At 47.0% G+C, this 60,948-nt stretch overlaps 4 protein-coding genes across 5 annotated transcripts in view; 2 read left to right on the forward strand and 2 right to left on the reverse strand.

The window, feature by feature from the left end:
- MTFMT (mitochondrial methionyl-tRNA formyltransferase) overlaps positions 1–18,160 on the reverse strand; it is a gene marked incomplete at its 3' end in the record, with an annotated part of 22,862 nt that extends 4,702 nt beyond the window's left edge. Inside the window, 6 exon segments of the mRNA XM_080808459.1 lie at positions 4,132–4,223; positions 9,739–9,814; positions 11,173–11,275; positions 12,742–12,864; positions 15,156–15,365; positions 17,921–18,160. Coding sequence (XP_080664585.1) covers positions 4,132–4,223; positions 9,739–9,814; positions 11,173–11,275; positions 12,742–12,864; positions 15,156–15,365; positions 17,921–18,141 — 825 coding nt within the window. The 5' untranslated portion in view covers positions 18,142–18,160.
- Positions 18,161–30,924: 12,764 nt separating this feature from the next.
- SLC51B (SLC51 subunit beta) lies at positions 30,925–37,117 on the forward strand. Its single transcript, XM_080807854.1, has 4 exons — positions 30,925–31,051; positions 34,291–34,503; positions 35,361–35,451; positions 36,788–37,117. Exons 2-4 carry the CDS (start codon positions 34,407–34,409, stop codon positions 36,999–37,001), a joined length of 402 nt encoding a protein of 133 aa, XP_080663980.1. The 5' UTR covers positions 30,925–31,051; positions 34,291–34,406; the 3' UTR covers positions 37,002–37,117.
- On the reverse strand, positions 37,070–50,297 carry RASL12 (RAS like family 12). The gene is made up of 5 exons (XM_080807853.1): positions 50,060–50,297; positions 47,961–48,017; positions 42,620–42,693; positions 41,738–41,928; positions 37,070–39,013 (listed from the first exon to the last, which is right to left on the reverse strand). The coding sequence occupies exons 1-5, from the start codon at positions 50,160–50,162 to the stop codon at positions 38,638–38,640; spliced, it is 801 nt and encodes a 266-aa protein (XP_080663979.1). The 5' UTR covers positions 50,163–50,297; the 3' UTR covers positions 37,070–38,637.
- Positions 50,298–56,347: 6,050 nt separating this feature from the next.
- KBTBD13 (kelch repeat and BTB domain containing 13) lies at positions 56,348–59,525 on the forward strand. 2 transcript variants are annotated; one of them, XM_080808055.1, is made up of 2 exons: positions 56,416–57,648; positions 58,873–59,525. In XM_080808055.1, the coding sequence occupies exons 1-2, from the start codon at positions 56,481–56,483 to the stop codon at positions 58,875–58,877; spliced, it is 1,173 nt and encodes a 390-aa protein (XP_080664181.1). In that variant the 5' UTR covers positions 56,416–56,480; the 3' UTR covers positions 58,878–59,525. The 2 variants fall into 2 exon arrangements, with proteins under 2 accessions (XP_080664180.1, XP_080664181.1); XM_080808054.1 differs by lacking the exon at positions 58,873–59,525 and having other exon boundaries at positions 56,348–58,411.
- Positions 59,526–60,948: the final 1,423 nt, after the last annotated feature.

Raw genomic sequence — 60,948 nt, forward strand, 5'->3', positions numbered from 1 at the left:
TTGTTTAACTTTTAAGGAACCATCAATTTTTCCATAGCTGCTGTACCAGTTTACATTCCCACCCCAGAAATGTATGAGAGTTCCAAATTTCTCCACATCCCCGTCAACACTTGTTATTGCCTGTTTTTTTTTTTTTTAAAGATTTTATTTATTTGACAGAGAGAGATCACAAGTAGGCAAGGAGGCAGGCAGAGGCGGGGGTGGGGGGGTGGGAAGCAGGCTTACTGCTGAGTAGAGAGCCCCATGCTCATGACCTGAGCTGAAGGCAGAGGCTTAACCCACTGAACCACCCAGGTGTGCCAATTGCCTGTTTTTTTTTTAATTATAGCAATCCCAGTGGGTGTGAAGTGGTATCTCTGTACAGTTTTTTTTTCCCTAAATATTTTATTTATTTATTTGACAGAGATCACAAGTAGGCAGAGAGGCAGGCAGAGAGAGGAGGAAGCAGGCTCCCCGCAGAGCAGAGAGCCCGATGTGGGGCTCGATCCCAGGACCCTGGGATCATGACCTGAGCCAAAGGCAGAGGCTTAACCCACTGAGCCACCCAGGCGCCCCTCTCTGTACAGTTTTGATTTGCATTTCCCTAATGACTAATGAAAATGACCATCTTTTCATGTGTTTTCATGTGTTCATGTGGCCATTTATAGATCTTCTTAGAAGAAGTTATCTATTTAGAAGCTTTGCCCATTTTCTAATCACGTTTGTCTTTTTATTGTAGAGTTGGAAGAGATCCTAATATAGATACTGGACTATTATCAGATATATGATTTGCAAACATTTTCTTCCACTCCATAGGTTGTCTCTTTGTATTCTTGATAGTGTTCTTTGAAGCCCCAACAGTTGTTAATTTTCATGTCTAATTTCTCCATTTTTAGTTTGGTTGCTTAGGCTGTAGGCAACATATCTAAGAACCACTGCCTAATTCAAGGTCATGAAGATTTACTCTTAAGTTTTTTCCCAATAGTCTTATCATTTTAGCTCTTATATTTAGGTCTCTGATCCATTTGGAGTTTGTGAGGTAGGAATCCAAACTCATTTCTTTTTTATTGTGGATACCCAACTGTCCAAGCACCATGTGTTAAAAAGATTATTCTTTCCCCATCAAACTATATTGGTACCACTATCAAAAATCGATTGACAATAAACATGAAGGTTTATTTCTGGGCTCTCAATTCTATTCCATTGAAAAATAGGTCTATCCTTATGTCAGTATCCCACTGTCTTCATTACTGTAACTTTGTAGTAAGTTTTGAAATTAGGAAGGGTGAGTTCTTTAACTTTGTCCTTCTTTTTCAAGATTTTTTGGCAATTCTGGGTCTCTTGGGATGCCATATGAATTTTAGGATGAGCTTGTCAATTTCTGCGAAGACGTCAACTGGGATTTTTATAGGAATTGCGTTGAATCTGCGGATCGATTTGGGGAACAGTGCCATCTTAACAATACTAAGTCTTCCAACCCAAGAACAACAAGGTCTTTCCATTTACTTATGTCTTCTTTACTACTTATTAACTCTAAAGTTTCTTTTGGATTCTTGATGATTTTCTACATATAAGATCATGTCATCTGCACATGGAATTTTACTTACTCCTTTGCTGATTCTGTATTGTTTCTTTTTTCTTGCCTAATAGCCCTGGGTAGAACCTCCAGCACAATGCTAAATAGAAGTGGTGAGAGTGGACATCTTTGCCTTGTTCCTGATCTTAGGTAGAAACTTTCAGGCTTTCACCATTAAATATGATGTAAGCTGTGGGTTTTTGTCAGGTTGAGGATGTTCCCTTCTTAGTTTGTTGTACATTTTTATCATGAAAAGGTGTTGGATTTTTTTCTGTATCTATTGAGTAAATTCTGTGGCTTTTGCCCTTTATTCTATTATATGGTGTATTACATGGGTTGTTTCTGTATGTTGATTCAACCTTGCATTCCTCATATAGATCCTACTTGGTCTTGGTATACAATCCTTTTTTATATGTTGTTTAGTTTAGTTTGCTAATTCTGCTGAGAATTTTTGCTGCTATATTCATTAAGGATATGGATTTGTGGCTTTCTTTTCTTGTGAAGGCTTTATCTTGTTTAGCCTACCTTAGGTTTTGTACTAGCTGCTCCCTCTGCCTAGAACGCCATTTTCCTCATCTCGGCATGATTCATGGCTCCTTACTGTCTTTCAGATGTAAGCTTAAATGTCAGTTTAGAGGTGCCTTTTCCATCTACAGAATCTAAAATAACCTCCAGTTAGTCTTCACATTTTCCTATTTTAATTTTCACCAAAGAACTTATCACAGTATCTGATATTTTTTATTTATTTGCTTATTTGTTTCTGTTTTCTTACATCATCTTTACCTCTGGAACCTAGTACAATGCCTGACACATAATAGGCTTTCAAAAAATATTTTGTTTAGGGACACCTGGGTGGCTCAGTCAGTTAAGCATCTATCTTCAGCTCAGGTCATGATCCTAGGGTCCAGGGATTGAGTCCCACTTCGGGCTCTGTGCTCAGCGCAGAGCCTGCTTCCCTTCCTCTCTCTCTGCCTACCTCTCTGCCCATTTGTGATATCTGTCTGTCAAATCAATAAATAAAATCTTTAAAAAATAAAAATAAAAAAAATATAACAGGTGGCCCATTAAAAACCCCACACTTGGTAGGCCCCAAGTTCAAACAACACAAGAGGCTATCAAAATGAAGGGGGAAATACCCAAAACATTTGTCAAAGAACTGAAAATTTAACTCAGGTTTTTTAATAAGTATTTTTTTTTAATTTTTAAAAAAGATTTTAAGTAATCTCTACACTCTTAATGTCGGGCTTAAACTTACTACCCAGAGATCAAGATACATATGCTCAGGGTGCCTGGGTAGCTCAGAGGGTTAAGCCTCTGCCTTCGGCTCGGGTCATGATCTCAGGGTCCTGGGATTGAGCCCCACATCGGGCTCTCTACTCAGCAGGGAGCTTGCTTCCCCCGCTCTCTGCCTGCCTCTCTGCCTACTTGTGATCTCTCTCTCTCTGTCAAATAAATGGATTAAAAAAAAAAAAAAAAAAGATACATATGCTCCGCCAAATGAGCCAGCCAGGCACCCCACATATTTTAACAAGTATGTAATAAATACTGTAAGTATAAATAAAGAACTATTTAATAAATAAGTTACAGTTACAAATCCACTTTGTGTACCATCTGTAGAAATTGAGGATTTAAGAATTCAGTTGTAAAAAACTGGCTACAGGCAGAAAGTCATACTGGGAAAAGCACTGGATTAGATGTTAGAAGATTTAGATTCATTATTTTGTGATGGGGCCCCCTGAAGTTCACTGCATCACTTTCATTCCTCTCATCTATGAAATGGGTAATAAAACTTGGTCACAGAAACTGCAAAATAAATAAATAAATAAATAAATATTCAAAAGTCCTTTGAGAATTCTAAGGTCCATATAAAAACTTGAAGTTTAAAAGAATACTTTAAAAATGAATTTCATACACACAAAAGAATTTCTGAAAGCAAGGACTTGAACATATTTGAACACCAATGTTCACAGCAGCATTATTCACAACAGCCAAAAGCGGGAAACAACCCAAACCTCTGCTGACTGATGAAGGGATAAACAAAATGTGGAATATACATACAACAGAATGTTTTCCTTAAAAAGGAATGACATTCTGATACATGGTACAGCATGAATGAACCTTAAGGACATGATGCTAAATGAAATAAGCCAGACACAAAAGGACAAATATGATTCCACTTATATGAGGTGCCTAGAAAAAGCAAATTCTAAGAGACAGGAAGTAGATAGTGGTTACCAGCGACTGTGGGAAGGGGGGACGGGGGAATTAGTGTTCAGTGGGTACAGAGTTTCGGTCTGGGATGATTACAAAGTTCTGGAGATGGATGGTGGCAATGGTTGCACAATGATATGCCACTGATTTATACACTTAAATCATAAATGCTACTGATCTTTATGCTTAAAAATTGTTAAAATGGTTTATGTTATGTATATTTTATCAGATTAAAAGTTTTAAGATAAAATGAATTTCAGGATTCTTTAGGTTTAGTTTGCAATTCATTCCTAAATAAAAGTATTTTGAAAATGAATCACATACACAGACAATTAGGTAAAACTGCAATCTGACTTCCAACTTACTATAGTTCCAATGGCACGATAAAGTCTGAATATCTGCTCTGAAGTTTGTTCCTCCCATTTTATACATCTGGTACCAGCAGAAATCTTAGGGGCTACAAGATAAAGCCAAGAGCAGGAACAAATATCAGGTTCTATGTCCATGAACTGATAATTTTTTTTAAAGATTTTCTTTATTTATTTGAGAGAGAGAAAGAGAGAGAGAGAGAGCACACAAGCATGGGAGAGGCAGAGGGAGAGGGAGAAGCAGGCTCCCGCTGAGCAGGGAGCCTGATGTGGGGCTCAATCTCAGGACCTTGGGATCATGACCTGAGCCGAAGGCAGACGCTTAACAGACTGAGTGACCCAGGCATCCCTGAAATGGCAACTATTGATGCTGAATGATAGAAGAGAACTTAATTTTCTCAACTTTTGAGTATATTTGAAATTTTCCATAATATAAAGTAAAAATAAATCAATCATATAGATACTAAAGAAAACTGGGTGAATTTCTTTGTAACCTGGAAGTAGAAAAAGCCCTTCAAACAATGACTCAAAATCCAGAAGCAATTAAATGACAATATGACTACATAAAAATAAGCTTTTAATAAAAATAAACTTTTGTATGGCAAAAAGAAAGGTCATAAATCAAGTCTAAAAACAAATGATGGGGGCACCTGGCTGACTCAGTTGGTAGAGCACGTGACTCTCAATCTCAGGTTTCAAGTTCGAGCCCCACATTGAGTGTAAAGATTACTTAAAAAAAAAAACAAGACAACAACAACAAAACCTGAAAGTATTTGTAATTTTCATCACAATATTTTAGATCTATTTATAACAAATATAAAATTTATAATTACAAGTTAATCTAAAATATATATATATATCTATGTAACATAATATTAATATAATAATATTATATCCAGGACTACTTTATATTTATTATATAGATTTATTTATATCTATCATATAAAGTACTCCTAAAAACTGAGAAGAAAGACCAAAAATGTGATAGAAAAATGGGTAGAAGATATAATGTTTCTTCCTGGAAAAAAGAAATGCAAGTAGTCTTTAAATATACAAAAAGATCCTCAACCTCACTGACAGGAGTAATGTAAATTAAAACTACTCCAGGATGCAATTTCTTATCTATTGGCTTTGGAAATAATAAAAGCTTCAGGTTATTTATAATGGCATTCTTTGCAATAGCAGAAGTTTGGAAACAATCAAAATGTTCATCAATAGGGCGCCTGGGTGGCTCAGTGGGGTAAAGCCTCCGCCTTCAGCTCAGGTCATGATCCCAGGGTCCTGGGATCAAGCCCCACATCAGGCTCTCTGCTCCACAGGGAGCCTGCTTCCCCCTCTCTCTCTGCCTGCCTCTCTGCCTGTGATTTCTGTCAAGTAAATAAATAAAATCTTAAAAAAAAAATGTCCATCAATAGGGGATCTGTTGAATAAATTATGATACATCCATATAAGTGAGAACTATACTGCCATAAAAAGGAATCTTATTGATAGGAAAGGATTTCCAGGGTACAAGGTTAAGTAAAAAAAAAAACCAACCAACCAACCAAACAAACCAAAAAACTCAAAAAACCAAAGGTACAAAAGAGTATATATTTTATGCCACCTTTTGTGAAAGAATAAAGGAAAAATCAATTTATTTATTTAAAGATTTTATTTCCTTATTTGCCAGAGAGAGAGAGACCACAAGTAGGTAGAGCAGCAGGCAGAGGCAGAAGGAGAAGCAGGCTCCCCACTGAGCAGCGAGCCTGATGTGGGACTCGATCCCAGGACCCTGAGATCATGACCTGAACTGAAGGCAGATGCTCACCTGACTGAGCCACCCAGGTGCCTCAGGAAAAATCAATTTAAAAATACGTGGTATTTGCTTCTTTTGATAAAAGGAAACAACTGGACAGCTAAATCAGGAACTCATAAAATAGTCACTCGAGGAAGAGCTAGGGATGGAAGTGAAACTTCTCTGAGTATACTTTTTCAAATAGCTTAAATTTTTTAATCATAGAGATGTTTTATATGATTTAAAAATAAAATTTAATCATAAAGAGAAAAAAAGCAACTCTGAAAATTGAAAACAAACTAAAACAAATAAACTTAACTATATGTCAAACAAGGTAACGAAATGGAAAAAATAATCATCATCTCCAGTAAGTTTTGGACATAGCACTCTGACTGCACACTATTAGTAGGGTATATTCTATGGGCCAAAAAAAAACCACAAAAAAACCTGCAGAGGAATATGAAATATTACTCAGTAATTTTACTGTTTGTAGTAACACTGGTGTTGTAATTCTGAAACTATTTTATGCCTACCAATTAAATAGGTCAGTATTAACTTTTGAAAAGATATTCAGTTTAAAAGAAAATATAAGAAAACCCCTGAAATTAAAAATTTGAATCGGGGGTGCCTGCGTGGCTCAGTCAGTTGAGTGTCTGACCATGATTTCAGCTCAGGTCATGATCTCAGCGTTGCGGGACTGAGCACCGCATTGGGCTCCACGATCAGCATGGAGTCTGTTGGTCCTTCTCCTTCTGCTCCTCCCCCTGATCTCTCTCTCTCAAATAAAATCTTAAATAAATAAACAAATAAATAAATACACACACACACACACACACACACATTTGAATCAGTGATGGTATGAACTCAAATATTATTTTAAAAATGTTAAAAAATATAATTAGCCTCACCTTGTCCATTGACACCTTATCTTGGAATACACTGTTGTACCAGATGGATTCTAAATAGCACCCCCCTTCCCAAACAAACAAGGGAGAGATGGTTTGTTCTAACATGGGACAGAGAACTTACAAGATAAGTCTGGGGCAGGACGCCTGGGTGGCTCAGTGGGTTAAGGCCTCTGCCCTTGGCTTAGGTCGTGATCTCAGGGTCCTGGGATCAAGCCCCGCATTGGGCTCTCTGCTCAGCAGGGAGCCTGCTTCCCTCTCTCTCTGCCTGCCTCTCTGCCTACTTGTGATCACCGTCTGTCAAATAAATAAATAAAAACTTAAAAAAAAAAAAAGATGAGTCTGGGGCATCTTATAAAACAAGGAAGCACTCAAAAACTAGTTAAGGTTGTCAAAAGGATGCAGGACCCAACTTTAGGGGGCTCCCACTGGCCAAATTTGGGATGACTTGAGTAGGACAAAGAATTATAGATGCAATTAACTGTAAAACACAGTAAGTGGAAATCCATGAGTCAAATCATAATTTTATTTTTTTTTTTTAAAGGATTTATTTATTTATTTATTTGTCAGAGAGAGCGAGAGAGCGAGAGTGAGCACAGGCAGACAGAGTGAGAAGCAGGCTCCCTGCCGAGCAAGGAGCCCGACGTGGGACTCGATCCCAGGACGCTGGAATCATGACCCGAGCCTAAGGCAGCCGCCCAACCAACTGAGCCACCCAGGCGTCCCTCAAATCATAATTTTAAAAACTCAGTTGCCGGAGCCCCTGGGTGGCTCAGTGGGTTAAAGCCTCTGCCTTCGGCTCAGGTCATGATCCCAGAGCCCTGGGATCGAGCCCCGCATTGGGCTCTCTGCTTGGCAGGGAGCCTGCTTCCCCCCATCCTCTGCCTACTTGTGATCTCTGTCTGTCAAATAAAAAAATAAAAAATCTTAAAAAAACAAAACAAAACAAAACAAAACTCAGTTGCCACCATAATTGAAAGTGACTGTGGCACTAACTTCTTACTCTAAAAATTGGTAGAGAAAGAATTAAGCATTGATTCTGCCATTTTAGAATGAACTAGGATTCATCTTTAATTAATGAGGAAAAGCTCTTCTTCATAGAATAATGCCAAATATTAAAGGTAAAAGGAACTGGAAAATCACCATTTTGCAATCCCTAATGAAATAATTCATTCAGGGAAGACGCACCAACCCATGCCAAAATCATTACATGAAAGGTTGTTAGAGAACAGGATTATTTGCATGGTGCCAAAGCACTACCCCACAGATTACCTGCCAACTGCAAAGGGAAAAACAAATCTTTACACTGGACTCAACCAAGTGGTCAAACTGAACTTCACCAGCCTTGATGCAACCTCGTATTATCAGTCACTAATGTGATATCCAAAGACTAGAGCAGAGAGAGGTGGCACTCTAACATATCCTTTTAAACAATTTTTTTCTAAAGATTTTATTTATTTGACAGAGAGAGAGAGAGATATCACAAGCAGACAGAGAAGCAGGCAGAGAGAGAGGGGGAAGCAGGCTCCTCGCTGAGCAGAGAGCCTGATGCTCTCTTAAGCAGAGGCTTAACCCACTGAGCCACCCAGGCGCCCTTAAAGAATTTTAACTTCTGAGTCACGTAAATGTTTTACATGTTCAAGAAATAAATCATAAATAAAAATAAAAAGCAATCCTTAAAATTAAAAACAAACTGAAACAAGTACCACTGGAACACAACAACATCTATGAAATATACATTCCAAAAACGTCAAGCCAAAGTCTAACCAAGCCTTTAGAATTTCCAATGCACAAGAAATATAAAGGCTAGTAAAATAAGTTAAACAACACTGGAAGGAAACAGACAACTAGCCTATTCTCTTCAAAAAGTCAATGACATGGAGGGGAAAAAAATAATGGAGGAATTAATAATAGATTTAATAATAAATTAATTTAATAGATTAAAGAGACACACCAACTAATTATAATTACATACCACTCCGAAAAACTATCCAGCTAAAAAAATATATTTTTAGACAATTAGGAACATTTATGTACTGGACATTAAATGCTATTACGGAACTATTCATTTCTCTTAAGAGATGCATGTTGAGGGATGCCCGGGTGGCTCAGTCAGTCAAGTGTCAGCCTTTGGCTTGAGTCATGATCTCAGGGTCCTGGGATCAAGTCCCACATTGGGTCCCTTGCTCAAGAGGGAGCCTGCTTCTCCCTCTGCCTGCTGCTCCTCCTGCTTGTGCTCTTTCTCTCTCCCTTTCCCTCTGACAAATGAATAAATAAAAGTCTTAAAAAAAAAAAAGAGATGCATATTCAAGTATTTAGGAATGAAAGGTTATGATGCATACTTCCAAAGGATTAAGCAGAAATTTTAAAATATATACTAAATAAACACCTACACATATATAGTAAAAGAAAATATGCTCAAATATTAATAATTACTGAGTCTGGGTTAAACAGGTATTCACCATTTTTTTAAATTAAAGATTTATTTACTTATTTTAGAGAGAGTACAGGAGGGGCAAAGGGAGAGGAAGAGAGAGTCTTAAGCTGACTCCTCACTGAGCAAAGCCCATTATCGGGCTCAAGCTCATGACCCTGAGATCATGAACTGAGCCAAAACCATGAGTCGGATGCTTAACTGACTGCCACCCAGGTGCCCTGGTATTCATCATCATTTAACTTCTCTCTCTGTTTGGTACTTTTCAATACGAAGAATAGGGAAAACATTTCCAATCCTTCAAGAGACTACATGTTAAGAGGAAAACGGAGACTATAACTTGCCATTCTTTGGAAAGAGACGTACAAATGGGCACTCACTCTTTAGTCAAAATCAAGGGCAATGTCCCACTGAAGTCAGAGCATTCGGGTGCTATCATGACAGACAAAAACCTCGTGGAGGAGGTAAGGGTCTCCATAACCTTCACTTACCATATGTCACTCCCTCAGTTGGCTGCTGCCTTCCATTGCTCAAACTCTCAGGCAAATTTTTCAAAACTGAAATAAGCTGAAAAAAAAAAGGGGGGGGGAGGGAGAGCAACATATTCAAGATGAAAAGAACAAAAGCAGAAATACATTGCAATTCAGTACATGACATTATCGAAAGCTTTAAAGGAGCTGTGTGGCAGGGTAGGGCAGGAAACTGCCTGAGGCCATGACGACACAGGTCTCCTCAATGGAGTCTCAGTGGAGATGGTGCTCTCTCCGAGGACAGAGCAATGAAGTGCTTCCAGAGAATGCCGAGTTCTGCTGGCTATGCAAGCTTTTCTTGTCAGGACAGAGTGTGCGCAGGAATCCACACTCTAAGTCCTAGGAGGGAAGGCAACAGAGCCTCAAAGAAGAATGTACTCTGGAGTCACACAGTCCTGGGTTCAAATCCCAATGCCACCACCTACTCTTGTGACATTGTGGAAAAGTTCTTTGACCTGTGTGGCCTTCAGCGGGTGACAGTATCAGCTGCCTCAAAGGTTGGTTGGGAAAGTAAGAAAATAAGTCTAAGGAGGATCCAGAATAGTCCCAGCACACGAGCCAGTCCTTAAAAACCAAGAGCCACTATTGCAACACCATTTCTCTGGTGAGTGCCTGGATTAGGAAGCACCGTCTAGATGGTCGGGGAAAAACTATCCTCTATAGAAAATTAACTAGTTCAGATGAAAATCAATGATTTGGCCATGAAGCATTCACTCCGACCTACTGTATGCAGATTCGAGCTATACAAAGCCAAAGAGCTCATTTACAGCGAGGGCATCAGCAGAACTCCAGTACTAGGAGGCAATGACCGCAGTGCAGGCACAGAAGGGAGAGGAATGCACGGTCACTGTGGGAATGGGTGTTGGCCAGTCTGACAGGGGTGCCAGGTGAGTCTAGGAGCCGGAGGATGAAACCGGGAAGGAGCTTCTAATGGCCTCACTGGAATGCGGGGGGCCACAGAAGCTCACGTGTTTCAGGAGAGCCTGTATTAAGTACTACTCTGTACATTTCCTAAAGACTCACATGAGAAATGCCAACCTTGATGTTAGGAAGCAGAGAGAGAAATCAATTAAAAGAAACAAAAAAGCTGGGGCGCTGGGTGGCTCAGTGGGTTAAGCCTCTGCCTTCGGCTCAGGTCATAATCTCAGGGTCCTGGGATTGAGGCCCGCATCGGGCTCTCTGCTCAGCGGGGAGCCTGCTTCTCTCTCTCTCTGCCTGCTGCTCTGCCTACTTGTGATCTCTCTCTCTCTCTGTCAAATAAATAAATAAATACAATTAAACAAACAAACAAACAAAAAGCTGAAAATGATGCATCCCAGAAGTGTTCTTTGCATCACCGACAGTTAGGAGACCTAAGAAATGAAGATGAAGCAGTGGGATATCAGAGAACCATACCATGTTGGCTCCCAGTCTTGACAGCACTGCCTCCAGTTCCTTGGCAGTGCTCTTAGGTGGCACAGGAACCGTTTCCTGTTTGAGAATTGGGCCGACATCAAACCTACCAAAAATCAAAAGCAAATAACAACATTACTATTTCTTCCGATCAATAGGTTTATCTACATGAGTGTTTACATACCGCAAAGATAGTTTAACCCTGGCTGTGGACTTGACTGGTAGCCATTAGCAAGACAGAAACATCAGTTTGAAAGAAGGGAATGCAAAATCTGGCCTATATTCAGATTTCATATCTATTTTTCCTAAAGGAAAAAAGTACAAAGTTGAATATCAGGGATTTAATTGCATTTGCAAATAATTCCACCTTTAGTAATTAAGATTATTTAAAAAGTTTCTATTTATACAATGAAGACACAGAGCAAAAAATTTCTTTTCCAAAGAAGTACCATTAAGAAATTCATAATGTGGGTGCCTGGGTGGCTCAGAGGGTTAAGCCTCTCCCTTCGGCCCAGGTGATGATCTCAGAGTCCTGGGATCGAACCCCCGATCGGGCTCTCTGCTCAGCAGGGAGCCTGCTTCCCCCTCTCTCTCTGCCTGCCTCTCTGCCTACTTGTGATCTCTCTCTCTCTCTGTCAAATAAATAAATTTTTTAAAATCTTAAAAAAAAAAGAAATTCATAATAATTTCTTTCTACATATCTCTTCTCAAAGGACAAGAATTTTGCCTAGATTATAACCATTGGTGATTACAAGTTGATACAAGTGTATTTGCATTCCCACAGTCTTACATTTTACATCAAGCTCTGTAAATACTGGCTCTCAGCTTTTATTAGAAATATGCTTCATTTTAAATAATTAACTTTGTGGTTGTTAATTCAATTTTCAACCTATAATAAAATGCTTACTATAGAAAATTACAAACATCCACAAAACAGTGTGAATAGTCTCTTGAATCCCCAAATAACATCATCCAGAGTTTAGAATTATTAAAGTTTTGCAATTCATTTCATCTGCCTCTCTTGTTTTCTCAAGTAAGTTAAAGCAAATCCCAGGTATGCAGTTGTTCTTGTGAAGCTGTGAATTTTTTTCTATGGGGACATTAGGTGATAACAGAGAGGCTTAATATAATCCTATTTTAGACTATAGTAGGATTTAAAAAATTAAAAAATTTTAAGATAATTATATTACACATTGGCATACAATGTGGTCTTACTTCAGGTTCCAAAAATTTTTGACCATAGAAACCAAGGCCAGCAAAACCAAGATTTATTACAACTTGTATCCAAAAATCCATCTCTCATTTACACAATGTTTTTCATAGAAACCCAGCTATCAATAATATAATTTATTTCAGTTAACAAGATAAACATTTCACAAGAACTTAAAGAGACACTATGTAACACCAAACCACATATAGTTTATGTCAGAAACCAGGAAAAGACAGAAAGGGAAGGTACTGTGGAGTCAGAGGAATTAGCACCATCCATTCACCCACTTCCACGTCCTCTTCGAAAAGACTGACATCAACATTCAAAACCACAAAGTCTAGAGAAAAGAAAATATCTCCTACCTTTTAGGTTTAATTTGCATAATCGTCACTCCAGTAACTGTGTCTCCATGAAGTACGGTGTGGATTATAGGGGCTGGACCACGCCACCTCGGGAGGCAACTGGGATGGACATTCAATATGCCACTGAGTCAGAAAAGGCAGAAATTAGTGTGTAAGTGGGCTTTACCATTTAGTTCCTGCTACCCAAACAAATATGTGACTTTTTATCACTACACTTCCCCAGAAAGTTTGGAAAACAAACTTCAATCTAGTCTTATACCACCCGTAAAGGAGCCAGAGATTAAGTTTACTCTCTTACCATAAGAGATCAATGAAACTCAATTAAAAACAGAACAAGAGGGGCACCTGGGTGGCTCAGATGGTTAAGCATCTGCCTTTGGCTCAGGTCACACTCTCCAGGTTCTGGGATTGAGCCCCATGTTGGGCTCCCAGCTCAGCTGGGAGTCTGCTTTTCCCTCACCCTCTGCCTCTCCTCTGTTTGTGCTCTGTCTCTCAAATGAATAAATAATATTTTAAAAAACAAATAAATCAAATCAAATAAAAATAGAACAAGAAAACTATTCACTGTCCCAAAGATGTTCCACAACAGTCTGTAATGTCTGGAGTTAATTTTAAGATTTTATTTTTAGAGTAACCTCTACACCTAGCATGGGGCTCAAACCCATAAACCCGAGATCGAGAATCACAAGCTCCACCAACTAAGCAAGCCAAGTGCCTCTGGGAGTTTTTAAATAAAAGCAAAAAATAGCTTTTATACTGTAGGAGAAGCACTCAAACCCCCCTGTGCGTCTCATGGACAGTGTGAATATATAGTTTAGTCCAATTACCCTGTTTCATTGAGTCTGCATACAGAATGCCTAGAACAAGTTTCCTGAATCCCCATCCAACGATCTATTCATCTTTGCTCTTTATCCCAACATACCTAGCGCCCTGCGATGAGCAACTTCAACTAAGTAAGCTGATTAGTTTGACGATGTCTCCACTGCAGAAATACGCACTCGGGAGGGCGTGTACATGAAAGACTTAGATTCAAAATTCCACTGTTCAGCCCCGTCTGATTCACCCAAGAAATATTTACTGAGCACAGTCCATGTGCTGGGGATACAAGCAACACTGAACCAAAGGAGGAAAAATTCTGCCCTCAGGGAGCTTACATGCCAAGAGCGGGAGACAAACAACACAAAACTGTGTAAGAAGTTTGTCAGATGGTTCTAAGGGCTATGGAGGAAAATAAAGCAGAGAAGGGGTAGGAGTACTGGGTGGGAGATGACAGTTTTAACAGGGGTCACAGAAAGTTTTACCAATAAGAAGACACTTGAACAAAGACATGAGGAGGTAAGGGAGTAAGCCATGCAGACATTCCAGGCAGAGGGAACAGTAAGTATCTTGAAGAAAGTAAGCGTTCAGCAAGTTCAAGGAACAGCACAGAGGCTAGTGTGGCTAGAGTGGAATGAACCTGAGAAGTAACACGAGGAGATGAAGCCAGACAGCCAGGAGGGGACCAAACCCAGTAGGTAGGTCCTCATAGGCCCAGACTCTGACCACTTCTGAGTGAAATGGAAAAACACCAGAGAATGCTGAGCACAGTGACATGATCCAACCTCTGCTTTAAATGGATCACTTCGGCTGGGCTGGTAAAAGACTGAGAAGGCCAAGGACAGCAGACATTGGGGGTGGGGGGTGGATAGAGGGAGGCGGTTACTGCAGAATGACAGGTGAATTCTATCTAGAATTCAAAGGCAGAGCCAATAGGATTTCCTCATGGATTGGGTGTGTGGTGTGAAAGGTTTGAGTCTGAACACCCAGAAGGATGGAGTTGCCATTGATGGAGATGAAGACTTGGGGAGGAGAAGCTGTTGGGCAAAAGTTCAGGAATGTAGTTTAGGACATCTTATTTGTAAGGTGCCTATCAGACACTAGGTATCAGGGGCCTGGAGTTCAGGGAGAGATGTGAACTGGAGGGACACATCTGGGAACTGCCAGCATCTACATGGAATTTAAATGAGGGTGGGTGAGAGAGCCCAGAGATCAAAAGCATCACACATTTCAACAATTCATGACACTAACAAAATTTTTTATCTTAAAAGAAAACAGTAAAGAAAGAAGAATTAGAATTCAAATCATTGCACTTTAGATTCTAGGTCTGTATACATTTTTTTTTAAGATTATTTATTTATTTGACAGAGATCACAAATAGGCACAGAGGCAGGCAGAGAGAGAGAGAGGAGGAAGCAGGCTTCTCGCTGAGCAGAGAGCCTGATGCGGGGCTCGAACCCCGGACCCTGGGATCATGACCTGGGGCAAAGGCAGAGGCTTTAACTCACTGAGCCACCCAGGGGCCCCATTCCAGGTCCATATGTAAAGACCAAAAGCCTCCTATACTGTATCCCTTAAATACAAAAACGAAAACTTACTAGGGAAATTTAAGAATAAGAGCCTCACTCAAAAGTCGGCCAAATGAAGCTACCACTCCAACGTCATACTCTCCAGATCCCACATCTGGCCACTCATACACTGGAAGTTGAGACTGGACAGCATATTGCTTCACTGGTAGTCCTTTTGGGGACGGGGAAGGCACTGTGACCACCTCCAATTTTTCGATTAACTCTTCCTCTTTGTTTTCCCTAAGTTGGAAAGATTGGAAGAAAATGTGAGTGTTAAGACAATGACTCAAAGTTAAACTACTTCACATATTTCCACAGTACTTCTATAGTTAAATTCATGAAACATTTAAGGGTAAATGCTTAAAACTAGTACAACTCAGAGACTGAGTTTTTGTTTTTTAATTTTAACTATCTGTAATTTAAAGAGCCATATGTGGCTAATGACTACTGTTTGGATAGCAGGGTTCTAGAAATTTCCTGTGCATACAAAAACATATACGGTACAGATATTTTACACAAATAGGATATTGTATATACTGCTCTGCATTTTGTTTTTTCCCTCTTAACAACACTATATTACTATTATGTGAGTCTTTTTTAAAAAATGGGTTAAACATACATTTGCTTGTATATCCAACAAACATTTCTAGAATAAGAAATTGAAAACAGTGGCTGTCTCTGAAGAGAGGAAGTGGAAACGGGAGACAGAGGTGGAAGGAACTGACTTTTCACTGTATATCCTTTGAACCTTTTGAATTTTATACCACAATCATGTGTTAGCCAAACAATAAATACTTTTATTAGCCTTTAAAGATTTTATTTTGAGAGAGAGACAGAGAAAGGGCACATGTGGGGCAAACAGGGAGCAGGGGCAGAGGACAGAGGGAGAAGCAGAATTTCTGCTGAGCAGGAAGAACGACATGGGGCTCGATCCCAGGACCCTGAGATCATGACCTGAACCAAAGGCAGCCGCTTAACCGAATGAGCCCCCCAGGTGCCCCTCGATCCAATAAATACATTAAAAAGACAAAAGATAGCCCATGGACATCATTTCACAGCAGTACATGTAGTACTACATCTTTCTTTTTACCTGCTGCATTGTAGTCCAGTGCCCAGGGCTGTTAGTTTATGTACCAGGTATTGCATCACGTGTTGAGGAGTTAGGAGAAAAGGAGTATATAGGAGGCCCTAAAGACAGAGCACAGGAGTAATGGAGCTGCCAAGCGAAGCACCAGCAGAAAGGTCAGGACACGTGCCATGAGATTCTGGAGACAATCTGGAGAAAGCAGTGTGTGGAGAGTACATCATGAGGGTGTGCAAAAGGAACATGTGTGAAGGGTGTGCAGAGCAGAGTGGTGGAGGGAGGAATATGATACGAGGGATTGATGGGGTTGTCAGTAGGAGGGGCTGCTGTGAAGAATCTGCAGGGGAAAATGTTTATAGCAGCAATGTCCACAACAGCCAAACTATGGAAAGAGCCAAGATGTCCATCAACAGATGAATGGATAAAGATGCGGTATATAAATACAATGGAATATTATGCTGCCATCAAATCTTGCCATTTGCAACGACGTGGATGGAACTAGAGGGTAGTATGCTGAGCAAAATAAGTCAATCAGAGAAAGAAAATTACCATATGATCTCACTGATATGAGGAATTTGAGAAATAAGGCAGAGGATCATAGGGGAAGAGAGGGAAAAAATGAAACAAGAGGAAACCAGAGAAGAAGACAAACCATAAGAGACTCTTAATCTCAGGAAACAAACTAAGGGTTGCTGGAGGGGAGCCCATGGGAGGGATGGGGTGGCTGGGTGATGGACATTGGGGATAGTATGTGCTGTGGCAACTGCTGTGAACTGTGTAAGACTGATGATTCACAGACCTTTACCCCTGAAACAAACAATACATTATATGTTAATAGTGAAAAATAAAAAAATAAAATAAAAGAATCTGTAGGGAAGACTTGATGGAGATGACAAGTAGTGTTGGGGGTGCATCAGGAAAAAAGGCTGTGGGAAAATAACAAATGGAGGCTGAGGGAAGGCAGGCAGAGCAGTACAGTTGGGTCCAGCCACCATAGAGCATGGACTTTCAGAACAGGCTGGATCTCAGTTTTTTCCCCCCCAAAAAGGGCATTTGTTAAATTGTAGAAATACTAAGTGTATACCTAAGAGTTGTGATTCATAAATTTATTCACCCGAAAACAGTTGTTTTTAGACTGTGTCCTCATTTCAGCCCCAGAAAACAGGGTCCCGTTGTATATAGGGAGAGGAGATGAGGAGCGGAGAAGTGAGACAGGGGTGTGCCTGTGCCTGGTAAGAAGCCCAAAGGATTGGAGGGTACAAATTAATAATAGGAGGTAGAAGGAGGAAGTGGAAAGGGGAGGACTTCAAGTCAGACAAAGTCAGACCAGGCAAGGCCCAACATGCTCAGATGATGACCTTGGGCAATCGCTTAACCTCTCTGAACTCCGGTTTCCTCACACACAAATTGGGCATGGAGGTGCGGGCAGAGGACAGAGGGGATGTATGCAAGGCTACTAGCGCTGGCTTGGCACCACGCGGCGCCCGGCAGCGCTTGGAGAACCGAGAGACAGCCGGGAGCGGGAGTGTAGACAGGAGGGACCAGGCGCGCGCCGTGCACCTTCCGGGCGCCCGGAGACGCCGGGATCTGGGCCCAGACCCTTCCGACCCTGCTGCTTTCCCTGCGAGGACTGCAAACCCTCGGGGCCGGCTGCAGAGGCTCGGCATCAGCGCCTTCGGCAGCCGGGCCCCCCAAGCCCCGGCCCCGGTACCTGGCGGCGTGCAGCGCCCGCAGCGCCTCTCGGGCGAACTGGTCCGTGCCGAAGAAGAGCACCCGCCAGGGCGGCTTCTCGCGGACTCGGACGCCCGGGCCATCCTCCCCGCCAGGGGACCCTCCAAGCCCAGCCAGCGCTCGCCACTGGGGGCTCGGTCTACCGCCCGGACCGCCACACACGGGCCGGGGCGCCCAGCAGCGCCGGACTAGCACCCTCATCACCTCCGGGGACGGCCTATCCTGCGCAGGCGCGTCGGGCTAGAAGACGGTGCGCGTGCTCAGCCGGAGGGGCGGGGCCGGAGAGGAGGGCTGATGGGCGAGGTCTGCTAGCGACTGGAGGAGAGGCCTGTGGTTGGACGCGTGTCCCACCTGTGTTGGAGTTCCTGTAGGAATTGGCTGGCTCTAGCGTCCCCATGATTTTTATTGCATTTGTTTGCACGGTTTAGCCAATCTCCCCAAAAGAACTCTTTTGGGAGCAAATCATGTGTTTTCAGACAGTGAAATCTCATTTATCATGTAATTATGATAATTAATATTTACTGAGTATTTACTATATGCCTTGCTTTGGCTAAGCATTTTATATCCATTATTTCGGTTAATCCTCGTATCAGGCATGCAAGGTAGATATTACCACAGCCATTTTACTGAAGAGAATCCCAGGCTCAATGAAGTGAAGGGAATTACCTACCTAAGCTCCTGACACCTAGTTCATGTTGCTCCAAAGTCTGTGATCCTTACCATTTGGTCTTCATGGCAATCCTTATGTACTAGGCAAGTCAAAATCCCCATTTTGCACTAGAGGAAATTGAGGCTCAGTTACTTGCTCACAGTCATTCTGATGAATCTAAGGCCCCACTCTTGCCCCTGTGGTTTCCCTCCCACACAGAGGGTTACCATAGGGGAGATTTTCAGGGGAAAAAAGCAGGGGAGGCTGCCCCAGAAGAACTGTAAGGAAATTTAGTGCTTGGATTCTGTATTCCAGAGGCCCATACAGTGACCCTCTCATGTATGATCACACATCTTGTGTATGGCTATAGAGTGGAGACTGGATTTCCTTTCTATTCTTACTCTTAACCACATTTCCCCCCACAGTCTTAGACCCTGTGGCCCTGGATCAGTCCTTCTTCCCTAATTATGAGTTCTGCCCATCCCTGCTTCTATGCCTTTGCTTGGTGTTCTCTTTCCTTTTTTTTTTTTTTTATTTTAAAGATGTATTTATTTTTATGTTAGAGAGAGAACACATGAACAGGGGGTGGGGCAGAAGGAGAGAGAGAATCTCAAGCAGACTCTGAGCCCATCACAGGGCCTGACATGGGCACAGCTTGATCCCAACACCCAGAGATCATGACCTGAGCCGAAACCAGAGTCAGATGCTTAACCCACTGAGCCTCCCAGGCATCCCTGCTTGCAGTTCTTTCTAGACTGCCTTCCTCATATCACTTACCTTAATGACATCCATTCTTCAATGCCAAGTTCAGATATCTTCCCAGAAGCCTCGAGCTCTTGCCTGGATGAATTTAATGTGTTTTTCCATGTGGTGCCTCCCTAATGCTCCGTGGGAACTGCTGCTTCTCACACAACTTGGAATTATTGAAGTAAGCCGTCTGATTATGCATCAACATTGACAAATTCGCCTGTGTGTTGAAAAGAGAGAGGCAAAGAGGAAGTGAGAGACTGTATTTTCAGTGCTTCTGCTCATCTGATCATATAGGAAGAGGAGCAGATGAGACCTCAGACCTTCCATGCTTCCAATCAAGTTTTATTCCAATATCTTCTGTAGTAAGTGGAATAAGATTCTAAAATATTTGTTCATTTATTTTAAAGACTTTATTTATTTATTTGAGAGAGACAGAGAGCACACACAGAGGGAGAGGGAGAGAGGGAAGCAGACTCCCTACTGAGTAGGGAGCCCTACACAGGGCTCAATCCTAGGACGCTGGGATCATGACCTGAGCTGAAGGCAGATGCTTAACCAACTGAACCACCCAGGCATCCCGGATTCTAAAATATTTAAAAATGGTAATTTTCCATACAACATGACCTATAAATGCAACGCAAACAGTCATTTGGGTTTCCACCCTAGAATCTGGCCACTGTCTAAAGTGTGACTCTTTATGTTTGTGTTTATGTCATTTCGCTCCTTGAGTTAGCCTGTATTATACTACATTTGACTTATTTTCAGCAGTCCGAGGTCTCCACAGCTAGCCCAACTCCCCAGAACTGCTGGAGCTGCTCACAGGGCCCTTTGCCAACTGCACAGGAATTGCTTTGTCTCAGGAGCAAAAGCCAACCGTTTCCTTTCCTCCGAAGGGTTGTCTCCTGCCACTGACATTTTGTTTTCTAGGGGATGGTCTTTGATTTGCTGCACACTTCTTTTTAAACATGATATTATTGTAACAGCTGAAGTTTTCCCAGGACACTAAAATGGAAATATTTTAGAAACTCATGGTAGGAAGTTAGGAATGTATTAGGAAGTCTATTCCCAAGCCCAGGAAAATCCATTGCTGGAGCTACTATAAAGCACACAGAGAAGACAAGGACACCAGCCCCTCATGGCAAAGAGTTTTAGGTCATAAATTAAGAATGTCCGGAAAGCACATCCAAGAGGACTGGGCTATACTACTACTCTGGTGCTCCACTTTCCAGAAATTTCTGAACAGAGTATGTATGTATGCTGAATCCCTGAAACTGCTCCACGTTCTGAGTCTGGATGACAAGACAAGAGCAGGGTTGCTGACAGAGAGCAAGCTTGCTTGGTGGTAACTGTGGCAATGTTTCAGCTTCAAATACTTGGAAACTGAAGTGATGAGAATCAAGTGGAGATGTCTGGTGGAAACCTAGAATGTGGGATTGACCTTAATTTCTGGAGGGTGAGAATGCTGATCCAGAATGAGAGGAAGCAGGAAGCATCTCCTCTCCTTGGTCCCCATCATCCCACCTTCTCCCTGAGTATGTGTGTATGATTTCTGAGGAGTGCAGACATCTGCCAGAGAGTCAATAATTTCCGTGTGTATGTGTGTGTGTGTGTGTGTGTGTGTGTGTTAGGGAGAGAGAGAGCAGTCCTTTGGCGCTGAGTCAAAAAGGAGGAGCAGCAAGAACCCTGGGAAAGAGGCAGCAGGGGCACCGGGAGGAAAATGGTCAAAGTTCTGATTGGTAAAATGACCAATGCCTGAATCCACAAGAATTCCGGAATGTGGTCTGGGAGACAATGCCACATGTGACTGGAGAAGGTCTACCGTACACAGGTATCAGGCCATTGCCAGGGTCAGGAACCGAGCCTTAAGGCGCTGTACAGTGAAAGGTCTTTTGGGATGCAGCGCCTTAGGGAGAAGTTCCATGCACTAGTAACTTCTGCCTGTAGTTGCACAAGAAGTCCACCAGGGGGTGCTGCTCACCAACATGACCTGTCATTGAACGTTGATGGACAGACAATTCACCAGCTCCAGCGTCTTTCGCTCGCTCGGATTCGGCTGTCAGTGTCGTTACTGCCCTCTGTGGTCTCAGAAGACGTTCCTCCTTAAGCTGTCCAGCTGCTCTGCAAAGCAGGACTGGGGCTGCAAGACCATCCGCTGGGGAAAGACCGGAACAGGCTGTCTTTCCCTCTAAGCGATTCACTTCCTACAAGTGATGACACAAATAGTAAGGAGGCTATTCTATGCAGCAGACTGTCCCTCGTTAGGAGCCCAGGCGTCTTCCGGCGCCGGGGGAGAACTTAAGAGGCAGCTTGGGCCCGCAGGACTGGGTGTGTTGAAGAGAGAGACTGGAGAAGTCCAGTCATCTGATGGACGCCAGAGTCCCAGGAGGGGAGGAAGGCAGATGTGGTACTACAGTAATGAGAAGCAGCCTAAGGATAAGGAAGTTTTCCTTTGCTGCTGATAGTTAACCCCAGTAAACCAAGTGAAATGTCAAAATAGATGTAGAGAGATTGAGTCTTAAAATCTTTGGTTTCCCCGAGGCAAAAGAGCTGTACAGTATTAACAAAGGGAAGAGATACTTCTTTTTATAAAGTACGTTTTCTTAGTTCTGCAAGAAAGTTGACAAGATAGTAATGCCTCTCACATTTAATGAAACTCCTAATTTGACTGCTCTAGAGATTGGTAACCATTTACAAAAATGTAGAATAAAGGTCTCAAAAACTGCTGGGAAGGGGCGCCTGGTGGCTCAGTCAGTTAAGTGTCTCATCTGCCTTCGGCTCAGGTGATGATCCCAGAGTCCTGGTGTCTGGCTCCCTGTTCCACCGCTCTGCTGGGAGCCTGCTTCTCCCTCTCCCTGTGCTCCTCTGCCTGGCTCATTTTCTCACTCTCTCTCTCACAAATAAATAAAGTGTTAAAAGAAGTGTAAGGGCCTATTTAGCCAGAGCAGCTCCATCCGGTTAAACAGTGATTTTGTTGTTTATGCGCTAAAACTTAAACTGACCCTGCCCCCCCCCCCAACTTACTTAAAAACAAGTCCCAGAAACCAGTCCTAGGTAACAAATCCCAAATACAAGGGTGGGTCAGGACTGTGCAGCTTTCTCTGTGTGTTACAATCTCATTGGCCACCTGTGCATGGCCAGGCCCAACCACATGGCCTTTGCCCTTAAAAGCTAGTCTGTAAGGCAGAGAGAGGTCGCCTCTTTGCAAGAGACAGCCCCGGCCGGTCGGTTTGATTCTTGATGCTTGGCGCGAAATAAAGCTTTGCTTGACCTTCGCTTTGTATCAGTCTCGTCCCTTTGACCATGGACCCAAGAAGAAGAAGAAGAAGAAGCTGGGAAAATGAAAGGAGGAAGAAAGAAACAAGTGTTCAAAAGAGAACAAGTTTTAGTTAATATAATGTGTTTTAGTTAACAGAATGGAGTTTTAGTTAACAGAATGTGTCTGGTTACTAAGACAATATAGGGAATGAAAGATATCCAAATGGCTGTCAGGCCAGTCAAAAGAAATCTTTCTGTATAGGACTTTTATTTTACTTTTTAAAAGATTTTTTTATTTATTTGAGAGAGAGAGAGAGAGAGAAAGCAAGCATGGTGGGGAGTGGTAGAAGGAGAGGATGAAAGTCCCAAGCAGACTCTGCACTAAGTGCAGAGCCCATGGCGGGGGTGTTCAATCTCATGATCCTGAGATCACAATCCCATGATCATGAGATTGAACATATATATATATATATATGATTCCCATATGTATAATAGAGTATTAATAACCCCACTTAATACACTGATCACATACCTGATTGAGTGTGTATAGTCTGAGGTAGTGAAATACATTTTTTATTTTTCTTTTGCATAGATGGCAGAAGTTTTTTGCTGTAACTTCCAAAATGTAGACTCTTAAAAGAATCCATTAACTTGGGGGAAGGGTAGTAGGGAGAGGGTGCTTGGGTCATGGACACTGGGGAAGGTATGTGCTATGGTGAGTGCTGTGAAGTGTGTAAGCCTGATGATTCACAGATCTGTACCCCTGGGGCTAATAATACATTATATGTTAATAACAAATTAAAAATTAAAAAAAAAGAATCCATTAACTTCCAGGAAACTTTTGGAAATACATAATCTGCAAACAACTATGAGCAAATAAACAAAATAAGAGATTCCTCATTTTGTGTATGCAAATGATGCCACAAAGCCCTCCAAAGTCATGGCTTATGGAACCATAACCTTACAGGTAGAAAAGACTGCCCCTTCCAGGCAGGCCCAAAACACTAACAAGTTTCAGGGAGCTGGAGAACAGACTTGGAAACTGATGACCAAACAGGATAAGGTGAATTAAATGGTGTTGGGTTTCTGGCCTCAGAGCAAACACCCTGATAAAGTCAGTAGAAAGCACTTTTGGTACCGTGGAAAGAATGGAAACTTATCCCCAAGGCTTTATACAATTTATAGTGAAAAGTTAACTTTCTGCTTCTAATCTTATGACTGTACTTTTGCTTACTGGTCAGCAAGGTCTTTGTGCATTTGCAAATGCCTCTTGTTGGACCTCTGAACTAAAGCATGACACATAGAATAATACTTACATGATTCAGGCTCATAAACTGCATAAAATTGTTACCACCAGATTGAATCACCATACAATATTCATCTGGAAATTCTCCCCAAATATAGGAAGCTGGTTGAAAGGAATACTATTAATGTAGGTATGAATATTTCTGGTAATAATGATTGTGTATGTTTTGTATGTTTATTTGCCTCCATTTTAAAAAAATGTAAAAAGCGATCAACTAGGCAAGAAATTTTTTTTTTTTTTAAGATTTTATTTATTTATTTGACAGACAGATCACAAGTAGGCAGAGAGGCAGGCAGAGAGAGAGGGAGGAAGCAGGCTCCCCGCTGAGCAGAGAGCCCGATGCGGGGCTCGATCCCAGGACGCTGGGATCATGACCTGAGCCGAAGGCAGCGGCTTTAACCCACTGAGCCACCCAGGCGCCCCTAGGCAAGAAATTTAATACGTAAACAGACAACCTTATTTTTTTGACCAAGACAGATTTTTTAAAACAATCTGAGCAAAAAGGAGAGGCTTCAAAAGAAAATTTGTCCCACACTTAATCAAGGACAGAACTTTTTCCTTTGTTTTTTTAAGATTTTATGTATTTACTTGACAGAGAAAGAGACAGTGAGAGAGGGAATACAAGCAGGGGGAATGAGAGAGGGAGAAGCAGGCTTCCCACTGAGCAGGGAGCCCGATGCGAGACTCAATCCCAGAACCCTGGGAACATGACCCCAGCGGAAGGCACCCAGGTGCCCCAGAACTTTTTCCTTTTATAATGATTTAATTCACAACTTCCTTCTGGAAAGAAATTACGATTCCTGGTCAAAATGCTTAGAAAAGTTTCTGCTAAATTTAAGACAAGTACGACTTGTTCTAGAAAATTAGTCACCCACCCACGCACCTGACACTGGTAAAGAGTCTTAGTGACTTTTTAACCAAACTTTCTTCTTCTTTTTTGAAAAAAATTTTTTTTAAAGATTTTATCTAGGGGCACCTGGGTGGCTCAGTGGGTTAAAGCCTCTGCCTCCGGCTCAGGTCATGATCCCAGGGTCCTGGGATCGAGCCCCACATCGGGCTCTCTGCTCAGCGGGGAGCCTGCTTCCTCCTCTCTCTCTGCCTGCCTCTCTGCCTACTTGCGATCTCTATCTGTCAAATAAATAAATAAAATCTTTAAAAAAAAAAAAAAAGATTTTATCTATTTATTTGACAGAGAGAGATCACAAGTAGGCAGAGATGCAGGCAGAGAGAGAGAAGGAAGCAGGCTCCCTGCTGAGCAGAGAGCCCAATGCAGGGCTCAATCCCAGGACCACGGAATCATGACCTGAGCCAAAGGCAGAGGCTTAACCCACTGAGCCACCTAGGCGCCCCTTTTCTTCTTCTTTTAAAAATCTAGTCTAATATGATTATCTAACCATTCACCAAAAATGAACCTCTAAATTAGGACCACCCAAGGCATTTTCCCTTATAGCAAGATTGCAATAAAACCCTAAATGATCCTAACTAAATTGTCAGCAGTGTTTTCTTTAATGCTGGGGTCAGCTGTATGCTCTGGAGTTCCCCTCAAGGAACGATCACTTGCTCCTGAAGGGTGGTAACAACAGAATTCAGACAGATTAATATGTATTGCTTCCTTACCAAGTGGTTAGGCACTCCTCACATTTAGCTATTCGTCTTCCAAGGAAGCTACTCAGAGTGCTGTGTATGGGCATGATTAAACCTCACGTGTCTCCCATAATTAAAATGAGAGGCTGAGAGACTCTGACTGGATTCTACTCTTGGACTTTGATTTAGTCAGGAACTGAAGAAGATAATTGGTTATACTGTAACCAGGACCAAAGGGTCAAAGACACAGAAGTGAGGATTATAAAGAAGGGTCAAGGACACAGAAAGTCTCAAATGCTGTAGCTAAGTTGAAAGTGGTAGCAATACAATGTTCTTTCTTGGAGAAAGTACATACTTCGTTCCATTGCTACACACCAGTCTCTACCCAAACTTCCAATCCTTTGCAAAGTTCCTAAAATGCTTCCAGCAAGATATGGGTCTGTTGAAAAAGGATTTGCTCCCTGAGATCATTGTATTTCAGCATAAAGATGGTTTCCCTTTGGATACCCATCTCTCTTTTCAACCATCCTCTTACAGATGGAGGCATCAAGTCAGGGCTAAACACCAATAATTTTGGACTTAATTGCCCTACCTTTTCCCAAAATGCCCCCACTCTTTCTACTCTGTGTTTCCTTCCTCTGGGCTTAATATAAAAATTGGTCCCTAGAAGAAGTATGTGGTTCCTTTGGTACCATAATTTAACGCCTCCCCAGTTCTTGGACATTTAGATTTTTTTTTTTAACCATCTTAAACAATGTTGCAGTAAACATCTCACCCATCTGTCTCTGCTCCCCTGTGTTATCATTTCCTTACATCACCACCTTTAGATTTCCTTTTGTTTTCTATGACGTTTTCTCTACTGAGGAGAGCATGTGCTGCTACTGGGAACTTGCCAGAATTATTACTCAAACTGAATTATTAAATTGCCTTCTGAGTGTGAGTGATGTTTGTGGAAATGAAGGTAAGAACAGATGGCTAGCTAAGGGCTTGTCCCCCACTACTGGCATCAGCTGATGATGGATGGCCCACCCCAAGGAGCAGAACAGCCTGAGGTGGAAGTCCAGAGCGTCTCCGGAAGCCTCCCAGCAGGCATTGCTTCTTCAGTGCGGGAGGCAGGAGGCTGAGAAGCAGGAAGATGCTTATCTTTAGACCCTGGAGCTCAGGGCCAGACCGTACCTGTCACCTTAATCCTGGGCTGAGATTAAAGTGCCTTGAGCCGAGGGATCAAGACCCTGGACAGCCCAGTGTATATTTCCCTACCTTCATCATCCATTGTTCTTAGGAAAAGAGATCTCCTTCATGTCCAGGTTTTTAACTTTTTTTTTTTTTTAAACAGAAGAACTAACTGGTTGAACCACCCAGGGGTAAGATCTCCTAACCTTAAAGGGCCTAGGTTTTGTCAACACATAATTGGCCTCTTCTGATAATAATTTCTTTTATTTTTTATTATTATTATTATTTTTTATGTATTTATTTGACAGACAGAGATCACAAGTAGGCAGAGAGGTAGGCAGAGAGAGGGGGAAGCAGGCTCCCCGCTGAGCAGAGAGCCCGATGCGGGGCTCGATCCCAGGACCCTGGGATCATGACCTGAGCGGAAGGCAGAGGCTTTAACCCACTGAGCCACCCAAGTGCCCCCTGATAATAATTTCTTTTTTTTTTTTTTTTTTAAGATTTTATTTATTTATTTGTCAGAGAGAGAGAGAGAGAGAGAGAGCGAGCACAGGCAGACAGAGTGACAGAGGGAGAAGCAGGCTCCCTGCGGAGCAAGGAACCCGATGTGGGACTCGATCCCAGGACGCCGGGACCACGACCCGAGCCGAAGGCAGCTGCCCAACCAACTGAGCCACCCAGGCGTCCCCCTGATAATAATTTCTAAAGTAACTTTCCTTTTTACTTCTCTTTGAAGCTTATATATAGTTAGATAAGAAAAAGAGGTCCAAGTGACTAGCTCAAGGGCACATGGCTGATTGTAGCAAGGATGAATAGACTAGAACTTAGTTCTTCTGATGCCAAGGTGTTCCCTTATTCAGCAGTTATTGGGCACAAATAATGCATGTATCAGTTACAGTGCTGGCTAAGTTTTTATAACAGAGAGATCCCAAACACTGTGCCTCGAATCATATCAAAGTTTACTTCTCTCACTTGTAATGCTCCAGAGGTAGACAGCTGGTCCAGGGAAGGTAGGCTGCTCTGCTCCATGAGGTCATTCAGGGACCTGGACTCCTTTTTCTTATTGTCGGGGTCACAAACTTTCTCAGTGAAGAGGTAAATAGTAAAAATTTAGGCTTTGCAGGCCATACAATCATTGTCCCAACTGCTTGATTCTGCTAAGGTAGTGTGAAAGCAGCCAGATGTCATGTAAGAAAATGGCATGGCTGAGTTCCAATAAAACTTTACTTACAATAGTAGGCTGGAGGTCAGATTTGGCTCATGGGTTGTAATGTAATGACTTCTGTCCTTGGATGTCCTTTTCACCATCGTATCTGTGTTACAGACAGAGGAAAGAAGTGGATGGGTTGAAATTTTTCTTATAAAAACAAGACCCGGGGCGCCTGGGTGGCGCAATGGGTTAAAGCCTCTGCCTTCGGCTCAGGTCATGATCCCAGGGTCATGGGATCGAACCCCGCATCGGGCTCTCTGCTCGGTAGGGAGCCTGCTTCCTCCTCTCTCTCTGCCTTGCCTGTCTCTCTGCCTACTTGTGATCTCTGTCTGTCAAATAAATAAATTAAAATCTTTAAAAAAAAAAGCAAACAAAACAAAACAAAAAAAAAACAAAACGAGACCCAAGGGTACCTAAGTGGCTCAGTCAGTTAAGCGTCTGCCTTCAGCTCAGGTCATGATCCCAGGGTCCTGGGATCAAATCCCACACTGGGCTGACTGCTCAGCTGGGGAGTCTGCCTCTCCTCTCCCTTGCTTGTGTGCTCTCTCTCTCTCTCTCTGAAATAAATAAATAAAATCTTAAAAAATAATAAAAATAAAAACAAGATCCATAGATAAAAAATATTGTGACACTGTCACACAACGGAATACTGTGTAAACAAGAATGAATAAATCACAGCTAATAGTCACACGGGTGATACCACAAATTCAATATTGAGCAAAAGAAGTCACGTGCAAAAGACTGACTATTGATTGATTCCATTCATATAAAGTATAAAAGTATAAAAGCCAAACCAATCTATGGTATTAAAAGTCAGGCTAGTGTTTGCCTTTGTGGGGGTTAGTGCCGCGAAGCGGACATAAGAAGACTTCTGAGTTCTAGCGATGTTCTATTTCTCCATCTGGATGGTGTGGGTTTCACACATGGGTGTGTTCATGTGAAAATTCTCTAAGCCATAGCATAATATTCAAGTACTTTTCTGTATGTATGTTATACTTCAGTAAAACATTTACATAAATTACCAAAAAAAAAAAAAGTGATTCAGAAGTCTCACACTATTTCTTCTCTCTTTACCTGGGCTGGGCAAGTTCTTCTTAAAAGGGACACAGTGCCATTTAAGGGCCCCATGGCACTCTCCTCAAAGGCAGACAGGGAGGATCAGGGAGGATTGGGGTCAAGGAGTCACTTTAGGGACCCACACTGGAGTGGCTATCCCGTTCACAGCCATGGTTACCCCATGGGCATGAGATTTGAGCCATCCATGGTACCTCACTTTCTGGCCATAATAACTGACCCAAAACATGGGTACACGATCCAGGCCAAGACAAACAGAGTCCTTTCCCAGGAATTGCCAAACTGAATCACAGGAAAAGGACTCCTTTCCTTGCAGCTGTAAAGATGCGAGCCTGGATTTCCTGCAGCCTGGTCTGTTCCTCGAGATGGCTAGCCTGTGGGAATGAGCCTGATATCCAGCGGGAAGCAGGGAGAGAGCAGGAAAGAGAGCGAGCTAAGGCTCTTTGGGCTCTTGGTTCCAGCTATCCCAAAGGTCAGCTCCACCCTGCTCTTCCCAGTTATACGAGCCAATAAATTCCTTTTAAATTCCTTTCGTATTTAAGAGAATTAGTGTTGAGTTCCTCTCTCGTGAAAATGATCAGCTGCTTTTCTCCTCCAAATGAACTCTGGATCAGACCACTTCTGATCATCTCCACAGCCACAATCCAGACCCAAATTTCTACTGTCTCTTGCCTGGATGGATGCCAAGTCTCCCAGCTTCTCTCTTGCTCTTTTACAATCCATTCTCCACACCAGCAAGCCAAGTGATCTTAAATAAATGTCAGTCAGACCACGTCACTTCCTGCCTGGTGATTTCTCGTTACATCCCAAATCATCCTGTTTTATAACACCCTGCATGATCTGCTTCTGTCCATCCTCCAACTTTTTCTCCTGTCACTTCCCCTCCTCACTTTTTTTTTTTTTTAAGATTTTATTCATTTATTTGTCAGAGACAGAGAGAGTGTGCATACACAAGCAGGGGGAGTGGGGAAGGGAGAAGCAGTCTCCTCACTGAGGAAGGAGCCTGATGTGGAACTTTCATCCCAGGACCATGGGATCCTGACCTGAGCTGAAGGCAGACGCTAACCAACTGAGCCACACAGATGCCCCAGAAGTAATATTTATTGAGTGAATGAGTTTCAAGACAGTGAGGGGCTGGAGTTCCATGCAGGACCTAGTTTCCTTGTGAGGTCTCCTTTCCTCTGCACTATCCTCTGCACTATGCTGTCATCAACACTGTTAATTAGTATTAACTCAAAGAGGAACTTGGACCTCTCACTTGACCTCACTCAACCTGTTGGCTTATTTGTGAAATGGGAACTCTTTGCCGACCCAACTCCAAAGGTTGCCGGAAATGTAAGGAGCCAGGAGGCAGAAAAGCCCAATAACAATCGGAATCGAATGAGTCTGGCCTTACTCTGCTTCCCCACCAAGTCCTCCCCACCCCCACATGATCCTATTCAACCTAGCCTAGCCCTTGAAAGGTCTTATTTTATAGCTCCTTCTAGAGAATTTACACAAGGCCATGACCTTCACTGTGAGAAAGTACAGGCTATAAAAGGCCAGGCTTGGCTCCCTGCACTGTGGTTAAATATTGATATGAACAGGAAATAGAGACCTGGGGTGGGCATATTACATACCCCCAGCCACAACAGAACCCCCGGACCAAGGGTCCTCCCCAGCCCATTCCCTGGACTGGAAAGAGAGAGAGAGAGAGAGTGTGTGTGTGTGTGTGATACACACACACACACACACACATATATATATATATATATTTTTTTTTTTTTTTATTTTTTTAACTCAAGGCCAACATATAAGAAGGAGAGCATGGAGCTCCTGGTTCCTTTAGATCCTGAAGTCAGGTGGAGCCAGTTTGCCACCCGGGGCTGCTCACTCAAAAGGTCATTCACCCTGGAGTGACGGAGGAGGCTCCAGGCTGGGCGTGTGCTAAGGGCAGAGCTCTCAGAGGGGCTCCCGTGGCTACGGGCTCTGCAGCCCTGCCCCCGTAGGTGACAGCTCTGTGGAGAGCTCAGGTGCAGAGACCATCTGGTGCTCCTGTGAGAGAAGGACCTAGAAACCAGTGCTTGCTCCCAGCAGCAGATCAAGGCGGGACCCAGAAGCGGGATCCAGGGTGAGTGTCTTCCACCTCCCATAGGGATGGGTGGCTCAGGGTCTTTGACAGGAATGACAGTCCAGCAGTAGATGGTTAAGGCTTGTGTAAAAAACAGGAATCTCCCAGAGGGGCCAAAGGAGACATGACAACTCAGTGCATTGTAATATCCTGGGTAGGACCCTGGAATAGGAAAAGAACATGAATGGAAAAATGAAAGCCAAATAAATCTTGAAGTTGGGTTAATAATTTTTTAGAAGCAGGTATATTAATACGATGCTCACTCTAGAAGGAACCTGGATAAGGGCTCTGAAGGAAATGTGTCCTCTCTTCCTGTGGCATCTAACACAACCAGGGAGGGCTGACTCTCAGTTCGAGACTTGGAATCAAGTCGTCATTTTTGGTTTTTTGTTGGTATATGTTCATTATAACAATATTATACAATTTAAAACAAGAGCTGGGGAGGCAGCCCTCTGGCATCGAGGAGATGATGGCGGCCAGAGCCACTTGGCACGGATTGAAGAAAGAACATATGGAAGGAGGCACCAAACAGGGTGAAAATTCCAACTTGCCCCTGTACCAAAAACGTGGTACATAGAAAAACCTGCTTCCCACTGAGTGCAGACACCCAAAGGAAAGGAAAAAACCAGCAGCAAGGCTGGGCTGTAGGCATGGCAAAGAACTTGGGTTTAGGAAGTCCAGGAAGAACTTGAGCTGTGCTCCTCTTCCTCACCCAGTGCCCCAGGGCCAGCTGAGGCACAGTCCCCAAGGGGGTCTGCAAACAAAAGAGCCAGCGGGCCTGGGTCTGAAATGTTTCCATGACAATGTCAAAGTACAGCCTCCAGCAGAACTTCTTGGGCCTGCCTGCCTGCAGGGGAGCAGGGGAGGCATCTCTGGTGAACCCACTTAAAGCCAAAGGATAAAGTAAGTGTAAAGCTTTGGGGACCAAGCAACAAGGAATCCTATCACTGCATTTATGAAACTATAGCTGGGGAGCAGAGGGTGACAGGAGACATCCCTCACCCCATCCTATGCCTATGTGTCCGTGACCCCACGTTCCCCTGTGGACATCAGCCCACATGCAAATTTGTACCCTTCTCTGATTAGTTTTAATTCCACTGTCTTGCTCACTGTAGCTTTACAGGAAGTTTGAAGTTGGGTAGCATCAGTCCTCCGACTCTGCTCCTCTCCTTCAATATTCTGTGTGTGTGTGTGTGTGTGTGTGTGTGTATACACACACACATACACATACATACACATGTACGTACGTACATACCTTCTCGGGAGCAGAATTGCTGTGTTGTGGGGTGTGTATACTTACTTTGGCTGATTTGCTCTCAGGATGGCTGCCTGTCTACACTCCCTCTGTTAGTGCCTGAGGCTATAGCCCAGAGCCCCACCAACATGCAGGATTATCTACCTTCCAAAGCAAGTCCATTGAATAGATGCCAAGTCCTATTTCATTTTTCTTTTTTTATTTTATTTTATTTATTTATTTGACAGAGATCACAAGTAGGCAGAGGCAGGCAGAGAGAGAGGAAGGGAAGCAGGCTCCCTGCTGAGCAGAGAGCCCCATGCAGGGCTTGATCCCAGGACCCTGGGATCACGACCTGAGCTGAACGCAGAGCCTTTAACCCACTGAGCCACCCAGGCGCCCCTTATTTTTCTTTTAATTTTTATTCTTCTGATTACCAGAGATTGATCGTTTCTTCATATGCTTACTAGCCTTTTGGGTTTCCTATTTTGTAAATTGCCATTTACATCCTTTATCTTTTATTAGGGTTCCTGTCTTTCTCTTGTTAATTTGCAAGAATTCTTTGTATACTCTAGATAACAGTCTTTCCTTGATTTTGAGCATTGTAAGTATCTTACCCCTACTGGAAATGTGTAGGGATAGTATTATTCATTGAACAGATAATCTTATTTTCCCTATTATTTCCTTTTTTGTTCTTCAGAGGACCTAGTAATCTGCCTAGACAAATTAACAGGAGGCAGAGACAGAGGAAGGGCCAGCTCCTTGACTCTTAGCCCAAGGCTCACTCCCCATGGTCTGCTCTCCTCAAACCGGGAGCCCAGAGCAGCTAGAGAATCAGCTGTCACAGCATGGGCCTAGCCTGGGCACAGACCTGGGCTGTATCATACAGTAGCCCCATGAGCCTACTGGGCCCTTGAAATGTGGCTAGTCAGAACTGAGATATGCAATATGTGTAAAATTTACACCCAGTTTCAAAGACTTGGTACGAAAGAGATAAAATATCTCAACCATTTTTATGTTTATTTTTTCAAGATTTTATTTATTTACTTGAGAGAAAGGGCACACAAGTGAGAAAGCACAAGCAGGAGGAGAAACAGAGGGAGAAGCGGACTCCCTGCTGAGCAGGGAGCCTAACGTGGGGCTCAATCCCAGGACCCTGAGATCATGACTCCAGCTGCCCACCCAACTGACTCACCCAGGTGCCCCTCAACCATTTTTATACTCACTACATTGACATGAGAATACTTGGGATATGTTGGATTGAAGAAAATACGTCGTCAAAGTTAATAGCACCTATTTCTTTTCATTTGAATTTGGACAGTGGAAATTTTTAGGTTAAGTAGTAATAGTACAGGCAGTACAAGAATATGCCCAGATGTGTGGCTATTTGGGACTGACGGACGTTTGCGAAATACCACTGAACCTGCTTTGTAGGAATGGGAACGGGCTCAAATTAAGGAGGGGATTTATCCCAGAAGCGTGAGTTCAGGTTCTTACGTGGTGCCTGGCTCTCAGTGGCAGGTGCTGGCAGTGACCTCTGTCTGGCATCTTCCTATTCTCAGCTCCAGGTCATAGGTGTGCCCGTGTTCAGGAGAGACTGACAGGCCCGGCCCTGATGGGGACACGGGGGCCTGTTACTGGCTGCCACACGAAAATCAATGGTGAGAGGTGGGACGATTTGCTCAGGACCCAGGGTGATGGAGCACATCGGGCTGCGGAAGCTGGGTGAGGGTGCTGGACAGGGAAAAGCGGAAAATATCCCCTTCAAGCGTCCCTTAGCCTGTCAGTGACTCAATCCTCAATCCCAGGTCAACGCTTTTCTCCACGTGCAATAAGTCTTCCTAAAGACTTGAGTGACTCCTGCTTCGACGTTTTCTGCCTCTCCAGACTCCACCTGCCCCAAGCTTGGTCCAGCAACTGTGCGCCAGAGGACAGCTGGGTTTGGGCGGTCACGGAGGCCAAATTGGGATGGGCTATCTGGTCATGCTCTCTCCTTTGTTTCCAGCGATCTTCAGGGCTTTGCTCAGAGTCCGGAAACTAGGGGGCCAGGAGGGCAGCCGGGGAGCCCAGAGACCTAAGGATTTTGTTGTCAGACACGGATCCCAACCAGGAGCAGGGGGCATGGACCACAGCGAGGGGGTCATCCAAGCCCCAGCTGGTACCACGGTGCCTCAGGAACTGCTGGAAGAAATGCTTTGGTTCTTCCGGGTAGAAGATGGTAGGTGATACGGGATCAGGGGTGGGGCCTGGCTGAACCCCCCGACACAGCTGCTTCCTCCAGTGCAGGCTGCACATTTCCCCCTAAGGTGGGAACTGAGGCCGAGGGTCTTAATTCCCACGGGGGTCTGGCCTAACCACTCTCTCTTCTTCTCAGAGCGTGGTCATTCATTTTCGTCATTTATCGGATCACTCACAAATATTTATTAAGTTCCTTCGGTGCACCGGGCACTGTTCTCGGCAGTGGGGTTATTCTGCCCTCTGTGGAGCACACATTCCGGTGAGAGAGAAAATAAACAAGACAAACGACTAAAATGCATAGCATGTGGGTGATGAGCAACACGGAGAAAAATTAAGCACAGAAAGGGAATAGAAGGGTAGGTACCACGGTCAAGGAAGACCTCACTAGGAAGTGACATTTGAATAAGGGCTTGCAGATGAGCCCCGCAGATTATGTGGGGGAAGAGCATTCCTGGTAAGGGGAACAGCCAATGCAAGAGCCCTGGGGCTGGATCCTGCCTCATTTTGGTATGGTGTGGACACGTCTCATTATCCAAATTCAGATTAGCCACTTTCTGTATTCTCTGTTGCCAGCTGTGGGACACAGTTTCACTCCCACCCCTTCCTTGCCCCCTCTCGTTAGATTAGGGCTTCTGCAGAGCAGAAATTGTCCCTCCCTCTCCCCCTCCCCAGGTCCCACAGGGCAGGGGCTAATCTTCATTAGTCTCTAAGGCATCTGGCCCACAGCAGGGGATGACTGATGCCATGAGCTGAGTCTGAGCCCAAGCCCCAAACGTTAGTGGACCTGAGGGGCATGCAGACTCTCCTCAAGGCTCTGTTCCGTGTGTCCTTCCCCAGCCTCTCCTTGGAATTACTCCATCTTTGCACTGGTGGGCGTGGTGGGTGTGATAAGTTTCATCCTCCTGGGAAGGAGCATCCAGGCAAAGAGGTGAGGAGCTGGTCTGGGGGTGGTCTCTGGGGGGTGGGGGGATCTGCCTTCCCAAGGGAAATCTAGGGAACAGTCATCTAGGGGTCTTGGCTAGCCACCGTTTGGGATAGTAAAATGCAGCCTTATAGAATCTACAGTTTGGTGGGGAAACTAGTTCAGAGTGACAGATGCTCAGCGTGGGACATAGTGTGTGGGAGCACAGTGGTGGGATCTGGGACCTTCAGGGCAAAGAGAGAGAGGGAGAGTGGGCTGAGGAGGCCTTCTAGACTGAGGGACAGAAGGCACCAAGCTTGAGGTGCTGGAGCCCATATGGCTGCGAAATGTGATGTGGGGAGGGAGGGCAAGAGGAGGGAAGGACCCAAAATGTATGGGTCCTACGTGCCATTGCAAGGAATTTGGGTTCTAGCTCATGAACACTGGGGAGCCAGAGACTGGCTTTGCACCGGGACATGAAAGGTCTATTTTAGCAAGATTAGTATAGATGCAGGATATAAAAGGAACCAAAGAGGTGTAGCATCTCAAAAGGTCATCTTGCCTTTCTTACCCTGTCAGGAGGCATCGGAGCATCGGCCTCAGCAAGGTCAACTCAGGGACAAAGTGGTTGTCCATGGGAGCAGTAGACACTGAGCTGCTCCCCTGGTGGCCTGAGCAAGTCCTCTGGGCAGTCAGCCGTTACCACAGCTGGGTCCCTCCCCTATGGCCAGGAAGCCTAGGGGTATTTTGAGTAAAAGCACCTTCAGAGGGATGACACTTGGGGGAGTTACTGGAAGAAAGACTGGGTCTTCAATGCCAGGTTAAGGACATGGGAAGTGGGGAGCCACTAAAGGTGCTTGAGCTGAGGAGTAATGTGTGCGCACCAGGGTTTTAGAAACACTACTGGTGTGTGGGGCAGGTTTGCAAAAACAAGCACCTAGAAGCAGGAAAATTGTCAGGAACTTCCTGAAGTATTTTGTCTGGGGTTGAGGTGGATAAAGGTGGGGATGGGGTAAGAAAAACATGGAACCCAGAATCAGGAGACTTAAATCAGGTCCAAAGAATGTGCATCTTTGACTTCTCTGAACTCCATTTCACCTGTAAGGGGAGCAGGGGACGATAATAGTTAAACTCATGGCGGCAACGAGGATTTGGTGAGATGATGCACGGGCGAGAATAAGCCATTTCTCTGCCAAAAAGAACACCAAACTATTGTGGCTTTCTCCCCTAACAGTTCCCAGAACTGCCTACAGGATTTCCCCCTCCCCCAAGTGCTAATCCACTTGGGAGACCTGGTCCTGCCCCCAACCCAGTACCCCCAGCACAAGGAACCCAGATTCAACAGTGTTTTCTCTCCTCCCAGAAATCAAAAGCTCCTGGGGAAAAACAAACCAGAAAAACAAACTCCAGAAGTCCAAGACGTGGCTGAGGCTGAAACCAGAGATAACAATAAGCTGAACACCCTAAGAGAGACTTTGCTCTCAGAAAATCACAATTTAGGCCAGGTGGAAATTGAGTTACAAGAGAGAGATGCGTCACTGGTTCTCCTTCCAGACCCACAAGAATCGGAGACCTAGGGAGATTTCAGAGCCCTGCCCCATGTCGTCAGCAGATAAGATGAATGAACTGCAATCAAACTAATATTCTGTTACGGAGGGGAACCCACTTTTTATTAAAATGCTTCTGGAAGTGGGCATTTGGAATTGCATAGTTTGTTCAAACGGTGTTGTTCCAACACAAGTGGCTTGGAGCGGGAGTGTGAAATCCATAGCCGGCCTGTGGGTCTGGAAACCTGGTTAGGACTCCTCTTGTGGTCTTGAGGAGTTCACAGCCTCCCTCTGACCTCAGCTTCTCCATTCACAGAATAGGGCTAAAGTCTGGGTTAGAGCTGTTGTTCTTAATCCAAGGTCCTAGAATTGCCAAGAGCAGGGTTCCGGGCTTGGAATCTCCTTCCCATCCTTTCCTCCTAGCAGAGCTCTCCCGCTTACCTGCTTATCTCCTGAGGGTCCAGGAGAGATTTCCTTGGGGTCAGGGGCCCCAAGGTAAATAGTTAGAAAACTATAGATCCTGTACTAACAATGGGATCCCAAGCGAGTGTCCCGATCCTGTGTCTGAGCCACAGTGTTGTTCTATCAGCTGTGGTGGTGACCCCAAATAATGTATGCAAAACCCCCCTGCTGTATGAACCCCAAATGCCTTAGCTTCTATCTTTCAAAAGTGGACTTTGAACATTCAGACCCCCTGTCGAAGGGTCCTGCTACTGGGTCCTGCTAGACCAGACTACAGATGGTGTACTGTTTCTACCTACAAGCCTGGGGCAGGCTGACAGTGCCAACTGGGGGTCTGATAACCCCAGTTGTAGGCTCCCGGGAATCCTGGATGCTGGTCACAGGAATGACTTTTTTCTGCAGCTCTGATCATTAGACCTCAGGAGGCTGGTCCTGAAGGTCTGTGGAGAGAGTCCTTCATTTAAGATGGGAAGATAAGGGGGCCGTGTCTCTGAGGAAAAACACACTGGAATCTCCCTACCCCAGAGCCCCCAGTCCTCACTGAAAGGCAAAGTACTGGAAATAGCCCTTCCTGGGAATTTTGGTTCCATAGCCTGTCGCATAGGATTATTTGAACTAGACTCTACTTGGATAAACTGTGGGGTTTGTTGCCTTGGGCTTCTGTGAAGTCAGAGGACCACAGGAGGGCGGGGCTCAAGCCCCCCCCACCCCCTGCCCCAACCTGTAGCCACTTTACCCTTCCTGTCCACTAGGTGGTGCTAGGATCTCAGGGCTGCTCCTCCTGTGGCATGTTCTCAGGCCAAGGCTTACGGACCCTCCATGGCTGCACACTAGAGGCCACAACTGGCTGCAGCTGGAGCAGGAAGGGGTGATGGCACCATGATGGACACTGCAATTTCCTTCCACTTCAGGCTGACCCCAGCTCTCTGGGTTGTCTCAGAGGCTATTTCCCTTTGGGGTCAGGGAATGCAGCAGTTACCATGGAAACCAAGGCCTGGAGCGAGGAAGAGCAGCATTTCTGCCTGTCCCTCCAGCTCACACAGTGAACTGGGTGTCCGGGACATTACTTGGTGCTGGAAGAGGGGTCAGCTGTCACTAGAGGGCAAGGACTATTCTTCTGACAGGGGGAGAGGCAGTGGTGAGAAGCCAGCCCCTGTCATGCAGCCTCGCCCAGCTGCTGAGCCTGGGATCCTGACGGGTGCCCTCAGAAGATCTTGAAGCCCTTCAGCAGGGTAAGGGTGGGCGCCTTGCGCTTGCTCTGGGCTCGGGATGACTTCACAGTGACCAGCTTGGCCTGGGCCACAGCAGGCATCTCCTTCAGACTGACGGTGGAAAGCGTGTTGAAGGTACAGCTGGCCAGCCCATGCCGGGCGGTGAGCGGGGCCTGGTGGGGCAGGGCCCTCTCCTCAGAGATGAAAAGGGGCCGGGCCAGGGAATGCTTCTCCAGCTCCCGCCGTGCCTCCCGCACGGCCTCGTGGAAGACATGCTGCACGTGCTCAAAGTCCAGGCAGGCTGAGACCTCGAAAAACAGGCACCCAAACTTGCCTGCCAAGGCTGCGCCCTCTGCCTTGGTGACCTGCCTGGTGGGGAAGCAGGGAGAGTCAGGGTCAGGAGCACACATCCAAGTCGGGCCGGCCCACACCCACACTCATCTCCCCACTCACGGGCTTGGGGACCTGCAGACATCTCATCAGTACAATGTGATAATGACATCGGCTTCGCATGGTTGCCAAAAGAATTAAGGAAGACCATTTGTATTGTGTGCCTGGTGGAGTACCTGGCGCAGAGTCCGGGCTCAGTAAATGATGGCTGATGTCACTGAAACCGAATTCAGGACCAAAGCGTGGGCAAGGGAGCAGCTTACTGGCTAAACCTTGCTTGTGGCTGGAAGAAGATGATCATTCCCAGTCCTGCCTCCCTCTAGGCCAGCATGGGTCCTCGGTCAGGAAATAAGCCACCCTCCGCCCTGGCCTGTGGGATCAGCTCCAGAGAAAGGCAGGGATCTGGACAGAAAGGTGAGAGACCCCAGAGAAGGGAGGGTGAGGTGCCTCAGGATGCCTGTGGTTGGCAGAGCTCTCAGGACTCATGCAGAAAGTGTTGCTGCTTGTCCAGGGGAGGGGCAGAGGAGAGCAAGGGTGACATTTCATGGGAAAGAGGGAAAGAAGGGAGGAGGGAACAATACCTATTGTCAGCTTTGTCCTATACCGTCTTTCCTGACGGGATTGACTCTTTATTTAACTGGGGAGGTCCTGGAAGTTTATGGCCTGAAAGCCACGGGGATCAAGGTGAGAGGAAAAAGACTGGCTCTTGGGTCATTCAGATGTCCAGAAGAAAGAAAGGATGATGGTACCCGAGGCCTTGAGGCCAAGGTTCCATTGGCTGAATCTCAGAGACCACCCTGCCCTGCTGATTGCCCCACTGGCCATTCCTGCAGACAGTGGCACAACCCTTGAGACTGGTGGGTATTGATGGGAAGAGGTTTTTGGCCCAAGGCTAATTTGGCAAGAATAGGGGGCTGGGAGTGGGCTAGCTTCCCCAGGGGAGTATCAGACAGGAGAATGACTGGGCCAAAAAGGGCCAGGGGCAGAGCATCTGGACTCTCCACACAGGGCTGGTGTCCTGTCTGTAAGCTCACTGCTTCCTGAGGAACCCCTTTTGAAGGAATACTTCATATTCTTTGCTTTTATGATGAGCTTGAGTCTAAAAATTTCTCACTGTGGGGACTTGAATCCTAAGTTTCCAGAAACTAGCACCCCGTGCATGCATACATGTCTCACTGTGGGGACTTGAATCCTAAGTTTCCAGAAACTAGCACCCCGTGCATGCATACATGTCCTTGAATGGGAGACACGGGCACGTCACATGATCCTCTCTTGTTCTGCAGCAGCCTGCTGACAATTTATCGGCGGCTCGGGAACCACTGCTCTAACCCATGATTTAGCATGTAGCTGCAAGGCAATCATGAGAGCACAGCGATCTCAGCTGCAAGACTGACCGCATCAAATCCTGACCCACTACCAGCCTGGATCAAAGAAGGAAATGAGGGAAAACTGCCACGACTCTCCTTAGGGAATGAAGCTGCTCTGTCTGAGCCCCATAGTCATTGCTATTTGCTCCCGAACCATCTTTGGACAATCCCTGTGGCAAAGACTGGGATCAAAACAGTGGTCTAGTGTCCCCCTTCATACTGAAGATAGATTTACCACCATCTAGTCTTCTGACCCCTCTTCCAGGCATCATGGGTTCTAGGATTCCTCAAATACCACCTTTTGGCTTTAAGATGACACAACTTCCTTCATTCCCTGAGATGGAATTTGTCTTGGTCTGAGGGCTTGATGGCTTTTGAAGCCTCCTATAGAGGCCTCTCTTCATGGGATTGCACGTCCCTTTCCCACTGCCAATCTGATTTGTTCTGCACCAAAGATCCTCTCCTGCCTTATCCCAGTCAGCAGGCCTTTAGAGTCTAGGGAAGCAGGAGTGACTGGCCATGAGTAGGGAGGGACAGATGGAAGATGGGTGGAAGGCGCCAGACTCTGAAGGTGGACAGGTCACAAAGGACAAATGTCAGTGTTAGAGAAAGGCACAGGGATTACCCATCAGGTGGAAGCGTCATGCTTTCAGGGCCCAGGCAAGCAACTGGAATGTATGGAGAAGGTGGAGGAAAGCCACGGGGAGTGGTAAGGCCTATGGTCAGCTGGAAAGAGCATGCCCCTCCTCAAAGCATTCCAGTTCCAGGTCTTTTAAAACACTGCTCGCCAAGCAAAATGCTGCGGTGTTTGCTGGTAATCTGTCCTCTGGCCCAGTCTGTGACCTCTGGTTCAAGTACAGTCCATTCATAGAAAAGCTGCCCTCAGCACCGCCAATGGTGGGAGTGAGCCTGGGGCCATGCTTGGGTGAGGCGAGAGCTGGTTGGACCAGAGCAGACCCCTGACTCTAGGAGCCAGTCACGGCCTTTCTTTTCAGAACTGGAACCGGGCACCGAATAATAACCAGCCAGCTATGGGGAATGAGGACGGAAGGTCATATAGACAGGCAAGAAAGGGTGAGGCTGAGAGACACCACAAAGCCCCATGAGGACGGGAGGAGTGGCTTCTCTTTTGACTTTTAGGGTCCAACCCCCTGTGTGGGCCAGAAGCTCTTTCTTCCTGCCCTGGCCTGTCTGGAAGGCCATGCACACTGTACACTTTAACCTGAAGTTGTGGGGATAACTTTCCTTAGCAGCCCAATACCCCTGATGACAACACACAGCCTTTCCAAATGAGGACAGTGAGCCCCAGAGTTGAGGACACATGGTCCATGCTCACCTATACTGGGCCATGTCCAGCTTGTTGCCCAGCAGCAGGGCTGGGGAGCTGCGTTGTGTCTCCTTGGCGTGCAGAGCAAGCAGCTCTAGGTAGCTGCTGCTGTCCTCGAAACTCTGGCGGCTGTCCATGCTGTACACCACCAGGAAGGCGTGGGCCCAGTTCAGGTAGCGCTCACAGTTTCTGGGGGTGTCCTGGGGCAAAGGAGGGATGCCTCGCTGGGGATGAAGGCCTTCACCTGAGCTCCTCCATCCCACCTCCCCATTCCCTCCGTCTTTGTATATTGTTCCCCAGCCAAGCCCTTTTCAAAGGGGTGCTTGAGTGTGGATTTGGCTTGGTGTGAAAGGAGGCATTGTCTCGGGAACCTCACTCCCACCACCCAGCCAGAGGCTCGGGGACCTTGGCTTCTGGGGCACAGAGCCAAGACTCTGCCATGGCTGCTGCAGAGACCCAGCTGTCCCTGGGCACTGCTGGTTTGGGGTCAGATTGATGGTGACCCTGGGTCTCTGGGAATAATTGGTATCCAGCCCTGGCAGGGGGTGGTGAAAACACAGAGGGAATGTGTGTACTGAGGGGGCCTGGGCTTAAGGGGCCACAGTGTAAACATGTGTGCCCTACCTCCAGGTGTGCATGAGCATCGAGTCCCCGAGCACAGGATCTCAGAGCTGACGCCAGCAACCACAGGTCTCCCCAACCCCATTTCATCTCTTCTCATTTGGCAAATGAAAAGATTCAGGCCCAGAAAGGTCAGTGCCTCATTCAGGGTCACATAGCAAACTAGAGCTTAAGTTTACGAATTCCCATCTGAGGCCTCCGCTCTGGGAGAAGGACTTCTCAGGAGGCCTCACTGACTCTCAGTTCTCCAGGGTAACAGGGGTAATTTACCGGGTCTGCAGTATCCATGACCCTCAGGTGGACAGGCTGGTGGTCTACTGTCTCCTCGGAGCTGTAGGTGTCCTCTGCAACAGACGGCGAGCCAGGTCAGGGGCAGGCCAGGCCACTCAGTCGCAGACTGGGTCTGTGTCCCAGCCACCCTGTGCTAGACCCTGGGGGATCTATTCCGGGGCTGGCTGAGTTAGGACAAACTGGAAAGGTCTTGGCTCTCACCCAAATGGAGGACACAGACAGAATCTCCCAGCTAGGAGATGCTGCTCTACCTGTCAGGGCTCAGAGCATGAGAGGTCAGTCACAGAGCACGCCACATAGCATTGTGTTTGGGTCCACCCACCAAGCCTACAGGACAGAGTGCGTGGCCCACGGGCTTGGTTAGCAGCAGAGCCCTCTGCAGTTGCACTGCCAGCCCATCCCTCCCAAACAACAAGCCTCCCCACCCTCTTCCCTCTGACCACTGCCCGCAGGAAGCCCCCAGTGGGAGAAAGGACGGGAAAGAAAAGCATATGACATGTGGTGGTGGTGGTGGGGTGTGAGTGTGTGTATGTGTGCATGACTCTATTCAGAAGTCCCTGAGAAGGTTTACAAATAATCCTTACCAAGTAATAGCAGAGGACTCTAGTGTAGTCGAATATTTTATGTTGGACACGTGGAGTCACACCCAAGCGCAGCTACCTTTTAGCTATGTGACTTGGCCAAGTCATGGCAGTTCTTTGAAAATCTGTTCCCTCACTTTACAGTGGGGTAACATGGGGCGCCTGGGTGGCTCAGTTGGTCGAGCATCTGACTCTTGATTTCGGCTCAGGTCATGATCTCAGGGTCCTGGGATCGAGCTCCACTTCGGGCTCCATGCTCAGCATGGAGTATACTTGTCCCTCTCCGTCTGCTCCTCCCCCCAGCTCTCTCTTTCAAATAAATAAAATCTCTTAAAAAAAAAAAAAAAGTAAAATGGGGGTAACATGATAACACTGCCCAAAAGTTTTCCAGAGTTTACTCTGTGCCAGGCACTGTGCCAGTGCTTGTCCACGCACCCTCACAGGGCTGTGTGAGGACTGGATGGGCCCTTAGGCACAGGGCCTGGCACACCATAAATGCCTGGTCAAGGACAGTGGGGACTGTGGTGCTCCTGAGTTTACAGGGCAGGTTCACATTCCTAGGTGATTTTTTTTCTTTTTTTTTTTAAAATAACTTTAGACTCATGTGGAAATTGCAAAATAGTACAGAGAGTTCCTGTGTGCCTTTCTCTCTGCTCCCAGCAATGTTAACACCTTACATAACCATAGTACAGTGATCAAAAGCAGGAAATTGACATTGGTACCATACTATGAACTAAACCACTGACCTTATTTGGTTTTCATGAGTTTTTGCTTTTTTTTTTTTTTTGGTTCTCATGACCTCAAACCTGAGAAAGTGCAACTGGCCAGGCATGCAAAGAGGACCTCATTGTCACATTGGCCATCATTCTCCCTATCTCTAACCTTTCTCTATGACACTGGCCCATGTGTGTGAGTGCACTTGGCTGTCACATTTCCCTGGATGCCCCTGTGCCCCAAGTGACCCCAAAGAAGACCTCTATGGGCAGAACTAGGGCCCTCTCTGCCTTTCTCCACCCCACCCGAACCCTGGCTGAGTTCACAATCACTTGTCTCTGAGAGCCCCTGGCAGTCAAGCCAGGCCTGGACACATGCCAGGTCCACTAGCAGCCAGCAGGAATCACAGACAGCTCCCATCCCCAGCCTGTTTGGGGACTTGGATAAATAGCTGCTCTTATTCAAAGATTAAAAAAAAAAATCTAATGGAAAATATGCCCCAAACGTTTAACTATATTTGGTGCAAGAAGAGCTGCTCCTAGATGCCTACATCTTGTTCAGATTTTTATTTTCCTGCCAAAGTTGCCTGATGCCCCCCTTTTAGTTGCGCCACACCCCCTCCCCCACCCCGAAACAGGCACCGTGTCCTTCCCAGTCCAAGGAAAAATATTAGCCCAGTGTTGGTCTCCTGGGGTTCCTCACAGCAAATAGCCTTTCAAGGTTACTGTTAGCTCCACTGTAGCGAGATGAAGCCCAGAGGAGGGGGGAACTTGCCCACTGCCACAAAGCACCCCATCAGTGGAAGGAATGTGAACTCAGGTCTTCTAGGCTGGGCTGCCTCCCTGTGGGGACCCCCTCACCCTCTGCTCAGGGGACCAGCTGATCCTCCAGCTCTATCTGGGCAGAGTACAGGGGAAGAGCAGAAGCTCCCAGTCCAGATGTGGCACACGCAGGAGTGAGCAGGGGGAAGCCTCGGAGATCATCTTATCCAGCTTCCTCCTCCTTGGCAAGTGAGGTGACTGGAGGTGGAAGGTCCTTTCCAAGTTACAGTAACTTATCCTCTCATCACCAAGTCCTGCTCTCCAGAGCTTTCTGGGGTCCACACGGGCTTCACAACTCCTCCTTCTAAATAATATTCTGAGGACTTCCATGCTGAGAGAAGTTTCTTTTCCCAAACTTTCCCCCTGGTTACCCAATAATAATCTTTTAAAGGTACTAAAGGCACTCTTGTCAGTGTGTGTAGGATGATGCCTCGGAAATGGTGCCCATATCCTTGCTGGAGCAGGATGAGGGCAAGAGAGGTGAGAAGCTGTCATTCTGCCCTGGGCAAGCCAGGCAAGTTGCCCCAGCTCCTAAGAGGAAGCTCTCCTGGGGACCCCTGCCCCTTCCTGGAGCACTCAGCACAGGCATAGCCTTTCCATAGACACTGATTCTCTCAGCTCTGACCAGCTCTCCCAGCCACGACCCTGACTCAGATGCAGCACAGGCTATTGGCCCCATCTTCCAGATGAGGAAACTGAGGCTCAGAGATTCCAGGCCCTCTAGGGCATTATGCTGCCCTTATGGGAAAGCTGCTGGAGTGGGACCCATCTTCCTTTGTACCGAGGTCCTCCATAGGCAAATCACTGAGCTCTCTCTGCCTCAATATCTTCACCTGTAAAATGGCAATAATAGTTAGAACTCTTCTCTAAAGGCTAATCCTAAAACCAAAATTCAATCTCGTGTTTAAGAGCATCTATGTTGTGTCTAGTACTGTACTCCGTGCTAGAAATGAGAATAAATAATGCAGGTCTCCATGCTCAAGAAGCTCACTCTGGGTTCAAAGAAGACCTTAGAAAAGAGAAGGAGCTGTTTTACATGTCCCAGTGGCTAACCCTTCCCATGGATGCTCAGACCTTTCTCCACAGAAAGAAAGGTCCCGGTCCTGGGGTCCCCATATTGCTGTGGCCAGCCATAGGACAGTGGCCGGAATGTTCAGATGGTGGGGCAGAACTCCTAAGACATGGCACGGGCCTCCCAGAATGCTAAAGGAGAGGGTCTCGTCATCTCTCCAGCTGATAGGCTCTCAGGCCAGGGCGACTGACCGCTGTGGAGCTGCTCCCCACCCCTCTCACCCCCCGGACAGCGTGACCACGCATTCCACTCTCAGGTCAGAACTCCAAAATTACTCAATCAGGAAGCCCAAACCACCACTGTACTAGGCTCTTCTGGAGGGACCCTGAAAGAAGGGTAAGAAATGGGGGTAGGGAGGAAGACACTTAGAGGCAGGCTGCCAGAGGAAATACAGGATGACCAATTAAATCTGAATTTCAGAGAAACAGCTAATATTTTTTAGTATAAGTATTCCCCATCTGAGCTAGGTAGAATATGTGTTTTGAGGAACCATCCTTGGAAATCTCCATTTCCCCCTTCCCAGACACCCCTGCTTGTATGCTTTTCCTATCCACCTCCTCCCTATCTTTGCTTCCCGCACTCCATATGATTTCATGTTCTGGCCTCTCTCAACACCTCCCTTGGCTGGCACACAATTACACCCTGTGTCCCACTCCCATGCTAATCAAATAGACTCAATATCCCTGAGATCCCTTCCTGCTCCTACACTGGGATTCGATATTCCAGCCTGAACTGAGGGACCAACAGGCTCAGGCGCTCTTCCCTCCAGATGTCACAGTACCTCCCATCAGAGGCATGCTGCGGCCAGTGCTGTACTGCTGCGTTTCCAGTCTGTGCTCCATCGCCCTGCATTTCCTAGAAGGGCCCTCAGGGGTCCCACAAGTGCCTTATTTAATTCTTATGAATGGGAAAAATCATCCAAGACTGCAAACCCCCATTTTCAAAAGGTTAAGCATATCCAGACACACTATTTTTCTCAGGAACAGTTTGCAATAAACAAATGTTATAAATGTAAACTTAAGGAAAGAGGAAGGAGGGGCGCCTGGGTGGCTCAGTTGGTTGGGCCTCTGGCTCTTGATTTCGGCTCAGGTCATGATCTCAGAGTCCTGGGATTGAGTCCCACAGGCTTCATGCTCAGCGGAGAGTCTGTTTCTCCCTCTGCCTTTCCCCCTGCTTGTTCGTTTTTTTTCTCTCTCTCAAATAAATGAAAATCTTTTTTAAAAAAAATATTTTTATTTATTTATTTGACAGACAGAGATCACAAGCAGGCAGAGAGGCAGGCAGAGAGAGAGGAGGAAGCAGGCTCCCTGCTGAGCAGAGAGCCCGATGCGGGACTCGATCCCAGGACCCTGGGATCATGACCTGAGCCGAAAGCAGAGGCTTTAACCCACTGAGCCACCCAGGTTCCCTCAAACAAATAAAAATCTTAAAAAAGAATAAAAGAGAAAGAGGGAGGAGAAATGGACATGCATTGAGTGTTTACTGTGGATCAGATACTAGGATAAATCTTTTACACATGTTCTTTAATCTTCACAGTAATTTTCTGAGACAGCTACCTTTTTTAACAGATGAGGAACAGAAGCTCAGAGCGATTAGGTTATTGCTTCAAGGTTGCACAGCCAGTAAGTGGCAGAGCTAGGGTTTAAACTTAGCTCTGACTGACAACAGAGCATGCTTTCTTCCAATAGACCATGATATGTCTATAAAACTAGACAAGTTTTCTTGTGTGGTTCAAAAATGGGTCAGAAGCCAGTAACACTACAGATTTCTCAAGTGTTTTATCCAGCTTTTCTGAAAAAGTACATTGAGTGACCATTTTAAAGAATAATAATAGTTACAGACGTTCTGCTATTTTTTTTTTTTTTAAGTTTTACCATTCTTCATATTTTAGGGCAAATCAGCCTCTCTCAGTTCTCTTAATTAAGCCAGTTGTCTGGGGTGGGCTGTGGAAGGATGTCTTTCTGGCACTTAAACCATGTTGTCCCGTGGGCTGAGTCATCCTGGTGGCTCCTCCCCTCTGCCCCCAGATGATAGATCCTGGTCAGGCCTGGGCCCACCACAGTGTAGTCATGTGTGTTGCAGGGATCCAAGTGGGACAACAGTAGGAGGAATGGGAAGGAGTGGTTTCTTACCCAAGTTGGGGTCATATTCGCTGATAAACCTCCTGGTCAGAAACTTCACAGTCAGAGCTGCGGGAAGCAGAAAGAAGTTGGCTCAGTCTCCCCTCATTGTGTCTGGCTGCTAGCCCCTGGAGGTTGTCCCTCTCATTTAGGGAGGCCTTATCTAGCCTCTGTGATTCCTGGCTGACACTCAGCTCAGCTCTCTGGGGGAATGTGTCTGGGAGCTGAGGACTTGGTTTGAGAAGCTCAGCAGAAACTAGAAATATGAGGAACCATGCCCTTCCAGTTGCATCCTGGTATTTTTTTTTTTTTTTTTAATGGCAAGAAAAGTCATGAGAGGCAAGCCTAAGGGGTATTTATAAAGACTCGAACTGGGGACACCTGGGTGGCTCAGTTGGTTAAGCATCTGCCATCAGCTCAGGTCATGATCCTGGGGTCCTGGGATCCAGCCCTGAGTCAGGCTCAATGGGGAGTCTGCATCTCCCTCTCCCTCTGCTCCTTCCCCCCTGCTCATGCTCGCTCTCGTTTTCGTTCTCTCTCAAATAAATAAAATCTTTTAAAAAATAAAAAGAGAGTCAAACTGAGGGGTCCAGGACCTATGTTACCTTAGGGTCAGCCTGGTGAAACTCAAACTGAAGGGAGATATCTCCCACCCTGGTCAAGTCGTGAAGATTCTGGAATGGGGGGACATCTATTCTGGTTCTGGCTATAAGCCAAAGAGTAAAAGCTGAGTTGATCAGTCTGTGATCCCTGGGAGGAGTACGAACACTCACGTCCGAAGTAAACACCCTCCAGTCCTTGGTCCCCTATGTCTCAAGTCTTGGCTCTGTCTTGCACCTTACGAAGAATGTAAAACTTAAAATGAAGTTCTGTGCAGGTGGAATTCATTAAGAGGACTCTGATTTTGTTCAGAATTTAGCCACATAAAGCCCAGGGTCAGCCAATTATTATGCCGGACTCTTAAAAAGTAATGTGATATTTTAAAGAAAATCCTTATAATTCTTTCCCAGGATTCCGAACAGTGTCATTTTGCAAACTACTATCCAGGGAATACATACTTTAAAATTTAAATTCCTTCATACATGTAGTCACTGGCTAAACTATACTAATAACAGAGCTACAGACACAGTTTGATTTTCAGAAGGAAGAGGGCAAATCTTTTCTGTAGGAAAACATGATTCAGAGTCCCCTCTCTGAGTCAGGGGGCTGGTTTCAGAAATGGAGAGTAGGATCCCAGGGAGTCTCAAAGAATACTCTGGGGAAGGAAACTCATAGCTAACAGACCAGGTCCGCCAGTCACTAATGGCTGTAACTGTAACACAGCCCCAGGAGGAGCCCTTCTGCTCTCCTACCTTCAGGTGCCTGGGACTGTAAGTGGCAGCAGGGCAGGGCTGAACCCTTTCTCTGGGTCTCTGCCTGTGGTGACACCCTCCCCCCTACCCACCTGGGCTCAAGTGGTAACCAAAGATCTTGGTTCATCAAGAACAAGTCCCAGCCGCCTGGGACCACGGTCCAATGTGTTTCCAGAAAGTCAAGAGGGGTCTGACTTGAAACAAATACGTTTGATAAGAATGCACACTTTGTTCCATTCCAGGGAATTGGAGTGAGCCCCTCCCTGGAAAATCCCAGCAGCCAGTGACCTCTACCACCTTCTTTCATCCCCGGCCTAAACCGAGGAATAACAAGGCTGTGACTAAGCTCACAGGGGCCTGGGCTTCGGATTAGTGTCTAACAGGTCCCTTTGGTGCTAGTCCCCAGGGCTGATGGGGGCCCCAGGGAGAGGAGATGGAAGGTGCAGAACGGCAATGGAGAGATCGGCGCAGGACCAGGAGACACAGAGACAGGCAGAGGGGAGAGAGATACCTAGTGTCACAGACAGAGAAGGAAAGCAGGCGAGGAACCGAAGACAGATGAGAGATGGAAGAGCTGAAGACAAAGTAGAGAGAACACCAAGCAACAAAGAAACAGGTAAAGAAGAAAATCACGCTGTCTGACCCAACCCACCTGGGTGCAGGAAGACCCCAAAGCCAGTGAGCGAGCCTGTCTGCAAGCAAGTCCACAACGTCTCCACCCAAACCCTTCCCTTTCGCGCCCCCCCCCACCCCACTCACCGGACTTGCCGGCCCCTCGACGTCCCAGAATGGCCAGATTGACCTCAAGTGGCGTGCTCTGCGGCCCGCTGCCTGCGCGCGGCTTCCCAAACACCGAGGACATGGTGAGGCTACTAAGAGGGACACGGGTAGTCAGTAGAAGAGCCCCGAGCAGCGTGCCCGCCCGTCGGGGCCCCGCAGAACGAGTCGCGGGATCCCCTCGCGCTCGCGGGCTCGGCCCCGTCGATGTCCTCGCCCGGGGCCCGGCGTCGAGCGCCAAGCGGGCTGCGTTCCCGTGGCCCGGCCCAGCCCGGCGGGGAGGAGGAGCCGGCGGAGGCCCGCGGGCGGGGCCGCCCAGAGAGCCGCAACACTCCTTGTAAGGGCTGCTGGAGCCCCCCGCGGGGCCTGCTCACCCCCGCTCCCCACCCTGGGAGGGAGCTCCGGACCGGGCCGCGCACCCCACAGCTGGCTCCGCCTCGAGGGCCGGGCACTGTCACCTCCCGGAGCGCCCCCGGACCCTGCAGGGAAGGACAAGGACCGGGGAGGTGGCCCTGGGTAGGGGACTGGGGGTGGGGGGGATGTTTCCAGCCTTACTGGAGCCTTGGCTCAATCTCTTACCACCTGCAAGAAAATTCACTCCTTCCTTTGTTCTACCAAGCTGGCCCCGCCTCCTCCTCCGGGAAGCCTTCCTGCTTCAACACCCAGCTTTGGCCTTTCTCTAGGTCACAGTTACAACCAGCTCACCCCTGGCACAACACTTCCCCCACCACATTACCCTGCTCTTCGGTATGGGGACTCGGGGATCACTGCAACCCCCAGGCAGAATCCTGGCTCCTAGGAAGGAGCCTTAACCAACATTTCACGGTCAGTATGGATCCAGCTTCAAGAAACTTAACCCATCCTGGATTAGTTTTCTCCTTAAGCGAGCTAATGAGTTGCATGTGTTTGACGCCTAGTGTGCAAATGGGGCATTTGATTCTAAAACCTGGTATTCTCTCTTGCCTATAATGATTCTAGGATTGCTGGACAAGCCTGGGAGGGGTCACCTGTCATTTTGGGGGGGACCCAAGGTAAATCTGGTCATGATGGACTCAGAGCAAAGGGAAATCCAGACACTTAGGATCTAGTGCCAGCCCTTCACGAGTTGACCCTGGGCAAGTCACCTCACTTCTTTGAGCATTGGTGTCCCCAACTATAGTACTAAAGGAAGGGGAAAATAAATCCAAAATTCCATGATGTGATTCAGGCCTAACAGAGAGTGACACAACACCAGGTCTGAGTACTTTCTAGAAGCCAGTGGAGCCTCTCTTTTGAAATATACTCCACGGCTAGAGTGGGGGGGGGGTAGGGTATGGGAGTCTCAGAGACCTCTTACTGCAGCCCTTCTCCATCTAACACCCCTCTCCAACTCCCCCTCCTTGCCCCAGTTAATCTACCCACCCACATGAAAAAGAAACCATGGAAAGCCAGATCAACAGGCAGAGTCTGGGGTCAGAGCCTCATGGTACTAACTTCTCAACCAGGAAGGAAAATTATTTTCCCGCATAGGACTTGAATACTGACTCAGCCTAATTGTATTTGTAGGAGATAATGCTAAGCAAGCTGTGTTATTAAGACTGTAAAGTGTTGGGAAAAATCTGTTTAGATTACACCCTCAGGCCAGAATCACTCACAGAGCTAATGGCCAAGGGTTTTCCTTTGAGTTGTAGATGGGAAAAAAGTGGCAGTCAAGTTCCAACCACCTTCCTGGGCTGGTCCCAGTCTTGTGAGGAGAGACTGGTTCTGAATGGGGTTTATTGGGAGAGAACCAATCACATCAGAGAACTCCTGGAGAAAGGGTAAGCTGTGGAGCTCTGTAGGCCCAACTGGGTATAAACTTGGGCTCTGTTACAGCCCTGCTTGTGTGAGGCTAAGACCAGCCAGTACATGGGCACTGCAAAGAGGTAGGTTCGAGCTTCGTGTGAACCATCTGAGCTGTCCCTAGTTACAAGGGATTGTTTTTAGAGGAAGTGAACCTTCCAACATTGAAGGCAACCAAGGAGGTGACCACTTCAAAGAGGTTTTGTAAGGAGACTCCATCATAACTTGCAGGATAGGAAGAGATGACCCTTAACTCTCATCTAGGTCAGAGATTTAAACTAGCTGCCTGCTGGTTACTCAGGCCCTCGCCCTTGACTGCTAAGTGCCCAAGGTCTGCCCTTCTTATGAGGCTTGGGAGGGAAACAGTGCCAGTCTCACAACTGTAACCAGTCCCTTTCCCCAACCTCTGTCTCCTCATCTGGGCTGCTTATCCACCTGGAAGCGCCCATTGTGGACCGGAAAGACCTTTGGAATCAGCCACTTACTGTCAGACCATGGAATAAACTGCTTTGCTCTTCTGGGGCTCAGTTCCTCATCTTTAAAATAGGGGTAATATTAAGGGTTAGAAGAGATGATATGAAAGTGTCCCACCCAGAGTTTGGCCCATGGCCCAAAAAAGCAAAATGATAGTTTCCTCCACTCCCCCGGACATGAATAGCACATACTTCTCACCCACCAAGAAGCCACAATTGTTTAGCAACCAGTAGTTTGGACACTGAAAGTCAAGAGAGGTTATTCTGCAAGAGCAAGTAGCCCAACCCTCCTTATCCCCTACCCCCAATCTTCAAGACTCTTATGAGGAGCCCTGAGGCATTCAAAATGAAGACGATGTGGCACCTGGCCCAGCAGTGAACTTGCAACAGGTGTTCAATAGGTGTCTCTGAAGTGAATGAGTGGGGCGTGTACAGGTCTGATTGGTGGGGCCTGTGATGATTTCCAGATGCCAGGTCCTACCCTTGCCACCCACCCCCCAGGAGCCACTTCCACATAAAGCTAAGCTTTTGGGAGCCCTGTGTGACGTTGACACTGTATTCCATATTGTGGAGACACAATATGACAAGCCCTTCAGTGGCTGTTCAGTGATAAATTCAGGTGTCAGCGCTAAACAGAACCTTAGATGTCAGATCCAAGCTCCCCTTTATAGATGAAGAACTGAGGCCTGGAGAGGTTGGATGGTTTTTGCACATCAGTGGTAGTACCAGCATTAGAGCCAGGCAGGAATCCTGACTCCTGGTCCAGTGCTCTTCCTCAAACCCAGGCAAGCTCCTCGCTACGCTGTGTGCAGAAACACTGCCATGGGTGGCAAGGCCAGGAGTCCACCATGAGGCTCGGGGCATCTAGGGGCTGTGTCTCCTTTATCAGACTACAGGCTCTTTTGGGACAGGGGTTGTGTCTCCTCTATCACACTGGAGACTCCCACTTAGGTTAGGGTCCAGGAGTCCACTTAACAGACCCCTCACTGTGTGCCAATCACTGTGGATAGAGAGATGAACAAACACAGTCTCCCTTTCCTTGCTCCCACCCTGAACATCGCCCAGTATGGGGGTGCAAAGTGGTGAGAGGGAGGTTGGTGTGAGGTCGGGCAGAGCCTGGGAACTCCGTGGGCTGCCCGTAGCCAGGATAGTTCCTCATCCTCTCCAAGTCCCAGAGGGATGCTCACTGTCTGGGTAGAGGAAACTCACACCAGCTGCAGACAACACCCCACTGGGGCCTTGGAAGCAGGGCCAAAGGGCTGGTCCTCTGCCCAGCCTTGGAACCATAAACCCCCACCTTCGCTGACCCCCTCCCCAGTGTTGGTTACTGAGGGTCAGTGCTGGATGTGTGCACAATGTCCCAACCCACTGAAGCCAGGGCTGGACTTGTGAAAAACTGGCACTGGGAGCCAGCTTCAGCCGGGAAGAGTTGCTCTCCTTCCACTCCTCTGAGGAGAGGGCCAGGCACTGGTTCTATTTGTTGTGTCTGCCATTACCATGTGCCTGAAGCAGACCATTTGGGAGGAAACTGTCTCTCCAGGGATCGGCCCCTCCCTAAATCCTGTTCCTTAGCTTGGGCCTGGCAGGAGGCACTCGTTTCCCTGCCCTAAGAAAAGGCTAGTACTGGGCTGGGGACTGGGCAGCAGATGGGGTTCAATCCAGTCCCACATCTTCATTCATAACAAGAAAAAGCCCATGCCATCTGTGAGCCTCTCTTTTCCTCATCTGTGAAATGGGAACAGTCAGTTACCTTCTCCCTACCCCCTGGGGCCACCAGCAAGGACAGAATCAGGACTGGGCACTGTAGAGTCCACTTTCCTCCAAGAGAGGGACTGTCATGCTTTCGGCCAGTGTTTGGCCTCAGGGAAGAAGAGAGGCTGGCAGAGGGCCTGGGATAGTATTTGTGAGGACTCCTGCCCACCCCCTCTATCTCCTCCTACTCTTCCTGTCTAGTCCCTGGGGCAGAGTGTCCTGGATATTTCTGGCTGCCTCCTCCAGGCCTTTGGCTTCCCAGGCTCACACAAGTGGTCCCCATATCCCAGCCCTGCTTTGATGGCGTGAACTGGGTGGGAGTTCCTGGCAGAAGAGGCAAATTTGTGTCAGGTTTGCAGATTCATACGTGAGGATCTGTGCATGTGTGTTTGTGTCCTAGGGGTGAGAAAATTTCCCCTGTCCCTTCCCAACTCTGGCTTTGTCATTGTAAGCCACTCTATCCTCCTCAAGAAAGCCTGTAGTTGAACATGATGTCCCGAATGGCAGATACCATCCTACACAGGTCTGGGCCTCAGTTTCCTCCCCTGTAGAATAAGGTGGCAGGAAAAAATAATCACTAAGCTCTGTTCCACCTGACATTTTGGAACCCAAAGTCTTAGTTGGTCACTCAGGAAAGTTCTCTGCAATAGGGAAAATACCCTGGGGTGAGGAGCAGGAGTCCTGGGGCTGTCTGTCCCAAGCTATGTGACTCTGGGCAATTCCCTTTTTGGTCCTCTACTGTAAATGAAGGGGTAAAACCATATGAACCTTAAGTTCCTTCCAGTTGTGACCTCCTGGCAAGAGGTGAATAGCCAGCATTAGTAGCACAGACAGGATGCAGAGCACAGTGGTTAGGGCCACATGCTCTACAGTGAGACGGCTGCAAGCCAGTCTTAGCTCTGCGACTCTCTGGCCATGTGACCTTGGGCATGTGACTAAACTCCTGGTGCCTTCCTTAGTCTTTTCATCCATGGAAACTCATAGTGTTTCTGTAAGCAATACATGGGTAACCATCTAGTAAATGAGGAAAAAATGACAGTATCTATTCATAGGCTTATTCCAAGGACCATAGAAGTCAAAGTGCTTACAAAAGTGCCTGACACGGGACACCTGGGTGGCTCAGTTGGTTAAGCGACTGCCTTTGGCTTGGGTCATGATCCTGGAGTCCCAGGATCAAGTCCCATATCTGGCTCCCTGCTCGGCAGGGAGTCTGCTTCTCCCTCTGACCCTCCCACTTCTCATGCTCATTCTCTCTCTCACACTCTCCCTCTCAAATAAATAAATAAAATCTTTTAAAAAAAAAGTGCCTGACACAATGCAAGTTCAGTGTTAACTATTATTATTTCAAGAAACCCTTCCCCTTCCCATCTATAGACATACAATCCCCTCAGCAGCCCCACTGACCCTTTCCCAAGGTCCAGAGCTACACAGCAATGGATGGATGAGTGGGGAGTAGACATCAGCTTCTCATTCCCAAACCAAGTCAAGGAGTACTTCCACATGGAGAGAGTTATTGGACGCTGACTGGCTATGCTCCCAGGAAATCAAGGCTGAAAAGGAGATTAAACTAGCTCAGGGGCAGAGGTTCAAGCCAAATTAGAACCTGTTCCATAGGGCGCCTGGGTGGCTCAACTGGTTAAACGCAGACTCTTGATTTTGGCTCCTGCAGGTCCTGATTTCAGGGTCATGAGATTGAGTCCCCCACTGGGCTCCGATCTCAGCACCAGTCGGCTTGAGTTGCCATTCCCCTACGCTCACGCACACTCTCTCTCTTAAACAAACAAACAAATAAAATCTTTAGAACCTGCTCCAGACCCAGCCTGGTCCACTCCATCTTGCTCTCCCTCTCCCTCCCCCACCCCACCCCACGACCAATGGGGTGGGCCAGGTATGAATCCTGTCCTTGCTTCTTCGCAGTTGAATGACCTTGGACAAGTCATGTAATTTCTCTGAGCCTCATTTCAAATACTTTTATGGATATTGCCTCAATACCATTAGAGGGGTGTTATTATTGGTCACATTCTGAGGAGACAAGGTCAGAGTTAGGATTCTTGCACAAGCACACACAGCCGCTTTAGTGCAGGTTAAATGGGAAATCTTTGTAAGCGGCCCTCAGTGCCCCGCATGCAATCGGTTTCTATTTCCCATATGGAAGTGAGTGACCCTGCACGTCTCCCGATGCCCGCGGGCCCACAGCCATCCAGCTCACCGGCCACGGCATCACATGAGCCGTACTATCTTTAGCCAGGGAGATATTTATATCCCCCGGGAAGTTTCTTCCGCTCTGGGGGGAGCCCCAGAGTCTGTGGCCGCTGAATCAAGCCCCCCGGCGGCGGCCCCCGCCCGGCCGGCTCGCCATGCCACGGGCACCAGAGGCCCCCACGGTGCAGGTGAGGGTGGACGACCAGCTCTTCCAGGCCGAGCGGGCCCTGCTGGTGGAGCACTGCGGCTTCTTCCGCGGTCTCTTCCGCTCCGGTATGCTGGAGACGCGCGCGGCCGAGGTGCGCCTGGGCGCGCTGAGCGCCGCCGGCTTCCACACCACGCTGCAGGTGCTGCGCGGCGAGCGGCCGGCGCTGGCGGCCGACGAGGAGCTGCTGCAGGCCGTGGAGTGCGCCGCCTTTCTGCAGGCGCCGGCGCTGGCGCGCTTCTTGGAGTACAGCCTCACGTCGGACAACTGCGCGCTGCTGTGCGACGCGGCCGCAGTCTTCGGCCTGCACGACGTGTTCCACAGCGCCGCGCTCTTCATCCGCGACGGCGGGCGCGAGCTGGCAGCTGAGCTGGCGTTGCCCGAGGCCCGCGCCTACGTGGCGGCGCTGCGGCCCAGCAGCTACGTGGCAGTGAGCACGCACACGCCGGCGCCGGGCTTCCTGGAGGACGCGTCCCGCACGGTGTGCTACCTGGATGAGCAGGAGGACGCGTGGCGCACACTGGCCGCGCTGCCCCTGGAGGCCAGCACACTGCTGGCGGGCGTGGCCACGCTGGGCAACAAGCTGTACATCGTGGGCGGCGTGCGGGGTGCCAGCAAGGAGGTGGTGGAGCTAGGCTTCTGCTACGACCCCGAGGGAGGCACGTGGCGCGAGTTCCCCAGCCCACACCAGCCGCGCTATGACATGGCGCTGGCCGGCTTCGAGGGCCGTCTCTATGCCATCGGCGGCGAGTTCCAGAGGACGCCCATGAGCTCTGTGGAGAGCTATGACCCAGCCGCGGGCTGCTGGAGCTTCGTGGCCGACCTGCCCCAGCCGGCCGCGGGCGTGCCCTGCGCCCAGGCGCGTGGCCGCCTCTTCGTGTGTCTGTGGCGGCCGGCCGACACCACGGCTGTGGTGGAGTACGCTGTGCAGGCGGACACGTGGCTGCCGGTGGCCGAGCTACGGCGTCCGCAGAGCTACGGTCACTGCATGGTGGCCCACCGCGACAGCCTCTACGTGGTGCGCAACGGACCTAAAGACGACTTCCTCCACTGCGCCATCGACTGCCTCAACCTGGCTACGGGCCAGTGGACCGCACTGCCTGGCCAGTTTGTCAACAGTAAGGGAGCGCTGTTCACGGCAGTGGTGCGCGGCGACACAGTCTATACGGTCAATCGCATGTTTACGTTGCTTTATGCCATCGAGGATGGCACCTGGAGGCTGCTCAGGGAGAAGGCCGGCTTCCCACGGCCGGGGTCCTTGCAGACCTTCCTCCTTAGGCTTCCTCCTGGCACTCCCGGGCCTGTGGCCCCAACAACACCAGAACTGTGATCCTGAGTTGGCCTTTAGGAGGGGATATCCCAAGTCTTCGCTGAGCCATGGCTGAGTCTGTAAGGCTGGCCTTCGAAGCTGCTTGGAACTTCTGTCTCCCTGGTTGAGACATGCAGGTCTTGGGCCTTGTGATGATATGAACATGTCCAAGAAATTCAGAGAGTACCAATGGGGCTGGGGTCTGAGCCTTCAAATTACTTGGGCTCTGCTGAGAGGTGGTGGGTCACAATGACAGTGGATTGGGTTGGGGGGTAGGATTTCAATAATCCAGGCTTGTGTCTGAATGGGCCAATAATTGAGCATTACTAGGAGTGAGTTAAGTGATGTTAATCAAACTGCCAGTCAGTTGGCAAGAATCAGGCACCTACTGTGTGTCTTGTACAGTGCTAGGCCTAAGGTCACTGTAGTTGCTAGAGGGGTCTACAAAGCCTAGAGTCTAGCCCAAGACCAAGGTTTGCACACACTTGTCTTGATCCACTGAGGGCTAAAGTCAGTATGCAAACAAAACAAAACCTCACAGTGGAATAAAATAGTATTGAAGAAATCAGGACAAAGGGAAAATAGGGAAAGGAAAAATATTTAACTCCAGGAAGGATGAAGAAGAGAGGCAGGGTAATTTGCTGCTGCAGGGGGGAGGTTCAGATGGTGGAAACAGGGCTCAGAAGAGGAGATGGGGGAAAGCTGGAACAGATGGGAGGAGGCTCTGTGAGCACAGCCTTTAAGGCAGAACATCTGTGGATGGAGGCATTTGGGGAGGGGGCGAGGCTGGCATGGCTTGTAGAGACAATAACTGAGCTGAACCTGGGGTGACACCTATGAGAGAGAATGGGCTCCCCACACCCCCTCACAGGATGCGGACTGGCAGGGAGAAGTCATTTGCAAGCCCTTGCCCACTCCCTTTTTTGCCATCACCGTGCGGGCAGTGGATTATTAACTTCCATGACTTTAGGTCACCCAAGGCAAGAGCCCAATCCTGGCCAGGTCTAACTGCATCCTCCTCCTCATTCTGCAGGTTAATTGTCTCCTCCAAGTCTCTGCTCCTGCCATTCTCTGGGCCTGGAACGCCTTTCCTCTCCCCCCGCCCCTGCCACCCCTCTGTTGGCCCTGTACCTACCTCTTCTGTGCAGGGTTGGCTGTTCCCGACCTTTGCTGCATTGCTCATTGGACCTCTGACTGACTTCTTTCCGTGTATGTGTGAAACCGTGCACGTGTGCAGATAACAAGGGCAGAGATCCTGTTGTGCTATCAACTGACCTGAAGGCTTCCCCACCTACAGAATCAAATGATGAGGTCCTGAAAGAACCCAGGCCATAGAGGCTGTCCTACTTAGGGAACTGGTGTTAGAGGAAGACTCTTGTCCCTCTTTTAGAATACTCCTATCCTGATTTCTGGTCACCTGCCTACCCGAGTCCTCAGCTTCTCCATGTCCTGAGGGCTCTAAATGGTCTCTATCCTCTAAGACCTGAGGCCTGTGGGAAATTCCAGCCTCATCAGAAGTATAGAATGTAGCATCAGCACGGAGCCTAGTGTCAGGGCTGCCCCGAGCAGGCTTTGTCCCTGACCTATGTCCCAAGCCCTGCGGAATGCTGCCCTCAGAAACCCGGCATCTGCCAGCCCTGGAGTAGCCTAAATCACAACAATAAATCCTGACTTTGGCATCCTGTGAATAATGTGCAAAGTACTTTCACATCCGTCTTCCTGCTGCAACCCTACCTCAGTCCTGGGAGTTCGATACCTTCTCTCAATGGCAGACACATGAGATACGTGAGGCCCAGAGGCCAAGTGATGTGCCCAAAGCCACTGTCCCCATGCTGAAGCATAACAGAGTCCCTCACTTTCTGATTCCATCACAGTATAATTGTTACCATGTGTCAAAGGTTTATTTAAGTTGTTAACAAAGGAACCAGAAGAATGGAAAACTGGTTCAGAGGAACATTTGAGAGACAGAGATTTGTGTCTTTAGTTGGAAAAGACCTATTGAAATAAATTTGCTAAGAGGTGAAGCTGGTTAATTTCCAGGACAATAAAACCATAACTTTTGTGGTTCTGTACTGGACTAAAAACCTTTGCACCTCTGCATACACACACCTACCTATTATATATGCAGCTACAAGTGAGTGTGTAGGTTCACAAAGTCGAGACTCTAGTCAATAGTAAATTGTAAAACAGGGATTTAGTTTTTCCTGAGAGAATTCTTAGCTGTTCAACCCTACCCCACAACAACATTGAAAAGATATACAGTCCTTCTGTCTATGTCCAAGTTATGGACAATTTTTCGTAACAGTTCAGAGCACTCTCTTCCGTGCTCACTCCTCCTGCCTAGTGCTCAGCCCTGAAATTTGCAATCTTGAGATCCATCGGCTCATCTGTTCTCTCGACCCACAGAGCTCTGTGCATGTCAGCTTTTGCAGCCGGCTGTGTGGACCTGCCCAGACAGGGCCTGCTGGCTCCTGGGGCTGTGATATTTCTTGTTCCAAAGCAGCTTTTTCTGAGATGTCTTTTGTGCATAATAACACTGTTCAGGGACGCCTGGGTGGCTCAGTGTGTTAAGCCTCTGCCTTCGGCTCAGGTCCTGATCTCAGGGTCCTGGGATGGAGCCCCACATCAGGCTCTCTGCTCAGTGGGGAGCCTGCTTCCCCCTCTCTCTGCCTGCCTCTCTGCCCACTTGTGATCTCTGTCTGTCAAATAAATAAATAAAACCTTTAACAAATAATAATAATAACACTGTTCACAGTGTGCTTTCCCACAGTTGACTTATTTAAGCTCTGTAAGAATTCTAAGTGCTAGGCAGCTTGGCAAAACCCCTACCCTTGAAGATTTAAAAAACCCAAACACCCAAAGGTCACATGATTGGAAGAGACACAACTAGGAAGTAGCAGAGCCCCAGCCTTGAACCCAAGGCCACATGCTTGTTTTCTGGGGCTGCCTCCCTGCTTCACTGATATTTGGAGATGGACAGGGTGTTTCCGCCAGACTCCTTAACACTCCCTTCCCTGTTACCTTTTTTTCTGCACCATCTCTTCTTGTGGTTCACCTATTCCCCTAAACCCAGCCCTCCCCCTCTCCCTGTGTTAGGAAAAATAGCTAT

The sequence above is a fragment of the Martes martes genome (assembly GCF_963455335.1).
Source record: "Martes martes genome assembly, chromosome: 7".
NCBI classification, from domain to species: Eukaryota; Metazoa; Chordata; class Mammalia; order Carnivora; family Mustelidae; genus Martes; species Martes martes.

What these genes read in the sequence shown, in the direction of transcription:
- RASL12 (XM_080807853.1), bottom strand. Translation starts at nt 50,162, where the DNA reads ATGTCCTCGGTGTTTGGGAAGCCGCGCGCAGGCAGCGGGCCGCAGAGC. An exon ending in CGAATATGACCCCAACTTGG is followed by an intron (nt 42,694 to 47,960) that starts GTAAGAAACCAC and finishes CGTCTGTTGCAG; the next exon opens with AGGACACCTACAGCTCCGAG. An exon ending in TCATGGATACTGCAGACCCG is followed by an intron (nt 41,929 to 42,619) that starts GTAAATTACCCC and finishes CCTTTGCCCCAG; the next exon opens with GACACCCCCAGAAACTGTGA.
- SLC51B (XM_080807854.1), top strand. Translation starts at nt 34,407, where the DNA reads ATGGACCACAGCGAGGGGGTCATCCAAGCCCCAGCTGGTACCACGGTG. An exon ending in GTTCTTCCGGGTAGAAGATG is followed by an intron (nt 34,504 to 35,360) that starts GTAGGTGATACG and finishes GTCCTTCCCCAG; the next exon opens with CCTCTCCTTGGAATTACTCC. An exon ending in AGGAGCATCCAGGCAAAGAG is followed by an intron (nt 35,452 to 36,787) that starts GTGAGGAGCTGG and finishes CTCTCCTCCCAG; the next exon opens with AAATCAAAAGCTCCTGGGGA.
- KBTBD13 (XM_080808054.1), top strand. Translation starts at nt 56,481, where the DNA reads ATGCCACGGGCACCAGAGGCCCCCACGGTGCAGGTGAGGGTGGACGAC.